The following is a 61,711-nucleotide window of genomic DNA, read 5'->3' as shown; positions in this document are numbered from 1 at the left end:
CATTTTAAGCCTTGCTAGCACATATTTCAAAGGTCAATCTGGACTTGGTTTTATTTGCTATGATAAAGCTATGAAATCTCTCAATGTGCAGCATTAAAGTGGACTGTGCAATTGCAGCTTCTCTGGCTTTGGTCACACTTACACAAAGTTACAGTTACGTGCCCTAAGGCCTTTGTAATATCGCATTACAAACATGTCTGATCCTAGCCAAACCATAGTTACGTAGTTCAGACCAAATGTTGCCTAGCCTTCTATCACCAAGCAGGCTGGGCCTTACATTTCTGAAGGCCCTTGGAATTATCTTGTTCCTTAATACAGGAACAAGATAATGTTACAATTGTTAAATGTTAGGTCATTAAACCCTAGGCTATGCAGTTTATATTAACGCTTATGCTGCAAGTAGTAACTGTTAGCTTTACAGTTACTGTAGTGTTAGACTAACTTAAAAGGTTTATATGTGAATATAGAAACTAACATATCTAATTTACTCCCAGCACTGCAGATCTGCAGTTATACCCCGGCTTGGCTAGGCTTAGGTTAAGTAAGTTCACGTAGGCTAACCTACGTTATGCCTTCTAGTGGCTTAATGCAGCAATAGAAAACACAGTAAGAATGTGATTGACCATGCCTATCCTAACCTTCAAATTAGTTTGTCCACTGTAAATCGTGGGTTACACTGCAAAGTGGTCAAATGATCAAAGGAAAGTTTCGCTTGAAACACCATAATATATTTTGACGTTTCTTTAATCTTTCCGATTCTGTCACTGAACACCTGATTGGAAATCATTCGCAAATACTATTTGTGGGAGCATTACGTAAATATTTTTGACATTACGCTACGCTGTACGTTGTACACAACTTTCAGCTCGCTAATTGGGATCATGAGACAAGTCCGGGAATTCAAAATGCAGTTAACTTATGTTTTAAAACAATCTGCTAATAATTTTGCTTTAACTTCATTTTTCTAAAATCACATCGAACCTTTTTTCAGTACATTCTCATTTCTTTTAATGTCTAACCTTACCAACGAAAAATGTAAATAACTGTAAATATTATTGTAACTACATAAAGAAAAAGGTAGTTGTGTAAAGGATCAGAATTAGATATGATAAATATCAAACTCATTGGTGAGGATGTCACACAAAAAGTTAGGGTACATAGACTGAAGAGTTTTTTTTCAGTAAAGTTCTTCCATATTTTTTTTCTGTTATGGATATCTACGCCCCTTGGATTTAGGTCTACTTCATGCGATCTTAGTTTTAGCACTGTCACCGTTTGCAATCGTGTGGTGTTCGGTAGGTCTGTATTTGCACATCTGTCTGTAGTGTGTGAAAACGAAAACGTGTAAAACTATTATCTAAGACATCAGTTCCTTCGTCACCTTTATTGTTGCTCGACGTTCGAAAGTCAACAGACCCGAAATTTAAAAGGAAGTAAATGTATGGTCTGTGTAATTCCGTATCAGACGACTGCATACACAGCCCAAATATAAGTATTTACCAAAGTTGTCATGATTGAGTATACACTTTTGTCACAGATTAACATTTTATGTTGCAGCCGAACTTAAGAATAAGTTCTTTGTATTCTCAAAGTTCAAACCACCGCTGTCGCGTGCCACAATAAGTTAGGTCTAGTCTTACGACAGATCATATTACAGAAAAGCCCGGTGACCAGGCAATCACTAAATCAAGTGCATAGCAACTTTGCTTTCGTAAGTGAACAGATCTGCACCGACAAGAATTGACTTGGAAATTTTGTTGAAATCTATCTCTCTCAAAATCCAACGGAAATGGGTGAGTATATAGAGTATAGGCATAGATAAGGCTTGCTACTCATGAATGGGTGATTTTTATTTTGTCCTCAGTGCCTGGGAACTGGGGGCATATTGGAACTGCCTAATTTACTTAGGCCCAGCTAGGCTAGATATAGGGCCTTACTTTTTAAGGTCTGACATAGCATGACATGAATTATATATTATAGGCCAAGACGCCAAGTAGGACTGCAGTTAGGACTAAAGCAAAAGTAAAGCATTAATTAAGTTACATAAGATACCAGACACTGTTATATTACACTACATAGGACAGCTGTGTGATAATTAACTTTATGTGGTTTGCTGATATTCGGAAATGTAAGAATAAGCGTAACTAAATTTCGTTTGTTTATTTGTTTCTCAACAACATTAAATTTTACAAGTGCACAAAGTAAAATAAATAGCATGAACAGCAATATAGTCAGGTGGCTTAGCAACTTTAACGTTACCGGCCGGACAAAAGCACCAAATTTTGCATGGAGTTTCTTTTCGACCTATCTATCACTTTTATCCGTGGAACCCACTTAATCGGTTCCGATTTTTCAAGATGGCGGCCAAAATCCAAGATGGCCGCCAGAAAAAAGAAAATGTCATATATCTGGCTGCAAAAATCAGAAATGAACAAATGAGGGGTCAATTCAGGTGTTTCCGGGGTCGCTGAAACAGATGATGGTCATGGCATGTTGCTTGGGCCACCCATTTTCAAGATGGCGGCCAAAATCCAAGATGGCCGCCAGAAAAAAAGGAAATGTCATATATCTGGCTGTTGAAATCAGAAATGAACAAATGAGGGGTCAATTCAGGTGTTTCCGGGGTCACTGAAACATATGATGGTCATGACATGTTGCTTGGGTCACCTATTACCAAGATAGCGGCCAATATAACAGAAAATACACTTGTAGTCACTGTTAAATGTCAGTGGAAGTGTAGACTTGACTTTGAAGATTCTGATTCCTTCTGATTAGTATTGAAAATCCAACCACCAGACAGACTTTTAGTCGATGCAGTTTGAAAATTAGACAAATTTACTATTACGTAATATTTTTGTGACGTCAACGGGGGAAGCAATTAGATAATGCATAATTTACAATTTCAAAACTCTGCCACTTAAGAATGGCGAATCTGATTTGAATGAAACGTTACAGAATTTTAAACAATATGTAGATGCAGGCATTCATTGAATTTGAAGTAAACATTAACTTGAACTTTTCATCTATGGAAGAACGAAAAATCAGCAAGTACTGTGTAAACTCAATAGCGACATACATTTCGTTTCCCTCTTGACGTCAACGGACCCGGATATTTAGGTAACACAAAAACGAAATGAGTTTGAAACTCAAACTTTGATATTTGGGGTTATGAAATACACTCTTTTCATCTATGTAAGTTTCAAATCAATCCGCTGCACTTAAAGTGACCTTCAAAAATGTGAGTTAACACTTCCACTGACCTTTAAGTACATACTGAAAGTATTCGAGAATTCTGTGTACAATGTTTCAATACGATGTTTCTTTACCAGACAGTTCACAGTCGATGTACACTATTTGGATGAACATTGCATCGACAAAGAGATGTGCAAGGCAGATTTGCCTTGCTGCATTTGCATGTGTGCTTTTTACGTGCAAAGAAAACGGACACAGACCAAAGGTCAACAGAACCAAAAACAATCCCAGTCTGTATAACAACCACCAAAAACCCAACTGAAACCCCAAAACAGAAATCTCTCACTAACCCACACATGTATATAACGTAGCGTTTAACGTGACGTGAAAAGGACACGGACCCAAAGGCCAACAGAACCAAAACAATAAATCACTACAAACCAGCCCCAAAAAGCAAACTGCAGACCACAATGAGTGAAACCCCCCACCAACCCATATATTATGTAACGACTACACAAACCCCCACACCTAACAACTAACTCACTCCAAATTTCATCCGGGGAACGCCGTCCCGATAGTAGACGACAGGCTTGCGCCAGCGTCTACGAAATTCAGTGTCGGGAAGCCGTGCGTGGTCGGCCTCCATGCGCAACCTATGTCACTTTGCATGAGGGAGACGACAGCCTCGGCCCTCCAGACGTCCCCATCAAAACTAGGCGGCAACTGCTGTTCCAGATGTGTCTCCTGATGATAGCGGCAAACAACAACAGCAAATCCCTAACCTATCTTGGGCACACAGAGGGCAACAAACCATACAATACAAAATCACTACTAATGGCCCACAGTGTGCAACCAATAACACCAATAACAAAGGCGTGAAACCATCATTCCCACACCAACCGGACAAAGGGACACTCCAGCAAAAGGTGTTGCATAGTCTCGATGGCCTCACAGCCCACATGTTGACAAATCCCATCACCTAATCGCCACCTGACTAGGCGAAAATGGTTAGTGATGAGGACTCCATGTGCAATCCTCCATGCCAAGTCCTGGAGACAGCTATCTAGTGACTTACAACACACAGACCGGCACACATCTGGAGTGATGGCGATTTGGCAACCCGACGGGCACACAGGCGCGGGCATTGAACATAACACAAAGGGGGCCACCTTCAGCAGAACATCTGGCCCGCCCTCCTCTTTGATTCTATGAAGTGAGTCACCAATCTGAGTATACATCCCCCGAGGGGCGTGTCGCATTTGGCCGGTTATTGGAAAAGGATCCAGGCCAGTGGTGGCCAAAAAGAAACCCACACCAGAACCTAACAAGAAAGGCAAAGGGAAACGAAGGATTCTCAAACGCAACGAACACACCTTTCAAAGGAAAAGGCGCAGTTTAGATGGTAGGTGGACCGGAGCCAACCGGTCAAGGGGGTCTTTTACAGAACGATCCTTTTGACAAGGTTTGGTTTGCGCTTTCCCCAAATGAAATCAAAAATGATCCTCTCCAATCTCACTAAAGCATGATCCGGTGCAGCGATCACCGTACCAGGATACCAAAGAAGAGGAACAATAAAACGATTAACAACTGTAACCTTTCCAGGGAGGGAGAGCCACCTCCGACTGAATGTGTCGAGCCTTGCCTCCACCTGATCAGCCTTCTCGGCCCAAGTGGTGGCCTCGGGGGCACCATAACCTAGCCAGATGCCATTTACCCTGATCATGACATCTGACCAAGTAGCATCGAACAAGAGGGATTGGCCGCGCCAACCTCCTAAACGCAGCCCTTTGGTCTTGGACTTGCTAAGTCTGGCACCAGTAGCCTCTTGGAAGGTGGCCAAAACCTTCAATAAAGGCTTGAAGGAGGCGAGGTCTGGCAAAATACAAGTGACGTCATCGGCATATTGCACGCTTGTAACTCTAGCCCCACCCCGTACATTGAAGGGTCGATAACCTAAGCATCTGTCCAGCGAGGTACTAAGCGTTTTGCTGAAGAGAACATACAACAACGGGGAGAGGGGACAACACCGATGGACTCGAACCTTCGAACCGGGAAGGGACCAGAAGTTAATCCGTTAACAGTGACCATGTTCGTGACGTCCTTATTTAGTAACATGACCCAACGAATAAACACTGAGTTCAATCCAAAGGACTCTAAGGTTCTGAACAGAAAGTCGTGTTCTACCATGTCAAAGGTCTTCTCCTGGTCCAAGGAGACCAGTGCACATGGCAAATCACGAACTTTAACAAACTTGATCAAGTCAAGTTAGCAGAATTGACGTTGTGTTTATGAAGGGTGCACAATCGTACAAAATCTTCCAATGAGTCGGTATTCACATTTGGTCGGTTTTCCCCGAAGTTACCCTATTATATAGTTGACTCAATGTAATCAGTCTTACATGACACTCGTTAGTCCCATATAATAACGGGCTTTGCGACAGTGTCTATCCACGGTCGATCACACCTCAAAGTTCCCCAATAAGTCCTAAGTGGCTTCCTGAGCCAAAGTGACACAATAAGACTACCAGCCAAAACATATAGTCAGGGTGCTAGCCTGGTTTCATTTACACGTTTGAGGACGGAAGGTTTGATGGTCCCAATCAGTAAAGGAAGGGCACATGGGTCTGAGGAATGAATATATATGAAATTTCCTTTTTTTCCAGGTGGCCATCTTGGATTCTGGCCGCCATCTTGGAAGTGGGTTACCCAAGCAACATGCCATGGCCATCATCTGTTTCAGTGACCCCGGAAACACCTTTATTGACCACTCATTTGTTCATCTCCGATTTTTACAGCCAGATATATGACATTTCCTTTTTCTGGCGGCCATCTTGGATTTTGGCCGCCATCTTGGAAGTGGATTACTCGAGCAGCATGCCATGGCCATCATCTGTTTCAGTGACCCCGGAAACATCTGAATGACCCCTCATTTGTTCATCTCCGATATTTACAGCCAGATATATGACATTTCCTTTTTTTCTGGCGGCCATCTTGGATTTTGGCCGCCATCTTGGAAGTGGCTTACTCGAGCAACATGCCGTGACCATCATCTGTTTCAGTAACCACGGAAACACCTTAATTGACCCCTCATTTGTTCGTCTCCGATTTTTACAGCCAGATATATGACATTTCCTTTTTTTTCTGGCGGCCATCTTGGATTTTGGCCGCCATCTTGGAAAATCGGAGCCGATCAAGTGGGTTCCACGGATAAAATCAATAGATAGGTCGAAAAGAAACTCCATGCCAAATTTGGTACTTTTGTCCAGCCTGTAACGTTAAGCCTAAAAATTGTTGCTAAGCCACCTGACTAATAAAGTAAAGTGATGTTAAACAAAAAAATCAAGAGGGGCTTGTTGAAGAGTTTCACTCTCTAAAACCTGATCGGAAAAAGTCAATCAGAAATATATAGAAAAGACATTGAAAATAGGATTTTAAAAGAAAGTAATAAATTAAAGCAAAAAAAAACTTATCAATTAATACGAATCACAACTTCAAGACCCCACCTACTGTAGCCTCACAAACCCACGAGACCAAATTTTGCCCCACCACCCAACTGTAACCCACAGCTTCCCACATTGAAATTGTGCTGTGACATACCCATGTAGTGTGTACAAGTAACAATTTTACACCACAATCTAATCTTATACATATTATTTTGGCCTAGGCCCTTTACAGTTGAGTGATTATCAATTAATAACAATGCCAAATGTGACCCGTAATACTTGTTAATAGAAAGAATCATCTATGCACTGAATGACAGCCAAATGACATGACAATGTATTGCCAAGTTATTCCAGTCTAAATGGTAAAACATGCTTAAAATAAAGCTTTAAGTTGTAATTTCACATGGCCACTAATTGGACCAATAGTTGTTTTTATCCAAGTTTATAGTATTTAGTCGTATATCACTTTGCATGGCTTTGTTAAGACTAAAATTAACATTTATCCAACAGTATAATGGATTATAGCCAGGAGGGAGGAGAGTAGAATTAGGTGGTATTTGCAGGGGGGGGGAATGGGGGGGGGAGGTTGATGCACTTTTGAAGTTGATGTCCTATAATACATGACAGAAAATCTGCATATTTCCTGAAAGTCTGACAAATTTTATAACCATGGATTGATTTTAATACATTTTACATACCTATCATTGCCCACCCACCTTTGATGTTAACATGCACAGAATGGAATTATATGTTGCTTTAATGCAAATTACCCAGTATATATGTTTTATACAGTAAATGTGTTCAATTCTTACAAAATTGAAGTGAATTCTGGTTTATACTAAACTGTAGAGCACAATAAAAAATAAAAAAACATCTCAGGGCTTCCCGTACTTGCATAGCAGACAGGTCCCTATAAACGTGTGTATGAATTATTTAGCGTCAACTTGCATTTCTACTAAAGTTGCAAAACTTTACTTCCCCTATTTCAATAGACCAAATCTTCCCTGTTTACCTTTTTTACTTTTTTACTTTGTTAACTGTAATAGAAGCTTACGCTAGTACACAGGGGAATTGGTTTTTCTTTTGTGTTTTTTTTATTACAATAATGACAATTAACAGTGCATGGGTTCCTTTTCAAAGTTATTGTGCAGGTTAAAAGTACTTCCTGAACCCAAGGACAATTATACCGTCATAGATATGGTATCAGTAGCTGTACATTGGGGTAGCAATCTTGAATTTTTCTACAACTTATTTGACTGATTCTAAATCTCATCAAAGGCTAAAAAGCCTGCATTATTATTGCTTTCTTTTAAAATTTTCATTTAATTTAGCTGTCATGCTCTAATTATTGATTTATAAACCACCAAAATTTGGCCGTAAATGGATATAATCCAGAGGAAAATATGATTTTTTTTTGACTGATTAAAGATGCCTAGTATATTAGACTATTACACATTGTAAGCATCAAGGTAAAACTTGCATCCAATAGTTAAGTGGCTGATCATTGGAATTGTCACAGTTTTTTTTAACTATCACTGAACTTAAAGGAACCAGGTGATGATGTCATAGTTGCATGCTAACAGCAAAATGCTGTGTTTTACTTTATTTGTCACTTGATTGTTTTGACCTTGAATTGGATAGGGTTTCAACTATACTTGTGGGGGTGTGAAGTTAACAAATTTTTACCAAAAATGTTAATATTTATTCTGAGATCTATGCTGCCTCCTAATTTGAACACAAGAGGGAAATTGTAATCGAATTATTATCTCAAAAAGCTATTTTTTAATTTTCTTCTGAAAGATGAAACAGTGAGCACTATTATGTTGAACATCCTGTGGCAATGATTTCCAGAGAGAATATGCGTGAACTCTCAAACAATATTTGGCAGTTATTAGTTCTAAAACATGGTGTGTGAAGGTTCTCAGCAGTCCAGGTAGTGTTATAGGCCTAACTGTGTATATCATAATGGTAGGTATAAATAAATTTAGGAGTAGGTTATGAACAATGCGGTAAGCCAAGGTAGTTAAATGTTGACATGTTAGAGACAACAACCTTGAGAAAATTAAGAGAAGCTTACTAAGAGAAACTTACTAATTAATATGAACAGTATGTTTAACATAATGTATGTATGTGATATATGAAGAATTGCTTTCTTTTCATAAGAGTATTAATTTGTTGAGAAGAACATGATATGCATCTGACCAGACAGTTATGCTGTAATTAGTCAACTGTGGTATAATTAATGTAAGATGCAAAGAGTAAAGAATACTTTTAGGAAGAAATTGTTTCAGCTTCATATGAGAGAATATCAGTACCATGCGACCTTTGTGGTAATAGCACTTGTCAATATGACTTTTCCAAGTTAATCCCAAATCTATGAATGACAAAGTTTGTTCTAAGAAATTGTGTATTTAATCAAATGTTACAAAAGTAGCTTTCAGATCCACTTTAAGCCATTGCCTCTAATTAATACCACAATGCTGAAGCTTCTTAATGAAGCGTTATGTTCTTTAACGAAGCGTTATGTTCAGTCGTGTCAAATGCTTTTGATAAGTCCAATAAATTAACAAACATGAAAATACAAAATTACAGGAAAAAAACCCAAAATGTAATCCACTTTGAATAGAAGCTTTGTGTTCTTCTGTTACATCAGATCTGTTTGTTCCAAGTTCACTTCCGCTGAAAATTGAGTAGGCCTCTATGCTTTTAGTAGGTTATACAAGATATGCTGTGTGTTTGAATACAATCAATCCTGCACGAACAATAATTATGTCATTTTATTTAATTAAATATATAATTAAATACAACTAGATTTCCCAACAGGATCCACAAATTTTTACTGATAGTCGCATCGTAGATATTTTGACATTTTCAAAAATTTTTGGTGCAATTTTGTTTTGAGTCAATTGTTATTGTAGTGAACATATTCTCCTCATTTGATGACACTAAACAGGGAGCCCAGAGTTCTTTTTTCTTTCTTTTTTCATTTTTTTCACTTGTTCTTTTGTAAATTAATTTGCTTTCTATGTAAAGCACCTTGAGCAGTGACTTTTGTCTACTGATTTGGTGCTATATAAGTCTCATTTATTATTATTATGATTATTATTATGATTATGATGATTATTATTATTATGATTATTATTATTATGATGATTATTATTATTATTATTATTATTTAACCTAGGTGTACCTACTGTATGTCAGTTAATTGTGAAACAATAGTATAGGTAAGTTGGTAACACCAGCTATTGTTACATGTAATTGTTGTTATTCTAACTGTTGTTACCTAGATATGCTAATGTGGATCTATTTAAAGAAAATACTGTGATATATATGTTTTTGTGTTGTAATGAAGGTTTGGTTTTAGCACTGTATGCTGCCAGTTGACCTTCTGAATCATACATGCATGACATGTGAATAGTTCTGCGGTGTACCAGCTGTTCACAAACACCTTTTCTTGAGATACTTTGTTTACAAGGTTTTCAGACTTTGACGTCTGATGATCTCAAATGACCTTTGACCTCTAATGAAAAGAATTGAGTTCATCTGCACAATATGGGGCTATCAAATGCATTGACACACACTGTATACAAGATATCTGTTCCCCTTCAAACAGTGTGACATTTGCTGACCTTTGACCTCCAACAGAAAACAGTATGATTCATCTACTTGTTCAGATATATCCACATTCTAATATGTCATTCTCTCCTTGAAATATTAAAATCAGGCTAATGTTTATTCAAAGCAATGTTCCACACCCACTAATTACATACACACACAAAATAAATAAGCATGCACACCAACACACCCCATCATGATTCAAAAGATATTAAAATCAGGCTAATGATTATTCAAAGCAATGTGCCACACCCACTTAATTACATACACACACAAATAAATAAGCATGCACACAAACCTACACACACCTATCATGATTCAAAAGATATTAAAATCAGGCTAATGATTATTCAAAGCAATGTGCCATGCAATGACAGACACACACAAAATAAATAAGCATGCACACAAACATACACACACCTATCATGATTCAAAAGATATTAAAATCAGGCTACTGAATATTCAAAGGAATGTGCCATGCAATGACAGACAAACACAGAATAAATAAGCATGCACACAAAAATACACACACCATGATTCAAAAGCTGCACTTTTAATGCATGCTGTAGCAATGATCGATCAATGCTAACAGAATTGTACCACTTCTGATGCAGCAAGAAGATTAATGATATGAACTTTGGATATTATCTGATAATGGATTGTAAACTAAAAGTTGAACAAACAGTGTAACGATTCGGGGCAGATATTTGAAATTGCTGATAGGTAATGGATAAGAAGAAGTATTTGAAGAAAGTGCCTGAATAGGGCCAGATGTTCCTATTCCATCAGAGGCATCAGCTTTAATACATTTCATAACAATTCATAATCATGGACGTTAAATATGAATGTAAGAGACTGTCTTCCGTCAGCTTGCGGCTTTGATAAGCCAGTGAGGCTTCTACGCGAGTTCCTGCTTGCAGGAGGATCTAATATACAGACATACATACATAATACAAGCTTTTGTCTCTTGTGTGTGTCATTACCATATGTTTGATTGTATCCATGTAATATAAAAATGATAAATATAACATTGGAACAAATCTGTAACTCTCAGGAAAAAAATTAATTTTTTTAATTAGGTTACCATATGTTTGATTGTATCCATGTAATATAAAAATGATAAATATAACATTGGAACAAATCTGTAACTCTCAGGAAAAAAAATTAATTTTTTTAATTAGGTTGATCAATGTTCTCAGTTGTGTGTGATTTTTGTGGACTATAGTTACAAGATATGTTTTCAGGGTATTCTTCCAATTGATGCTTCGCATTTCCCTTTCTTTGATGTATATTTCTGCAAACCTCTCAATTATAACCTGCCTCAAGATTAGAGAGATTCTGATAGCTGAATGCAATTTTCCACCCCTCAAAATCTTCAGATTAGGGAAATATCAGGGAGAAATTTGGCAAAATCCAGCTAAAACAAGATGGGGATTTGAAACATAAAGCAGAATCATTTCATACGTCATTTCAAAATTTACAAAAAAATTGTTAGAAACCATGTCAAAGTTTTGCTAGGAAAATCAGCCAATATATATTTCCTGTTTAATAATTATTAAACTGTACATATACATTGACTGAAGTGATTGCAAAATCGACTAAAAAGATGATTTTGTTTGTTCCTCGATTTGAATGATTGATTGATTGATTCCTTTGATTTTTAGTGGATTGAATCTGAACAAAATCCTTGGTACAATTGATTGCAAAATTTCTGAGAAACATTGATAGCAAATTGTATAAATTACTAGGGAAATAAATTGCTATGTGACAGGAAGGAAGTTTGTCGTAGGGTTCCACTATCGGAAACATGGTTGTTCACCGATCAGATTTGTTGTTTTCGTGGCAATAAAAGGCTCATGACCACTCACCAGATAGAAGCTTGGCGGCGACCCATTTGTGGATTACAGCCCCTTGTTTGGAAATTTGGCCATAGAGTATATTAACCTGATATTTTTAGCTATACCTATAAACTCATAGCTTGTGGAATTATCTTCCCAAATAACGTAGAGTGAATGATTAAGCCGATGGTAATGCTTTGTGGGTGACAAAGACAAATACAATGCTTCCCTGGAATATCTGAAAGTTGGCCTTAAAGATCTGCTTTATTTGCTCCCAATTATAGCACGCTATAGCTGGGAAAGTTTTGTGATTACGTAATCGACCTGCCACGGTCGTAAATCGACATCAGCCTCTAAAATTAGCCTGCATAGCTTCTTAACACCATTAGGCTAGATACAGCAGACCTTTAAGTTGCAGCTGTTTAATGTTGCTCTTAATTATATGTTATCCTAACTTTCTTTGGTCCTGTTCACATTAGACCACCAACAAGGTGTTGAATCTTGCCATTGGTGTTCAATTTGTAATTTTAGGTTACATACCTATATACTTCTAGTACAGAAACAACCTCTCGCACTTCCCCCAGTTTAGTGTCTGGGAGTCATAGAAAGCAGTTAACTACATGGTGACAGTTAGTACGTGGTTAAATATCTACGAAATGCCACTGATCTGATCTGATGCTGAGCAACGGGTTTGATGTAAACATGCAGGGGATAAAAATTTGCTACTTTCTCATATACCTCCCCTTCAGGGAATTCAGAACGCCAGTGGTGGAGCGTCCATACAGTCAGGGGAGGCGGATGCCCCCCTGGCGGACTCAAATGGACTGCTGGCGCCCTTTTCAGCTTTTTACCACTTTTTACTTATTCCCGATTAATGACTTTTTTATTGCGCTCTCTTCTACCTATTGACATTTGTCACATTTTGTTGGTGTAATTTTCTGACAAAATGCTCTAACAGCTATCGTTTATCTGCAAATTAGCAAGGCCCGGAAAGGGTCATTTCCGGCGATCTAGGGAGTATCTTTACTCAAAAAATTGCTGTACGCTCCGTGCCAACCTGTGGTGGTGCTCCGCTTAGATAGTGTCGAAAGCGCCCCTACAGACCATTCTCGCCCTCCCTGACCAATACCCCTAGCTCCGCCACTGCAGAACGCTGCTGCGTGCCTATAGTCTCACTCACTAAAAAGTTTGATCACATCACTCCTGTAGTCTGTTCATGGCATTGGCTTCCCGTCTCTCAGCGCATCCAGTTTAAGATCCTACTTCACACCTACAAAGCGATCAACGGGCTTGCCCCTCAATATATTACTGACCTTCTTACTCCTTTGCGTCGGTCAACTACAGTTACGCTTCGCTCTTCCGATCATGCGCATTTGCAAGTAACTCCTGGTCCACGTACCCGCACTTGTTATGGCGATCGTGCCTTTTCTGTCGCTGAGCCTTCTCTTTGGAACGCACTCCCATTTCACATTCGTGAGTCTCCCTCTATATTTTCAAGAGACAGGCGCTATATAAATTTAATTTTTTATTATTATTATAACAATTGAGAGTGCAGGATCTGTACTGTACAGTAAACCAGGCCTTTCTAATCCTGCATCAAAGAAATCTATTTTTTTTGGTTGAGAGTGCAGGATCTGTACTGTACAGTAAACCAGGCCTTTCTAATCCTGCATCAAAGAAATCTATTTTTTTTGGTTGCAAAGATTGAGTGTTATTAATGCTGCATCATTATTAAGGTTGTTTTAGAAAGGCAGAGCAGGAATGGTGATCAGTTCAGTGACTTTCTGGCTATTTTTGGGGACTAGTGTATTGTTGACCTTTATCAGCTAGTGTTGACCTCATACCCATCCACAAGATAAAAGCCCCCATTAATTCCATTTATATCTTATATAATTTGAAAAGAAATTATAAGTTTATAACATCTTATAAATTTGTCGGTTTTAGATTTCACCCAGGTAAATATCTGGGTCATTGAAATTTTAAGCAAACAAATTGTTATGGCCACTGTAGTATTACTGACCTTTATCAGCTCACACTCTTCAATGACAAGATAATGACCCTTGTCACTTCCATCAATTGGCATCTCAGATAATATACATGTAAGAAGGTATATATATATTTATAACATGTTATAATATTGTAGTGGTCCACCTTCTGGGACCATTTGATTACTGACCTTTATACCTTTTATCATATATATGCAAGAAAGTATTTTTAACATGTTATAAATTTGTTGGTTTTAGATTCCACCGGTAGATGTCTGGGTCATTGAAATTTAAGCAAACATTTTGCAGTGGTCCACCTTTTGGGACGTTGTATTACTGACCTTTATCAGCTCAACTCTCCTGACAAGATAATGACCCTCATGACTTTGGTTAGCATCTCAGATTATTTGTAAGAAATTATAAATTGATAACAGATTATAAATTTGTTGGTTTTAGATTTTACTGGTAGATATCTGGGTCATTTGAAATTTTAAGCAAATTTATTTTTATGGCCCACCTTTTTTGGGGCCAGTGTATTGCAATGACCTTCATCAGCTCAAACTCTTCGAACAAGATAATAACCCTTCCATTGACAACTCAGATAATATGTAAGAAAGTATATAAATGTATAACATGTTATAAATTTGATGGTGTTAAACTTCACCCATAGATATCTGGTCATTGAACTTTCAAGCAATATATTGTTGTTTTCCACAACATGTAAAGTGTACCTTGCAACCGTCCAAGTGCCCTCAATATGTGCATCTCATAAAAAAAAAGAAGACTAACTGCTAAAATAGTACTTGCTCAGACCATGTTTAGTTATAGCAGGGAGTTGTTATGGAACAACTCCCTGGTTATAGGATACTAATTTGTTGCTCTGCTGTAAAAGTCTGGGGTATTGGTAGCAAGAGGAATGCAGCAAGTGCTTGACAAGTTGGGAGGATAGCAGTGGCAGAGCTAGGGGTATTAGTCAGGGGGGTCGAGAATGGTCTGTAGGGGCGCTTTCGACACTATCTAAGCAGAGCACCGCCACAGGTTGGCGCGGAGCGTACAGAATTTTTTAAGTAAAGGTACTCCCTAGATCGCCGGAAATGACCCTTTCCGGGCCTGGCTAATTTGCAGATAAACGAAGAATAAATAGGTGTCATCGCCAAGTTACACCAACAAAATGTGACAAATGTCATTAGGTAGATGAGAGCGCAATGAAAAAGTCAATAATCGCGAACAAGTAAAAAGTGGTAAAGAGCTGAAAAGGGCGCCAGCAGTCCATTTGAGTCCGTCAGGGGGGCATCCGCCCCCCCTGACTGTATGGATGCTCCGCCACTGATAAGGGGCCGCAAAAATTCTGATTAGGAGATCACATGTTCATCCAGTGTCCACAAACATAGGCAGCTAGCCCGGTCAATCTTGCAGACAGGTTATATACAGAAGTTATCATTATGTGCAGTATTCTGTTTTGGGGAGATCTATAGTTGACCTCGCTTGAGTAAAAGAATAGAAATAATCATTTGGAAGCACCAGTCATTTGTAAATTAACTATCTAACATATTTGCCTCCTTAAGTACTTATTAATGGTGTCTTATTGGTAATTAAAATGAACACTGCATAGTCAAACCAGGGAGTTCCCTGATAAAAGTAAATTTGAGGCCTGAAACTAATCTTGGTAGCATTTATGGCCACATTCATGTAAGGGACCAGACCCTGCGCTAGCAGTGCAGCTACAAACATTAAATTGATTTTGAATTCCCCCACTTTTACATTGGAACATGCACTCTGTATCAGACCCTTTGCTCACAATCAGCGATTGGGAAGTTGGGATTCTTTATACAATGAAAAGACACTAAACTTGAACCTCTGTGATGTGCAGCGCTGCTAGTAATGCCTTTAGATAGTACTATTGAGTTAAAGTACCCGACAATGGAAGTTGAAGGTCACGGTTGATCCTGGGTCAGCCCCGAGTGGTGTACATAAGAAATTTAATTAGCACTGGGCCCTAGCTGGGTCTGATCCTCTGGCCCTAGCTGGGTCTGATCCTCTGACCCTAGCTGGGTCTGATCCTCTGACCCTAGCTGGGTCTGATCCTCTGACCCTAGCTGGGTCTGATCCTCTGACCCTTACTGGGTCTGATCCTCTGACCGGCCTAGCTGGGTCTGATCCTCTGACCCTTACTGGGTCTGATCCTCCCTCCATCATACTCTGTTGCAGGGTTCCACTTCCAGCGTTTGATTCACGTTTGATCCACGTTTACTTTACAAATTTAGCACCAACTGCAGAGTTGAACACCATGCTCATGATCTAATGTAAACATATCACAACCATCATTGCACCCACCATTGAACCCATCATTGCACCCATTATTGCATCCACCATCAAATCCACCATTTCATCCCATTAATGTACCAACCATCACACACACCATTTGCACCCACCAAGGAAGGCACTTACCATAAAACTCCACAGCTTGGCCTCTCCCCCCAACTCATTTTAAAGTGCATTGCATTCTAGTTTCCCTTGTAGCAATAAAGACACAAATGGTAAATGTCAGAGATCTGTCAGTTCTACTGTTTGCAAAAACAGCTTATTTGCATAACAAGAATTAAAGCAGTTTGTTTGCTTTTGCCGAAGATTTTCATGAACCCTTCCGCATATTATTTATTACGATCAATTTATAGAAGTTTGGCATGCTCCACAATTTTCAGCCAAGTCCAGCTGATAGTGAGTGTGATTAATTAAATCAATATGATTAATTCAACAACAGATCACCACACACAGACACATTTTAATATTAGTGTGAATCCATACCGACTTGAAAATTTTGGGGGACTTTAAAAATCGTTCCATTTAAGATGAAATTTTGCTAGTCGAGTTTATGAACAAACTACTTACCCTTGTTATAGGAGTTAGGTATTGAACATAAGACATTCATCTGAAAATTTATCAACATCAATTTTGAAAACAAGAGGAAAAGTAAAGAGGATTAAAAAGCTGCTTTAAGCCTTGATTTTTCAAGATTAAATGACACCTTAGACCCTCTGGGTATTGACCAGTCAATTTACCTGATGACCTTGAAATCAATCAGGCAATGACATTACCAGAGTGTACTGTTATAACTCGATATCCTTTGTGATTGACATACACCCCCACAGCGTCTGGGGGTCATAACAGCAGTTAAATACGTGGTGATGATTACCATGTGGTTACTACAAAATGCAACTCTGTAGTAATTTGTCTCTTGATGTGTGTAAACTTGGCTTGGGGGACCCTGGCTTATAGAACTGGCAGTTACAGGAATTCAAACAGAGAGAAAAAATAGTTATCAAACTACGTATGGTATCTACTGCAAAAGGCCTACATGTGTAAGTATAAAACAAGAATTATTTAGAAGTTAGAGGAATTGACACTTCGATTCTAACAGGATCTTCCTCAACAATTAAGGCCTCTAAAGTGTGTGTTACTAGCTACTGCACTGTTATACATAGAAAGTAGCTTGCCAGGTTCATCACATCACCACCTCCAGGTGATAAAATTCATAAATATTCACATTTTACAAAGATTTAAAATAACTTGAAGATGCATAACCGTAGGTCACACAGTTAGTATAACATACAGTCTGTTGTTAGCATTAGTCAACTCTTGCTAGTAGTGCGGATGAGTAACTTAGTGTTTGTCAGCTGAGGATCGAACTGCAGATTTAGATTATGATTCAATCAAATTTTAATCTATGAATTGTACTGATCACTATGCATATTAATGCATGTGCTTCCATCTGTCTACCCATGCAGTGAACTTGTTCCTACCTAATTTGGGAAATTTCTCAGATGGGAGTAAATGAAAAAAAGACCTGTTGAAGATTGGACTGCTTAAATAAGTTTTTAAAAAAAAGGTTCTTTATCCCTTTCAAACAAAACTTTCCCGACCCTCCACCTCCCTAACCCTTCGCATTACTCATACAAACTTACATTCTGAGCACTTATCTGATGGAAATATTGATGATATTCAGATATATACTAGGCAGTTTGTTGTCCTGAAAGACTTGGTAAATATAGTATCTCAAATTAATTTTTTTTTGAAAATATTTTGCTTCCCCTTCAAGTCTTTCATTTCCCTCTCCTGTTTCAAATTAAGTGGAAACTATCTGTGGGAACAGTTTTGTTGCATTCAGGAAACTTTACATTATTAAAGTACAGGTTTTAGTGTGTAAAGGTTTTTACACAATGGTTTCACCAATGCAATGATAAGGGTGCAATGCTATACATTAAAACACAAAGGAACATCAGACAAAGATCCATTGTGTTTGGGGATGATTAATTATATTAGTTACTGAAGCCAATCATGGGGGAGTTTCTCATTCCCCAGTTGTATTGTCAACGGAATACAGTTTAATTCTCTAACTCTGCATATCAAGGAGACAGAAACGCAACCATCATCAGTGGTTTTAAAGTGTGTGAAGACTCGCGCACAAAGAAACGTCTCATGCCGGTAATCTGACCTAGTTTTGCATGAGGTGTAACAGAAGTGCTAGACACCACCATCGATCCCAGAAAATGCACACACAGCTTGCTACCGTCGGTAATTAGACACTAGTGTACAGTCAGTACATACAGCTGCGGTCAATACCCACAGCACAGTATACAAACGATACAGCGATCGATGGACATCTCAGTTCCAGCTAAAGATAACAAGGTATCACATTTCATTACTGTCTGCATTTTGTAGCGACAAGCAGAAAACTTCACTTGCAAGCAACGGAAAGTTAACTTTTTCAGAGCGCGGCACGCGGTTTGGGGCGAGTCTTCTATGCCTTTAAGTGATAGATATTATTTCCTGTGCAACAAGGAGCTGAATCAAGAGAAACAGCTTCAACTACTTGCCGTTTCACTACCGAAGGCTATATTTAATTGTTTGCTTAGCTTGAAACAGATAATGATTTTTTTAATGAGTAATCTTTCCAATTATCTAACTCTTCTTACATTCAACGACTTTTAATCAGACATCGGAGATTAAAGGGAAAGACTCATGTTATCTTTTTAAGCAGACTATCAATATTCAATTTGCACACTGAGTGAACTGTGCTTGCGGTGACCTATTTCCCTAGTGCTGATTTCAACAGCGTTGTTCCTCCCCTTTGATAGTGACTATCGATTTCCTTGAAACCGATTTGGAGAGATAGAGAAGTTATCTTTAGAAAATGTTACAGGGATTCAGATTGGTTGAGATTTGCCACCAGACAAGGCCTTGGCAAATCAGGAGTTCTTTTAGATTTACTTGAAATTAAATCACTCCAAATTATATCAGTGTAGCACTATAACAAGGAAGTGTGTGTTTGTGATACGCAGGTTTGACATACAATAGCTCTGACTCATAGACCAAACTGAGAGATAACTTTAACATTATGGATGATTTAAGTGTGCAAATTTGTGCCACATGGAATTGATCCCTCCCCTCCTCATCCTCCCCCACCCAACCCACCCACCTCATATCTACCCTCCCTCCAAAGCCAAGAGACACAAATCCAAACAAGATTTAAAACATACATTTTGTCTACCCCTTCCCTCCCCATTCCCCACCACCTTTACCAAACTTAACCCTTCCCTACCCATTCCCCCACCACCTTTACCAAACTTAACCCTTCCCTACCCATTCCCCCACCACCTTTACCAAACTTAACCCTTCCCTACCCATTCCCCCACCGCCTTTACCAAACTTATCCCATCCCTCCCCATGCCCCACCGCCTTAACCAGACTCAACCCTTCCCTCCCCATTCCCCACCACCTTTACCAAACTAACCCATTCCTTCCCCATTCCCCACCACTTTTACCAAACTAACCCCTTTTTTCCCCATCCCCCACCACCTTCACAAACTTACCCCCTTCCCTCCCCGTTCCCCACCGACTTTACGAAACTAACCCCTTCCCTCCCCATTCCCCACCGCCTTTACCCCTTCCCTACCCATTCCCCAACACCTTTACCAACCCCTTCAGTCATTTGATCTCCTTGAAGGACATAGGAGATTCCAGTCTGACTAATCTGTGCAGTGGGTTCAATATATTTCATCTGTCTCGATTTGGTAATTATCAACTTGCATGTAACACGTAATCTGCATTTTGCAACAACCAATAGTTTTCAAAGGTTTTCTTTTCAATATCACTCAAGCTTCAAATGTTGAAAAACAAGTTTGCCTTTCAGTTTTGCTTGCCAAACCAGTGATTATCAGTGTTATTGACAGTGTTATAAAGGAATTTAGGAGTTTGGATATAGCAGGCAGAATTTATATAAAGGTTTGGTAGCCAGTGGTAGGTACTACAGTGTGTGAAAATCTGTGATAATGATCAATGCATACTGAGTTAGACCATGGAGGTAAAACAGACCTAGCTGCTGCATCTATGCCTCTATATTACTGACTGACTTTATGGTTTGAGGTTGTGAGACCACAAGTCTTACAGATATTTTACAAACTTGCAGCGATGGATTCCATGTAAAGTATACAGTGCATATATTCCTTTAAAGAACTGATGGAATACAAAATTCTTGAAAGTGGATTTGAGTTCTGAGTACTGCGTATTATTAATTTGCAATGATTGCGTGTCTTCTTAATGGATGATAGATATTGGACACTACTACCTGTACGTACACACAGCTGGCCTTTTACTAAAGGATTGGATATTATACATGTCTCTACGCATTGTCCTAGATATGAGCCGTTGGTATACTCTATAGAGTATCTTGTTAATGCTGGATTAATTTAAACAGATTTTAAAATTTGGAGATGTCACTTGACCTAATTGACAGGATTATATAGCAAAGACATTTACGACCAGTGCACCATCCATCGATTAAATATGGTTGTTGGCGCTGGATTTAAAAGGTAACCTATATTTTTTTAAACGTGTTTTTGAATTTTTATTTTTCTCATATAAGTGAAAGAACAGTGACAGAACATTAACTATTCCTTACATCCTGTAAGACACTTATCTACATAGTACCTGAAAGTAGTAGTGTGAAATGGATGCAAGATGATCACAAACAGTCTATCAAGGACCCCTCCTATGCCCCTCCTCCCATCCCCTCCCATCACCTCTCAACCAAAAATTTTTAACAGCAAATTTATTTTCATGCTGTGTCGGGGACCATGATTGATTGTTATTTTTGCTTCTGTTTAATTGTGAATTTTTTTTAGAACAAATTCAAATTCCAGCACGAGTACACAGAGAAGAAAAGCTCAAAATGGATAACCTGGGACACCTAAACCCACAAACTCCTCCCTAAATTCCTCAATTTTCTTCAGATGTTGAACTATAAAGACACCAACATTTTGATAGATGTTCTAAAAATGACATTTACAATGTCTCACAAAATTACAAACATTTCAAGCAATTCTCGGCCACTTTAATTTTTGGCATGAATATTTTGGTTAATACATTCCTTTATTCTTCAACGAACCTAATTGCCTTTCAAAGTGATTTAGTATACTAAAGGTCGTTAGCTGTTACCTAGGGAGCCGTTACCGAGGGAGCCATTACCTGAGCCCTGTCCCTGGTTATATGGTGAATCAATATTAATAAGGCAGTCTTTCAATTTATTTTTTTGTCCAAAATTAGTCTGATAGCCATAAATTAAATAATCAGTTGGCACATTAATATTTCAACATTGATACCTACTGTATACAGCATTGTACCCTGTTTTTACTGCATGGTATAGTAGTCATGTCCATAACAACTCCCTGGTCTGACCAGGGAGTTGTTCTGTCACATTAATATTACAGCATGGATATAGTACCTACAGCATTGTACCATGTATCTACTGCATGGTACAGTAGTCATGTCCATAACAACTCCCTGGTCTGACCAGGGAGTTGTTCTGTCACATTAATATTACAGCATGGATATAGTACCTACAGCATTGTACCATGTATCTACTGCATGGTACAGTAGGCATGTCCATAACAACTCACTGGTCTGACCATGGAGTTGTTCTGTCACATTAATATTACAGCATGGATACTGTACCTACAGCATTGTGCCATGTGTCTACTGCATAGTACACTAGGCATGCCTGGCCAAGGAGTTGTTCCATAACACCTCCCTGGTCTGGTACATTGATAATTATATCATGGATACCTACAGCATTGTGCCCTGTTACTTCTTGCATGGTATGGTATAGCATGGAGGTAAAAACTGTTTTTACCTCCATGGGTATAGGCATATATGCTTTATAACATGCAGGGAATGTCCATAAAAAAATAGAGTATTAATGTTGTCATACCTGTTATGGAACTCCTGAAATTCTTGTTTGCTTGCATTATTCTGGAATTTGTGGGTGTGATCCTTTTGTGGGTGTGATCCTTTGGAGGGTGGGGTTGGGAGGATGCTAAGTGGTTAATTGCTGGTACATGTTGCTGGTTCATAAATATTAATGATATTGGGTGATGACATACAACACTTTATTATTCCACTAAGCAAGCAACCATAGCGCCCATTGGGCTCTTGTTGCTTTTTTTTTAATTCCAGGACTTATGAGCTCCACAAGGAGGCTTGTGATATCAATGTGTATGAAATGAGGAACTGGGTGTGGGGGCTGGGGGGATGGGGTTATACTGTAGGTTCTATCTAAATAATTTGTTCCTCTCATGCCCTTCCTAGAAACCACTGGCTTCTGTTAAAACTTAACATTACCATTGGGTAAAGATTGTTGAGGTCGTGGATTAGTAGATCTACAGTAGTACACTTGAAGGTTTCCTATATACTATATGGACTACAAAACCTCAGGGTGAACTTGAGAAAAAAACTTATTCACAAACATTCAAGACAGAATTGGTCTATAATTGTCACCAATTCAGTGACCATTTTTGGAAATCCTAGCATATTTGGGTTCAATGCATTTCTGACATTTAAAGTTAAGTACAATTATGGTCAGAGAAAATGGCGCTGTATGTAAAACAAAACAAACACTCAAAAAGCATTAATAGTTTAGTCTATTTTGAATCGACTAATTGTTGTTGCTATGTGGTGATATTGCCGTAGTTACATGAACCTTTTGAGTCCACCTACTATTACAGTGTAGTTTGCATTTATGCCTTTGTATTCATTGAAGACAAACAAAGCTGCTGTAAAAGGTGGACTTAAGATCTCCACTATTTATTTATTAGACTTGACTCAGATTCTAATACCCGTCATAACTACACACGTACAATCCCACCTAATTCTTTTTGTTAAAGGTCCTCTGTATTTGGGTCTTGACTGTCTTAAAACTGTGCCGATGTACATTATTCTTAAAATACTTAGATGTCGGCTCACATATATATCAGCAAATTAGTCGCTGGCAAAATTCAGCTGGGAAAGGTTGATGTCATTGAGAGACCTGGGTCACGCAAATGATATGGCACTGAATGGCAAATTTAGGTTTGACCTGTCTTGACCATTAATGTCCGTAGTCACGGTGATATGTCCGTAGTCACGGTGATAATGATCTTGTTGTACGTGTATATACAGTAGTACAGTATATCTCTGTTTAGAATATTTGGGGAAAAGATTGTGTTTCCCTTTAAACCTTCTATGCTTGTGTATACTCTCATATAATATTTATTTCAAGCAAACTCTTTTTAGTAATGTACTTGACTGTTGGACAGAAGAAGAACGGTTGGGTCGGAAATGAAAATGAAATTAGCCATATTTATACTGTAATTGTCCATTCAATCGTGTTAAGATAAACCGAGGAAGTTTCTAGGACTATAGTACACATACACCCTGGCGCTAGGCCTAAATCTGTTTAAGTTCATCAAGAGATGTCAGTCATAACTCAATGCAAATCAGACTTTATTTTACCGTTCAAGAAAGGAACAGCAGAAGGAGTCCTGTAGATTTAGTCTATACATTACTACTAGAAATTGTGCTTTAGAGATTCATAACTGCTTGTCTGCAAAGTGAAGAGTAGGTAAGAATTTATTTTACCGTTCAGGCTACAGTAGCTGGCCACCGGACAAAAATTGAAGTCTTGGAGACTTTAAGTTCATACATTATAACTACTGGAAGTTTGCATCTCTCTAACACTGTATCTGTCAGATCCAAACTGTTACTTTCCCAATCATTTATTAATTAATATTTATTTATTTATTAAGAATTGATTTACTGTTAAAAGTAAGAGCAATTGAAGGAGTGTTGGTGACTGAATTAGAATATTTACTACACTTTATTCAATTAAAATCAGTGTAATCGGTTAATATTACAGTATGCCTGGGGTAGGGATGGATAAATGCTTCTCAGATGTAAGTGAAAAGTTGATGAGAATTCAAATTTACAAGTGAAAGCAAGCAGCTGAGGGGGCGTCTGGGACTTGCATGTACGCCATTGCTAACCTGTAAGCAATTTGGTCCTGTAAGCAAATTTGGCAAAATATAGGACCTATATTTTTTAATGCTACGTGTGGAAGTTTTGCTGTAGGGATCCATAACTTTCTGACATGTGCAAAATGAAACACATGCAGGTAGGTTTATAATTTACCATTTCAAGTTAGACAAAATATTTATTTCAAAAGTCATATATAGCAATAGCAATGTTGTAATGTTCATAACACTTGGCTGGTCTTCATAGAAACTCATTTAGTTTGCGAATTCCCAGTAGATTCAATTGTTTATGTACCACTAAACAGGGTTATAAAATGTTCAAAACCTTGCATAATTTACACATTTGAGCATTTTTGACAGCTTTTTGAATGTGCATATGGTTTATCTATAATGTGATAATTTCTAGATTTTCATAAAATTTTCATACTTATATACTGTACATAAATTGATCAGTTCAACAACGTTTGCCCATTTGGATCAAATGCAAAATACTTTCGGACCTTAAAATTAAGAATGGGTGGTTTTACTAAAGCCATGGACTGCATACTACTGACTGGGAAACGCTACCATTTTCAGTATTCCTGTCTAAATCCGACACACCTAAACACTCGTTTTCTTGACCAGTCATATAAGTCAGTGGCGTAGGAAGGTACTTTTGAGTGGGGGGGACTGAAGACTGATGGCCGGCCTGGGGGAGGGGGTGCCCCCCTCCCCGTTGGATTTTTTTTGCATTTCCAGGTGGCCTCAGATGCAATTTGGTGCAATATAGCACACTTCAACACCCACTCCATTTTGTAAAGAATTTTGCATTTTCACCTGGCCTTAGATGCAATTTGGTGCTCCAAATGAGATTTTTTTCTCATTTGGAAATGAACAAGGGGTTTTCTGACTTGCGGAGCGGGGGGCGGAATGGTACTTCCGTCCCCCCATATTTCTCACTGGGGGGCTGGCGCCCCCCAGCCCCCCCGGTTCCTACGCCCTTGATATAAGTCTTAAGCACTGGCACACTGCCCGACGAGCCAAGATTTTCAATGTACAACAGTCAAGATCTTGACTAGATGGGTAGTGTGTGTTGTGGAGCAGGCTTTAGGATAACTGTTAACTCCCCCCCCCCCCCCCGGTTCCCCAGCAGTGGAATTGTTCTAAGTACTGCTTTCTGAATTCAAACTAATGATTTCATAAGTTTGAATTCAGAAAGCAGTAGAACAAATTCAAGCAAAGTATACATGTGTTTACTTTAGATATATGGTATTTTTGTGATATAGTCAGAGGTTTGTTGAATGCAAACTGACCTGACTTGAAATGAAGAGGATTTAGTTACTTGTTATGCAGCTACTGTACAGTTTTAATCTACCCATGCAAGCAATCCCATAATCATGAAACAAAGGAAAAATATGTGATATCGAAGAGTTCTTCTTGAAAAAGAGATTTTTGAGAATTTTTTTTGTCAATAGAAAGATTGTTTGTTAACACTTGAAAGCAGGGTTCTATTGTTTAGTATGGGAGGGTCCTGTGGTATTATGTGGAATGGTAGGTGAAGGGCAAAGACATTTTTGGCTAGAGTGGATTTGAACTAGTGACCTCAGAGTTACAGTTAGCCATGCCCTCTATCCTGGAGTCCATGGTTGTGACCCCTACAGAGCCTCTCCCTCCCCTCCCTCTAAGCCCAGGAGGAATGGCATATATGAAAAGAGAATTGAGTTTCCTTCTCTTTCTTGCCTACCTGTCTACTCACTACCTAAGCACTCTAAATATCCAGAGACATGATTTTATATTAAGTAAAGCACTGTATGCAGTGCATTATTAACCACGTTTAAAATGGCTCTCTCTACTCACCACTGTTCACTAGTATCTGCGGTACCCAGCCAACAGTTGTTCTACTTTATGAATGCAATCATGAATTTTTATGTTTGTCCTGGGGAATTGACATAATGGTTTGTGATTGTGCTAGATTTAGTAGTCCAGCCACTTGTTTTATTATTCTGCAATGTTTATGGGTTATTAAAACTCAAAACAATGGAAATGGTATAGAAATACAACATGGACTGCGGTTTTAACAACACTATCAAAAGTAATGTTGTACGGTCTTCATCATCCTTTGAAATTACGACTGAATACTGAGAACATTTCAGTGAATTTACCAAATTGTTAGGCAATTTTTCACAATGGATTCCAAAACCTAAAGAAGTAGTAACACTCCTGCCAAACCCATTGATGCATGTGAACTTTATTCAAACAAACCCACACAATAAAACCAATTCTCCAAAACAGCACTATAATTGAACCGCCTACAGCAGAATTAAATTTGAAGGGGGAAATTATTTGCTTTCCAAAAGTTAAAGATGAGACTGACTGTTTGTTTGTCATTTCACATTCTGTCTGATTGTAGAATGGTGCATGCAGACAGTAGTGTGGAGTAAGGGGAGATCGGGGTGGGCCATGGACCCCATCCCACTATTATCATTTTATCTGATTGTAGAATGGTGCATGCAGACAGTAGCATGGAGAAAGGATCTATAGACCGGGTGGGACCATGGACCCTATAGATCTCTCCAATTATCATTTAGGGTTAAACATTCTTTCAGGGGATATTTTACATTCAGTCCAGAGTTGAGAGTATTTATTCGTGCAGTACCTTGCAATTATGTAGCTCTAATTTATAGTTCTAATTATAGTCTCAATTAATTCATAGTCTAAATTATATGCCTAAGAATACACCATCTGATGGTTAAATGTTAGCCCTTCTTTGATAAAATACTTCATTCTAGCCTTGTCTCTTCCATAAAAGTTTATCCCCTTTATTATCTAGGTCAGTCACATGATTTTTGACTTTTCCCCCTCTCCTCCCCTCCCCTCCCTTCCCTCCCTTCCCCTCTCTTCTCTCCTCTCTCCCTCTCCTCTCCTCTCTTCTCTCCCCTCTCCTCTCCTCTCTTCTCTCCCCTCCCCCTCTCCTCTCCCCCTCTCCTCTCCTCCCCTCTCTTTTCTCCCTTCCCTCTCTCCTCTCCCTTCCCTCTCTCCCCTTCCACCAAATATTTAAATCCTGTTCTATCAGTATGTTGTACATTTCAATAACTTGGTCCAGTACTGCATGCCACAGACAGACAGACTCACAACAAATACAAAATGTAAATGGTAGCTTTAAACAAAGGAGCATGTTGAATCAATCAATCAATCAGAAAGTATGTGTAAAGTCCCAATATCAACACCAGTTGTTCAAAGGTGCGAAAAGACGGATACCGTTGAACATGGTGAAAACCATACTTAAGATATATTGTGTGCATTGTGCAGGGTTTGTTCCATTTGGTTAAATAAAGTATACCACTGGACCATTTGCCTTTAGCTCTTAAACTTATCCATTCGTCAACTCCTCTGTTACTTCAATGAACCTATGACATCTATTAATGCCATAATGTCATATAAACACAATCATGTGATAACAAATTTCTGTACCTGCATTGGATGAATCCTAACACCAGATGTTATTAACCTCTGCATATTTCACATCAAAAGATCCATTTGAGTCTTGCATAGCGATGACAAACTTATGTCTCCATGCCTGATCCTCCCAGAAGTAGATGTGACCTAAATAGTCTCTCTAGGTGTCAAAGCCCATTAAAAAGGGTAGACCGTGTGTGTTGTTTGAAAGACAAAAATTGTCAAAATATTTCTCTTCTTTTGAAGGACTGTCTGGTAGAACCCATCCGTTGAAGTTGCATGACTTTATTAGTATCAATGTGACCTGTAGTTGGTGGGGATCGAGGGGTTAAAGGTGATTGGTAGGTGAAGGAGATGCAGGGAAATGCGGGGGGGGGGGGGGTGATATAGGTATGAGTAGGGCTAAAGCTCATTTAATCCAAAGAAGTAAGAGGTAAACAACAAACTGTTGTTCCTCTTGATGTGGGCTAAGAGAAGAGAAAAAGTTGGGTAGCCTGGTTCAGTGGCGGAGCGTCCATACAGTCGGGGGGGGGGGCGGATGTGCCCCCTGACAGACTCAAATGGACTGCTGGCGCCCTTTACAGCTTTTTACCACTTTTCACTTATTCACAATTATTGACTTTTGTATTGCGCTCTCATCTACCTATTGAAATTTGTCACATTTTTTTGGCGATGACACAGGTCTATTTATTCTTCGTTTATCTGCAAATTAGCAAGGCCCGGAAAGGGTCTTTTCTTGCGATCTAGGGAGTATCTTTACTCAAAAATTTCGGTACGCTCCACGCCAACCTGTGGTGGCGCTCCACTTAGATAGTGTTGGAAGCACCCCTACAGACCATTCTCGCCCCCCCTGACCAATGCCCCTAGCTCCACCACTGGCCTGGTTTGAAGTTTTTATCTATAAGGGACCTGCTGTACTGTACATACTGAGTATTGTTCTTGTCAGAGATACTCTGTTCGTGGGCATCAGGATTTCTTTCCTACGTATGTCCATGCTGATCACTTCTCAATCAACTCTTCCCCTCTAAGAGTTTCCAGTAAGTTTATCAGAGACCTGAACACTGTAGGTACACTGTAGGTACACTGTAGGTACACTGTAGGTACACTGTAGGTACACTGTAGGTACACTGTAGGTACACAGTAGGTACTGCGTATCGTTTGTAAAGCCCTATTTAATTAGGAGAAGCTTATTGATCCTCATTTGCCATATCACCCTCAGACACCCCATATCCTCCTCTGTTCCTCTCATCTAAATTTTCACCCTGCAAATATATATACAAGGTTAACAGTTGCCAAAGTTGTTAAGTATATCCCTTTTTTCTTTATCACAGTTTTGATCTAATGTAATTTCCAATCATTTCTTGTCTTTGCATAATTAGACGATACTCTCGAAGAATCCGTTGGAGCGGACGTGCCAGAGGGAGCGAGTTCCCGCAATTCTGAAATTACATCATACCTGAATGAGAAGAATGTAAGAACGGGAACACAGTTCGAAGAGGGCGCCACTTATTCCCGTACAGAGCTATCGAAGGAAGAAATTCCTGTCCAATCTATCGAAATAAGTAATAGTCTCTTAACAGATTTAATCAGTAACAATAATGATAACAATGGAAAAGAACAATGCCAAGATGCAGACAAATCGTTTTCAAACAATATATTAAAGGAACGTAATAGCATGAGAGATTGTTATCGTAATGAAGGTGATTATAATATTGATGATGATGTGGTAAGACAAACCGAGACAGATTCACAGTTTTCTCCGGGAGAGAGCGAAGATCCTCCTAGAACAGAGAAATTGGAAGAACATGATATTAATGTGAGGGATAAAAGTCCAGAAGATAAGAATTCTGCTTCTCATTCACACTCTGAAAACTTTGAAACAGATGCAGAGATGGGTAGAAAAAGTGGGTCTTTCAGTAAGAAAAACGGTGGACTGTACGTCTACAGCAAAGACGAATTCCGTGAAAGTTACCAGAATTCCTCGAAACCCAAAGCAGCTCCGCGGTCCCTGAGATTGCCGAGGGGCAAAGCTCCAAACATTGCCAAATCCCCGAAGCGACATACGGCTGACTTTGTTCCCCAGTCCCCCGGTGCAGACTGTTCTGTAGCTGGATCTTCGAGCAGTGAAATCCCTGAGGTTTCTGTGAGAAGTTCACCATCGGGTTACAAACAAGATGGCCACCAGAGGCGAGCAGCAGCTGAAGAGAAAAAGTCAAGCCAGCCACATGTGACGGTGGAACTGTTGCAGTCTGGACAAAGATCACCCATAAATTCTCCCCCGGCAACCATTGATCATTCCTTTGTTGTTACTTCTGATCAAGAATCTACCCAATCGGCAAAACCATTACAAGGATCGGGGTTGGAAAGTGCTGCCAATGGTACGGTTACACCTGCAGTGCCAGCCCGGTTGGAAAGTGCTGCCAATGGTACGGTTACACCAGTGCCAGCCGGGTTGGAAAGTGCTGCCAATGGTACGGTAAGACCTGCAGTGCCAGCCCGGTTGGAAAGTGCTGCAAATGGTACGATTACACCAGTGCCAGGCCAGTTGGAAAGTGCTGCCAATGGTACAGTTACACCAGTGACAGCCGGGTTGGAAAGTGCTGCCAATGGTACGGTAAGACCTGCAGTGCCAGTCCGGTTGGAAAGTGCTGCAAATGGTAGGGTTAGACCAGTGCCAGCTGGGTTGGAAAGTGCTGCCAATGGTACGGTTACACCAGTGCCAGCACCACGGGCATCTGTTAGGAAGTCAACTTCTGCACCAACAATGACAACCAATGATGTCGATGCCGATCGTGACCAAAGAGATGAAGAAGGACCGGAATCCCGGGTACCAATTTCTCCCCGCTCTCCACATGATTTCAAACTCTCTCGGCATCCAGTACCTACTCCCAAAGTTATAAGTCCCAGGATGCCCAAGAGCCCAGATCCGTACGAAATAATGTGCATCACGAGAACTGTGGATGGAGAAGAAGAATTAATTCTCGGTGCTGGGCCGATGTTTGCCAACCAGGAGAAGCTGGCAATGGAGTCTGCCATGGAGCAAAATTTCAGCGGATCCATCTCGGCTCAGAATAGCGGGAGCTCACCGGTAGAGTCAGCAACGATGGGTACGAAAGGGTTTAAAAACTATGCATGTATCGAACCAGTCGGTCAACCAGTGGAACCACAGCTAGTAGTGAACAGTGTAGGAGACACTGAAACAGATCCCAAACAAAGAGAAGTGCAAGGGAGTTCAACAGCGTCCTCAGGAGAAATGGACGTAGGAATTGCAGATGCAAAATTACCTGCCACTGCTTTTGCTGCTGGTGGTGATGATGATGATGAAGATGATGATGATGATGACGAGGATGAGGGAGTGGATAATGCTGCCTATCTCCTCAATGATTGGGTTTATCGCGGTACCAAGGAGGAAATTAATCTGGTCAATGGAACCCAACAAGCAGATGCTAAATTAGGTAAGTTCATTAAAAATCAATTCAGTTTCAATTTGGTTTGATTTCTTTGGATTGTAATTAAATTCTTTTCCTTCAAATTCAATTTATCTCATTTCGATAAAATTCACTGTAATCATATTTATATAAATTATGACTTCTGATTCTGATTAAGTTCAATTGAGTCTCCACTACTCTAATTCAGTTCAATTAGATTCAGCTCAATTCTGCCAGCTCAGTTCAGTTCAATTCAATGCAAAATCAATTCAATTTTCAGTACAGTTTAATTGACTAACATCCAAGTTACTTCAGAAATGAATGACTTCAATCTAAATTGCTACACCATCTTTGGCTATTTCCAGAATGCAAGTCTATCTTGGTTACTCTCTCCTACATCTGCACCCCCCCCCATGCACCCCTTCTATAGTTACAGTATCACAAGTGGAAACATATGTTCACAGACAAGTGACAAGATGTTTGACTGCAGCCAGCATTCTGATCATATGGTTAAGCTCAATGTTCTTAGAACACTATCCCTGAAAAAAAGAGGTGTACAACATTTCCAAATACTCTGACAATTTGTTTAAAAACATTTTTTACATCTTTTTCAAAAATCTGAATTTACAGTACTTGACAACATGCCTTCCTATGTTTGAAGAAAACAATGATCAACTATATGATTTTACCCTTAGGGTTGTTTTGGTATAAATGTTCAAATCTGATATATGTTACACGATACTGTCAGACAAATACAGTGTGTTTGAGATCTGAAAGGATTGATTCGTCTTGCAGTCTATGCAAAGGAAATGGAATGACATACCAACCTCTCGACCTTTCAAGGAATGAACTTTTGACCTCATTGAGAAAAAAATCCAAGGAAATGTTCACAGGTGTTTAAAAAGTTATGAAACATCGATCGAGAAGGGGGGGGGGTGGTAGTAGGGCTTGATGGAATAGTAACTGCTTGAACACATTTCATATGCTGCTGAGCTACTCCATAAAGCAGTGATTTGATGCCTGTGGCTGCATGTTTGCACTCCGTACCTTGGTGTCAAGTAATAATCGCTAGCTCCAATGGGACTAAAGGTGATCACTATAGAATGACCTGGTTACTAAGATGAGTCTCAGATGAGCTCTCCCCCACTCCATACCTTTTCAGACACTCCCTTCCTCTCCCAGTGGGTTGTGTTTAGTCTAACTTTCATTTCTTTTAACAGGAAATCACAATACTTTTTACAAGTGTCAACAGGATACCTCTTTCCTCCAAGGTTTTTCCCTCTTTCCCCACTTCTCCTTTCTTGCTTCTATTCCTACTTGCATCCCTCCTCCTCCTCCTCCTCCTCCTCCTCCTCCTCCTCCTCCTCCTCCTCCTCCTCCTCCTCCTCCTCCTCCTCCTCCTCCTACTCCTTCTACTCCTCCTCCTCCTCCTCCTCGCATCCCTCCTCCTCCTCGCATCCCTCCTCCTCCTCGCATCCCTCCTCCTCCTCGCATCCCTCCTCCTCGCATCCCTCCTCCTCCTCATCTCTCCTCCTCCCATCTATGATCTTGTATACTTTTGAAATTCTCCCTCGATGCCATCAATCTGTCTTTCAGTGTTTTTCTTAAACACATGTACTATAAAAAAAAGAGTCAAATTAGAGATCTAGGTAATTCTCTAATTTTAGTATTAATTTCACCCATAATATCACCAACCTTGTAGTATTTAGTAACCATGGAGATGAAATTGAAAATTAAATATGAAGCCGGGGGGGGTAGAATATTTCCGCTATTCTCAAGTAATTAAATAAAGGAATTGCATTCTTCTGAAAACATTTCCTGGAAATGAATTATTCAACCTGCCATGTTTTCTTTTAAAGGGATTAATTGTGAAATGAAGTAAACAGGATGATATTGCTTCATGGTTTTGAAATTTCAGTCAAATTAAGACTTCCATTGGTCAAGCTGTGGTGTTGTACTGTGGCATCATTTTAAAGACATGGTATACTCAATCTTGTTAATTTGATGGAAATAATGATTTCAAAACCACCAGTAAAAATTGTCATTTAAGTGTGATGTTGTAATTTGTAAAGCAAATATTGCCCATTTTGTCATATCTAGCAAGTTTGGGTAATATACTATAGTCTCTTTCAATGCCAATATCCAACAGACTATCCTTGATTACCACATTGTATATGGGATAGTCACTTCTGGTGATAGTGTAGGACAGTGTGCAATGCATATCAATATTGCCATGGTAACTGCTATGCCGCCCCCAATAACATCTCCAGTGCAGTATAAGTTAGAGATAAATTTCTATGTAACTGTTAATTGTTGCTCATGGTGAGAATACTACAATCCAATTTCCATGCCTTTTGTCAGCTGGTGACCATTGCCATGGTAACTGCTATGCCACCCCCAATAACATTTCTAGTGTATAGTAATAATCTGGAGATAATTTCTCTGTAACTGTTAATTTTTCCATATGGTGAGAAACTACAAACCATTGGAACCATTTTTTTGTCAGCTGGTGTACACGAACAGCCTATAATTGGTTTCGACATTTCACAATTGTTGATTAATTCTCTGAATTGTTGTAATGTTCTGACGTGATCTATACGTTTTTGTGATATATACATATGTCATTCTTCGTTATTTCTCTCAGCTGTTACTACAGTATTTTGTGGTAATTTGTAATCAGTTTCCGGTGATATATTTTTCAGAGCGTCGTGTCTCTGTTGACACCCAGTGTATATAGTGACCCTTTTTTGGTTCTAGATTGTTCAAGAGCATCCAAGTTTCAGACGGATGAATAATTTCAACCAAACGGGGCAATGGATAAGGAATTCTGCCCATTGTAATTACTGAGAATACTGTCAGTTCAATGCTCTAGACTTTCTTTAGTCACTGAAACTTTTGAAACGGGTCTAATCAAATTAGAGTCTGATAATTTCTTCAGTTTTGCGTTTTGGATCGAAGCGGGCGTGGATGATTGTCAAAGGAATTGAAACTCACCGGGTTGCCAATACCGAACATACATTTGTTCAATTAGTAAAGACATTTTATGCTCTTGAGACAAAATGAGCCCTGGAATTAATAATGACAGAGTCCATTATGACTACAAGGATTGTCAGTTTTACAATATGGTCATACTGGATGACGTCTCTTGTAAGTGTCAACTTTTCATATTTTAATTTTGCAAACAAATATAAAACATTTTCACATATAATTTTTATGAAGTATTTAATTAATGTATTTAATTAAAAGTATTTTTTTTATTTATCTCACATTTGCCATAAATGTTCTAAGGTTGATGTGACTAGTTGCAGACAGAAGTTAGAGCTTTCACATCAATTGCATCTATAGTGCCTTCTCCCACCCTTCCGCCACTGTCCCACTCTCCCACCCCCCACTTCTTATTCCATAGTCACTCAAAGTGTCTAGTACCATTTCTTGGAAATACTTTCAATCTTTTAGATTTACCCTTGTTAAACCTATCCATCCAACCTTTTCTTATCACAGAAGTTGTTTAACTTCATATTCTACAGCCATTTCTCCTCAATGAAGTATGAAGCTGAAGACTCAAGGAATAGATGTTTGAACCTGAGATACATGACTCTCACAACATTTCAACTCTCTTATGAACCATCACACAGCTTCATTTAACTTTTTGTAGTCTTATATTCGTAGAAATGCCCCCATTTTACTTCGTTCTTCTCTCTTACGTTACTCTGATGTACCCTGGGCCAAAGAATTGATGTCTTGCACTCACCCCCTCCCCACCCCTATAATGACCCTTTCTTAGATCACTGCCTTCTTCTTCCACCCACTCTACCACTCAGAAGCCCGACACACCCATTTTGCGAACAGGATTTTCGAAGGGGTAAAAAAAAGGGAATTTTGCCAAGATCAGGTTGTTTCATCTACTTAGATTTACTGCATATAAGTAATTATCCTTGAATTTTTTGTGGGGGCCCTGCATGTTCAAATATTCACATTTCTTGCAAAAGTTTGTTTTTACAAATCCTTGACAGATTTTCAAGTTTGGGTGTGTTTGTTTTAGTCAGATTCTTTCCCTTATAATGCGATGTGTGTGTGTATGGTCTGTTTGTTTTCATCTTCTGCAATAATTACGTCACAAACTAAAGGGGAAATGTTTTGGGGGGATATAGGGGAAGCTATTCTCAGGAAATTGGACATTCCAAACAACTTTCTGTATTGATAGACCTGTCGCCCTATGGATATTATGAAGCTGAACACAGGTATAGTACTGTAACTGCATGGCAAAGTACCTGCAGTCCTATATATCTGTATTGCAAAACAATTCTGCAGGAAACTTCCCGGATATCTGGTGGTCGTGAATCACAAAATTACAAGGGCAGTTGAATTGGCCTCAATTTGTGTGTCTCTCTCTCCATGTCCATTGTTTTATTCCATCTTTTAACCTTATTCGGTTTAACGGATACAGTTTTGGGAGAGAGAGAGGGACAGAGAGATTAAATTAGAATGTTGTTACTATAATGGTAACTTTACAGTAGTGCTACAGTCATTTCATACACAGAATACCTCTATCACAAGGAGTCATAACGTTAGTGTAGCTAAACTGAGCATCTACACCCTTCTGTGTTTTCGCTGGATTTCATTCATTGAATCATGATGGATGTAATGATGGCCGTAACGATGGGTAAGGTAGTAGTTATTTGTTATGTATACCCTATGACTTTTTGGTCACTGTTCAGTTCTACTTATAATTAAGTTGGTATTAGTACAGTAGTATGTATATTTTTCTCAGCATATCTACAATGCCTATATAAGTTTGTGGGCATCGATCCAGCTGGGATATTTCTTCGACATCTTAAATTTGCTGACCCAGAGTGTAAAGTTAGGGTATTTTTTTGATAACTTTCTCGTACTTTATTTTGGGAGGCAGTTGAAGTTTCATGCAAGACAAAGGCCTTTTGATTTGAAGGTACAGTGAGGACCAGTATATCCCTATAAAGTTTAGTCTGATAAAAAATTGTATTTTGTAAGTCAACAACAGAAAGAAATTTCTGGAATTTCTTATGAACAATTTGAAAATTGAGAAAAATGAAATGTTTTGCTTGAATTGGGATTGGAACCAGTCACCTGCAGTATTACAAGTGCTATGCTCAGATACCAACTGAGCAATAAGCCTTACTTAATGGGGATCCCTTCATTACCATTTAAATTTTTCGTTTGGGAGGGAGACAGGGGAAGGGGTGGGGGGGGGCATGTTAGATGCCTTCAGTGAAGGCTGTTCAGTTCTCTGTTCAGTCAAGTTGTGTAAAAATTACTAAGATTTTGGAACAAAGTATATATTCCAAATTCTGAGGTTTTGACCTTACCTCTAATTTACTGTCCGGATGGTGATTCGTTCAGATCTGTGACGAATGTAAATTAGATTTGATTTAAATACCACATTGAGGGAAAGATGCATTTAAATGGGGAGGGGGGAGGGAGGGGGTACATGATTGTGCAATGATTATCAACTTGAACTGAAGAAGGAATGTATATTGTGAAAGAAACATGTAAAGTTAACGTACTTGCTTGTTTTTACTGAATTGTATAATGATTAAGGAACTAATGATGATTTGCTCATGGTTGTGAAGCCTATTTAAAACGTTCCTCTCCCATCCCCTCCTGACTCTAGTACTGTACACTCCACCTATCCCTCCCCCCAATGATCATCCTCCCTCCCTCCCCCTTTCCCCACCATCTTCCTCCCCAATGCAGATACAGATGACATGAAAGTAACAACATGTTTGTAAACTAAAATAAATCTTGTTTGGTTATTTGAATGACGTCATGGTTTGGGGAAAATTTAGGCTATAAAATTGACGTAAACGTCTATATTGATTGTGCTATGTGGATGGAGGCATATATCGCACTATGTGTGGGGTTGACATAAAGTCCATGAAAGGCGTGGAAATTGGCACATCATGTATGTATGTATGTATGTATGTATATTAGATCCTCCTGCAAGCAGGAACTCGCGAAGAAGCCATCATTGGCTTATCAAAGCCGCAAGCTGACCGAAGTCAGTCTCTTACATTCATATTTAACGTCCATGATTATGAATTGTTAATTGTCAATGTAGGAAAAGATAGGAAAGATAGATAGAAAGATAGAAAAGATAGGAAAAAATGTAGGAAAAGATAAGATCTGCAAGTTAAAGGGACATATAGACCAGTAGATATTGTAGGTGAATATCATTTCTACATATTCAGTGAAGATGTTTGGAAGTTGCTTTACCAATGTGGTGTTTTAAGTAATGTTTGTCTACTATTTTTTTTTTATATCTTGGTGGGGTGGGAATGTGGATGGGATATTGAAAATGTGATTGATGGGGGCAGTATTATTTATTTGAGAGGTGTTGCAATTACAGCTGGTATTTGTCATAATAATTATTATTTTTATTATAAATTATGATCATGTTTATGTCAGTTTAATTTCTCTACTCCTCTCTCACTACTGGTTGGAACATTTGCCCTCTCCTTACCCTTCATGACTATGAATTTTTGGCCTTAATTATCACTGGCTGATTTATGATTTTGTAGCATACAGACAACTTTATTGATGACCTAAATTTGTCATATACTATATAGAACAATGAAATAAAATTAAATAATACAAGAATAATATTTAAAAGAGGACAATCATCATATATTCAAACCGTTTCATGCTTAAATGACAATAATTCAAAAACGAAAATGAAAATACATAACTTCATTTAAATGTCAAAGGGAAGTAAGAATTTGGTCAGCCTTAATCAATCCACCCATGCTCTCTCATCCAGGCAATTTCCCTATGCTGGATATTGCTTCATTTCATGAGTTAATATTATGTTCCTTAATATTGCTCGAAATGATTACGTTTACCGTAATTGTTGTTCTAATTTTAGTATTTTACCATCCACCCTTAAATATTGTTTATCCCATCCAACCCATCTATCCCCTTCTCCTCATCCCCTCCCCCTTCCACCATACCCTTCTCCCTTCCACCACCCCTTGCCCATTCCCTCCCCCAACCCATTTCCCCATCCCACCCCAATCCCTTCCCCCACCCCCAACCCCTCTCCGACCAAATCCCTCAACCCCTCCCCAGCCCCTTCCCCTTATCCACAGCCCCTTCCAGTCACCACATTCATATTATAACACACCTTGTTTTGCACTTACTTATAGTAGCTTTTCGAATCTCTTTGTGTAACATTGCCTTGTTTTCTATCCTCTGGGTAACTTATTATATTATTTGACAGACCCTACAATAATATTTGTTGGTTCCTAAATTTCTAATTTTTTCTTCATAAATAACCAACAGAATCAGCCCCCAAGTCACTTACAAGTAACAATATAAAAACTGAACCATTGAAAAGACCACTGGTCCTTTCTTTTCTTTAGTAAAAACACTTCTTCAATTTCACTCTTTGTGTGTTCTTCTCATTACTATTCCTTTAAGGGCATCAACAATGCATATAGGTAATATGTATTTCACAGCTGTCTCTTGCTATCAATACAGTATGCCCCGGGATAATTATTTAATAACAATGGGATTTTTCAAAACAATTTTCACCACCAGCTGTTATGGATTGAAAAGTTTAGACCAAATAGAATACAAGTTTCCTGGTCATTTTTGTGTGCTATTGTTGGTACGGTATTTCTCACTTCTACTCGGTAGTAAAGAGAGGAGGGACATACTTGGCTCTCCACGCCAGTTAAGAAGCGTTAAACAAACGCAATAATATTCTAAAGTTCGACCAGTCTCTTCCAGGTGGAAAAGCAAGTATTTAAAATCTTAACCTGCTCTTAGATTCTCGAAGGGCTAGGTAACACTGCACTGTTACTGGGGGATGTTTCGGCTTTGGTGACGAGGGTCAAAAAACATTCTGGGATTTGTGTTCTGAAGTTTTAGCCTCAGCGAAGGACGCACCTGTCAAACGTTTGAGTACGATCATGTACAAACAGCTGTGCATCAATAATAAAATCACTGCTTCATAGAGCAAACAGTTAAACATCAATTGCAACACAAGAATGAATAGAGTTTTCTTTCTTCAACGGAATAGTGTCCTTTGACAGCCGGTTAATACTGTAACATCTGAATATCATCTGTCACTCACCGCAATCCGTGAGTACGTGAGGCTAATTAAACCTTTGGATAACCCTGTGATTTGTACGATGAACAAAACACAAGGTAACTACGATAATTAATGTCACAACAGTTAAGAAGAGGAGGTAAAACTTTTCTCTTGTTCGCCGTCGTCTATCAGGACAATCAAAGATTCAGGAAGTGTCCAAAAGGACAGATACGTTTGTAACATTTGCCAAATCGATTGTTTCGGTGACGGTGTTAGTGAGGAAATTACTTTGGCTTGCAGTGTCATCCACCTCATTTCACTGTGCGTTCAAACGTCATTGGAATACAAACTTTTTTTTTACTTTTTGGGGGGATAATTTTCTGTCCATTGTTTCATTTACTTTCTTCAGGTAGGTTTGCTTTCCCAAATTAAGAGACCCTATAAGGTGATCAAACTATTATGGCAACTCGGCTACATTCAACCAGTTGGAGTTTACTCTGAAATTCTCAAATGATTGTGAAGATAAAACAAAAGCTATAATCCAGATCTTCATGAAAGTTTCACTAATTGAGTTCTGTCGTTTCATTATAAGTCGACTCCAGTTGAGTCATCGGCCCAATGAGTTACATGTATATTAATCTTGCACTAGTCCTTAAAACAAAAAAAGCAGGTTGTGAAAAACACTGTTTGATTCATTTCAGTATTAACAACAGACGAGTCATTTAACTCAATTTGTGACTCATTACGTTTGTGCTCTTAATTAGGACTCAAGTTACTCATTCTCTGCTGATGAATTTTGTCAGAACGAGGATTGGTTTATTTCTTATATTACAACAATTCTCTGTTGATGAGTGGTGGTTCAGATCATTTTAGAGTCTTTACTGATGAACTATTCGAAGTAGTCCAAGAAATTGCAGTTTTGAAGATTATTGATCAGTTATTGGTAATAAAAAACAAAATTGAATGTATTAAAGAGTTGCTAAACAGTTTTCAAAATGTTTGTGAACTTACTTAATTTTTTAAAATATTTGTTTCTGTTCTAGGCTTACATGTGTCTCTATCCTACTGATGTTCTTGGAATATCTTTTCATAATTTTGCTAAGATTACACCAAAAGTGAAAAGACCAAAATACGAGGGAGAAGAAGCAGAAAGAAAGAAACAAATGTGTTTCTCCATAAATATTTTCGGGTCTGTTGAGGTTAAATCCCTCGGTTTAGATTGTCTTACTTCAATTGAGAAGTGTTAACAGTTTGTTCTTGAAGGAGCAAAAACGTCAATTAATCAAAAACTCACTAAATTTTCCCGCTCAGGTTTATTCCTTCAATATCATAATTTTGTGTCCATTTTCTATTTGTTTCTTCTTTGTTACCGATAGATCCAGAAGACGTGGAAGATTTGAAAATGTCCACAGAGATGTCAGACGCGACGTCAATGGACTCCGTGGAGACAACATCGTCGGAGAAAAATTTCAAAGACCAATATTCTAGCTTTTCGCTCCGAAAAGTCAAACGAGAAGGTTCCGTGCTGGGGTACAGGAAACTAACCGATATAAGTGAGTCATATTTTTGGTTCCATCAATCTTATTTTTCTCATTTATTACATAATTTAATGATGTTCACATGATAATTTTATTTTACTTAGTTTATTTCTTTATATTATTATATTATTTGTTATAGTTTATTTCATGTGTTATTATATATGTAGCTCAATTTGAGTTTATGTGAGATATGTGGAGAGTTACAATATAAAAATATCAAGTGTGAAAATAACAAATGTATTTATGGGTAGATTTACAGACTTTCCTAACTCATTAATATCTAAAAATGATACAAAACTGCTCCAGATCCAAGAGGTAATCTGCCAGGAGCCATTGGTTGATTTTATGCGGGAATGACACTAATCCTAACTGTTGATTGGTTCTTACCTACTGCAGTATCCACATGATACATAAATGTCCTAGTTTAATATTAGAACAGAAGTAAGTGTTCTATGCTTTGTCTTCCGAGAAGAATTATGACAATATCCATATACAGTGATAGTTTTCATTCATGTTTCCTTTGCTCATTTATCAATTATGTAGATGTTCTAGCTGTTTCAGGGCAAATTTTGTTCATTTGTTGAGATTTTATAGATGTTCCTTTTCAGGGCAAATTTTTTAAGGATATTTTTGTAGGATTTTCCCTCAGGGCTTTACTTGTTGGTTGTCCAAACATAGCAAATTTGGTTGTCCGAAAGGAATGTTGTTAAGTAACAGAGAAAGACCAGTATGCCTGCTGTAGGAGAGATGTGTAGGTAGGCTCCTAGCCTAGGTTTGTTTGATGAATACCACACCTGTTCTGGTCATTTTTAAATTCCCCTTCGGTTGGATCGTAGGCCTACGACTAAGTTAGTTTTATGTCAGTATCACCAGAGTGGCAGGGAGTAATACCTAATTTATTTATTTACTTTTTTTTATTCATGGTTTCGCTTTCTTGCAGCTAGAGAACGAAAAGTGATAATAAACTTTGACGAAAAAGTCCAGTCTTTTGGCTTCAGAATTCAGTACAGTAAACCAGCCATTGTTACAGAAATCGACGCTGGTAAGTGGCAATTAGGATAAATGAGCAAATAATTGAATTTTATATAAAACTTCCAAGTGCCACTCACTTTATCTATGTTCCATACATATGCACTCAATTTAACTTGATTATAACAACTGGTAACGTTCTTGCACTTTTGCCCCACCCCCTCCCCTACCCCTAGCCCCTCCCCCTCCCTAGACCTGTTATGGTTCAATGCTTGCAATTCTACCAGTCCAACGCATACAGCAACCTTTTCCAGAGTGGATTTTCTCCATCTGATTGGATTTTCTCTGATCCGAATTTACATTCCGAACATTTTGTTGCCCAGACAGTGTGTCAATATCAGCATTATAATCATATGCAAAGTTAGCAAATAGGGGAAAAAATCAACTTATTTGACTTTCTGTTGAATACTTGAAATGCTTGAAATACTTTCAATACTTTAGACAGACTACTCAAGCTATGTATCACCAACATTGGAATGACAAATGAGTATCAAAAAGCATAATTGTTTTTAAGTGGACTCAGAAAGCTAATTTAATTTACACAAATTGTAAATGATTTAAATAATAATTAAATTTAATAACTAAACTTTCTAAATTAAGGAACACAATCTTGATGACATCTCCACCATCTGACATTTGTAAATGTACATCCGTCTTGCAGTTAATTAATCCTTAATTAGTTAATTATCTTTCATAAGCCCACAACAAAAGAAGAATTATCTCGTCCTCCCTGTCTTTATAGAGGTTGCTCACAAGAACCAAACCAGCATAGTTTTAACCACTGTCTATGCTCAATACATGGTTGGCTTGATTCTTTCGCAGGATTGTTTGAGAAACAGCATTTCCAATCGGCGATAAATTACTCGATTTACTTCGCTCCTCGCTTACCTGTCTCCCCACAACCTTAGCACCTCATTCTACCGTGTCTAGAATGAAAGGGAACCTTTTAACATTGTGCCCTCAATGACCGGCTCCTCCGGTCAATGCCCTTCCTTCTCATTCTACCATCCATACGTTTTTTTCGTCTGGATTTCGAGCTCGTGAGCGTAATCTTTTGTCACTGAACACTTGGAACGCTCCTGCACCCGAGTGTGTCAACAGAGTCATCATTGAACACAAAGTAACCTTATATTTTACGATTGTTTAAAAGCAATTAGTGAGTATAATTATAAACAATCCAGGTGATTTCTTTGAATGAAAAGTTTCAGGAAGGAAAGAACAACCTGTAGTATCGAGTTTCACCTGAAACGAAAGGAAAGTTTACATATCTTAAAGAGGAGCAACTTACAATCCAAGCCAAAGTTTCACACATTTCTGTTTGTATACTGAAGGGCATAAATAATGGGTTGATGCATTCATCAGACTGTTAAAACTCAAATCGTGGTCTGGAAAATTTTCTTCTCGTTGAGCAGGGTTAGCTTGTTCGGTAAGAAAGTACCTTGAACACGGTAAATAAAGGTAAACCGGAAACATCGCATTTGCACTACAAATATTGTCACTGAAGCCTGGTATAGTAATGGATGCAATGCAGTACTTGTGTCATACTTTTAACCAGTGAAACCTTTATTAATTGGTTACTGTAGGTTTTTTCCTGTTGCACATGTGTACCACTCAAGTCTGTTAATAGTCTTCAAAGTTTGCGACATTATGCGACATTACAGTTCAGCGTATATTAGCTTTGAGCTGCAACTGGGACATAAATGCGAAAGTTAAACCTATTTAATAACGCTACTTAATAGTAGTGCCACAATATACCGCACACTGCAATACAGAGTCATACAAGACAAGTGTGCACGGCTACCACTTAAGAACGTTATTTCAAAAGATTCAAATGAAAGTTATTTCAACGTCTTTCATTGACCGATAACCAATCGAGCGGCACCATTCAGGAAGGTTTGCCCACTTTAGCCCGCGTGACTGTTATGAATAATGTGGGTCAATTGGGACGAATACCTGTGAGTAATGCAAAGTGCAAATAGCAATGCCATGCATGAAGGATTAAAGCAAAGTAAATCCTATAATTCAAGCTACTTGTTACTCTGGCTTCCACTTACTACAGTCTACAAAACCGACATCATCATTGGCATGACATTAGGATGAATAATTTGGAGAATCTTCTAAAACGATATGTTTGGCTATAATCTAACAAATTTTAACCTCAGATAGAGGCATAGCCTCCCTTAGCCATTGCAAGGGGCAGATTCAGGATTCTATAAAGAATGGGATGCAGCTCTGGGGTCTGGGCCTCTTCTCCTAGAACACCCCCCACCCCCCCCCCAAAAAAAATGAAATTTTGGATGTGAAATGGTGCATTCTGATTTTGGTTATAAATAGGTCAACATGCAAGGTACTGCACTAATAAATACTATTTTGCTAAATAACTAATAAATCTTCATGAATGAATATTAATGAACAAGTTATTTGTGAATGTGATGCCGTTATCTACGTTTTCTAATATCTTACATGTGACACTTTCTCAGTATTTTTTAATATTTTAAATTGGTTTTGTCATCTTGAATTTCATTCTTCAAACTACTTTCTCTCTTGTTTCTTTCCTCTTCTTCTTCTTCTTTCAGGTGGTGCAGCTGAAAAGAAGGGATTACTTGTTGGAGATGTAGTACTAGGTGTGAATGGTACCGATGTTAAGAACGCACCCCATGCCACGGTAGTCAAATTAGTACGAGATGGTAGGTACAAAATTGGATTAGTTTTTGGTGAGGGAGGGAGGGAGGGAGGAACGGAGGGAGGGAGGGAAGGAGGGAGGGACACTGTATGATTGTACCCTGGTAGAACAAAATATAAGACACAAAATAGGAGGATTTTATTTCTTAGTTCGGTTCCAGTTTTTTTAAGGATGACCTTGGGCCAAATTTTAGATGTGATATGTTATGGTCCAAGATGAAAAAAGGAAAGTTTGAGAGGTGGTGGTTATATATTTTTATAGCTATTCTATAGATTTTCAAGATACTCATCTCTAAAATGAGCTAAATGTTTGGAATTCTCGCTAATTATTATAAGACTAAATGCATGATGGAGTTAGTGGCTCTTTACTGCAGCAGCCCTTATTGTTAATCCATGGATTTATAAATTAAATACCACAACCAAAACAAAAAATTATCTTTTAAACTTCATATGAGCAACAGAATATCACCCTTAGATGACATTCAACACAATATGTCCATGATCAATGGATCATGGATATAAATGCATGACAATTGATCATGGATATGTCCATGATCAATGGATCATGGATATGTCCATGATCAATTTTGTAATGCATAATAACCATGTTATATGAGGCTTGAAGTACTACGGGCACCCAGAAAAATTTGCTCCATATTCAGTACTTTTGTTGTGTGTGAGGATATCATTCAAAATATGTTGAAATGTTTTGAAAGCTCTTTTCGTTTCCAAGATATACACATTTGAAGTTCTGATAAATCTGGGAAACTCATTAAATATGTGCAAACTATGATGTGGAGTGTTGCACTCATCAAAATGTCTTTTTGCCCTGAATAAGTTAACCCCTAATGACAAGCCCAAATATTTCATTTGAATAATGTGACCTTCCTCTTTTTAAAGAAAACAATAAAATATTTCAAAATATCCCCTTAGGCCGCAAACCTGGGTTCAGTGTCCTTGAAACGAAGGTTGAGAAAACAAAGCAATGACATAACAGAAAATTAGGCAGTTATGCCCAATTACATCATCAGTGTGCAGAATTATATGTTTATTTATAAATAGAACTACAATGAAGAAAAGACTTGTAAAATGTTCAATCTTTGATGGATTTTGATGGGAGTTGCAGCTATTTTCATGACTTTTATGCCTATTAGAGTGATTAGGACAAAGTTGTTCATAGGTGTCTGTAGACCTTCAAAAGGATTGTTTTTCTATTGAGGTTTGTGTTGCATCTATTATAAAAGGAACTGACTTGACAAGTTCTGTGTGGTAGACTAGATAGACCAGCCACTTTAATGAATCACATTTCAGAAGTTTAAAGGGTCAGTTCCCAATAGTTAAAGGGATACAGAAGAAATTAAAACCGAACTGACAGCAGTGTTTAAAGGCATTGAAGACTCACGCACAAAGAAACGTCTCATGCTGGTAATCTGACCTAGTTTCGAATGAGGTGTAACAGAAGTGTTAGACACCACCATTGATCCCAGAAAATACACACATAGCTTGCTACCGTCGGTAATTAGACACTAGTGCACAGTCAATACATGCAGACACGGTCAATACCCACAACACAGTGTACAAACGAAACAGCGATGGACATCTCAGGTCCAGCTAAAGATAACAAGGTATGACGTTTCATTACTGTCTGCATTTTGTAGCGACACGAACAAAACTTCACTTGCAAGCAACGGAAAGTTAACTTTTTCAGATGGCGGCACGCGGTTTTGGGCGAGTCTTCAATGCCTTTAATGGTATCCAACAAATTCAAATTATAAAGTTGTGCCTAAATTTCATCCTTACTAACCTGCACACAACTAATGCACTATCATTTAGCCCTACCATGCAATTGGTTCGTATATATTGTATTCTGACAGCTCTAATGAAATACTGCCCCCTTACCGTATACCTTTTGAAGATTTTAGAATTTCTGTATGTTATCTGTCATGTGCTCAGGACCCTCAGAATTGCACCTGTTAGTGGGGACAAACATGTGCAACAGCCCTAACCAGGATCTCTTTAAGCCGATCAAGACCGGTTATATGCACAAACTTGGTGGACAAGGAATGCTGAAGAACTGGAAGAAGAGATGGTTTGTCCTCAAACATGATGGCTGCCTCTACTACTACAAAACACAGGAGGTATGTATATGCCCCCCCTCACCCCCTCCACCTTTCCCCCTTTCTGACCTCCTTCTCCACCCCCCACCCCCCTCTCCAACTTCTCCCAAGAGACAGGATTTTTATATCATTGATTTTCAGTTTATTTATGCTCTTTGTATAAGTTGTGAAAGAGACCTGAATACAATGACATGTACAAACATCACATAAAATATTATACAAATAATGAATGGTTATGAGTGCAATAGTGCAAATATTTCCTGAGTTGAAAGATGGAATGTTCCATTCAACTCGGCTGCGCCTCGTTGAATGGAACAAATTACATCTTTCAACGAATGAAATATTTGCACTATTGCACGAATGGAAACCATTATTTGTTTTATACAACACCTTCAAATTTGGATATAATTGGATGTAAAATGCACTCATGCAACAGATTGTTTTGAACAGACAGGTTTCTCTGCTCTCTTACCATTGAAAAAAGTGCTACCAAAAAAGTATAATGCATGGTTCTATCATCATAGCGTGCAATAGAGCGGATTTTGCACGCAATCGACGAGCAATTGACCAATCAAATGGCCGGAATATATTTAGGTGTTGTATAACAAATGATAGACTATACAAGCAAGAAGAAAAAAACAAAGGAGAGAAAATAACACCACCTATGGCGATAACACAGCGGATAACACGAACAGAAGTAAACACCAGACAAAACTTGGAAATGACCTCAAAATTTGCACTAAAAGTTTTGACCCAAACTTTCATAATACTTAATACGAGGGTACAGTTGGAATTTGGTTTATATCATCATCCAATTCATATTTCACAGAATGATTATTCCCTAAATGAAGGGGAATTACCCAAGGAAATTATTTATTGTGTTTCAGAGGTGTAGGACATTATTATCCAGGAACTATCAGAAGGGCATTTCTGGTGCGTGGGCAGTATTTAGAAGGAAGGGAAGTCATGGTAAAATGCATTTGTAGGTGGTATTATAAGTCTGAATAGAACATCAAAGGAGACACAATTCAATGTTACACTATATAATATCAGTGCGTATGAACTACTTCCCCAATCAGCTAGATTTAGCAGATTTAAACAGATCTAATGGTCATTCCGGCACAAGTCGGAAGACTTGAAACATGACATCATGGAGTCACATGTGCTTCCCTTTCCTGTGTCCGTGTTCTCCTATTTGTTACTACAATGGTTATTTTCTGTCACTAAGGTGGTGGGTTTTGAAAATGCTGAATCTAATAATTTGAAGCTAATCACTGTGAATGGGGTCACTGCTTTCATTGTCAATACTTAATAAACATATTTTACTTTAGCGAAAGAGAAAGTAAAAGGTATCAGATCATAGTGGCACTACGACATCACAGAATCACAAAATGACACCCTCAGACGTTTATACAGTATATGTATATTAGATCCTCCTGCAAGCAGGAACTCGCGAAGAAGCCTCATTGGCATATCAAAGCCGCAAGCTGACCGAAGTCAGTCTCTTACATTCATATTTAACGTCCATGATTATGGATTGTTAATTGTCAACAACTCTGTAACTGGACGACATACATAACAGATAATTGTCGTTACATTATGTGTCATTACATGTTACATTGTACATTACATGTTAATTGTAAACAACTCTGTAACTGGACGACATACATTACGACATACATTACATACAGACGTGACTTCTAAACTAGGGTATCTCCTATAAAAACTGAGCATAATTCCTCGTTAACTGTTCGGTGCAAGTTTGCTTCGCAAAGATCATCTCTGTCATATTTTAGCTAAGAGATGGTATTTTTCTTTCTTCTGTTTTCCTTGTAACATAAACATGTATCTCATTATCATATGGCGAATGATTTCGACTTCCTAACATTCAACTTTGTTAATTGATTTGTAATTTGATGAAGTGTTTGAAATCTGGCCGTCTTTTCCAATCTGGAGAATGTTGGACTCGGCCACCAGAAAGAAGACTGTAGTTTAACCCTTTAGCCTTGTACTAAGGTTCTCGCTGCTTTCTGGGTCGTATCGAAGGAAACTGCCGCATGATGCCCAATTATTTATTTATTTATTTTTTATTTTACCAAATTTATATAGCTCTCTTTTCATGCTTAAGCATGTTCAAGAGCGCTTTACAATGACAACAAAATGACAAAACCCTTAAAATATGAATACGAAAAATAAAATTGACACAGCTTAAATATTAATATAAAAAATATATATATATATAAACGAAGGAATAATTATAAAAATAATATAGATTTACAGTGAAATTCCTAAAAAGAAAAAAGGTGAGTTTTAAGTAAATTTAAGTAACAAATGGTCAGACAGGGTCACAAATGAGGAAGTTCTACAGAGGGTTGGTGAGGTCTGCAGGCTGGGAGAAACTATTAAGCTGAGAAAGAAAAGGTGGATTGGGCACATCTTGAGACATGATGGACCACTGAAAGATGTGCTTGAAGGTAGAATGAACGGGAAGCGACCAAGAGGGAGAAAGAGAATAATGTTGATGGATGATATCAGAGATGGCAGAAATTATTTCACTATGAAGAGGAATGCAGAAGAGCGGTTATTTATGATTTTGTGTTTGGTGAGGGACCTGCCTTAAGGCAGATCACCATTAGAGAGAGAAGTAACAAAATGACAAAATCCCTTAAAATATGAATACGAAAAATAAAATGGACGCAGCTTGAAAATTTAAATAAAAATATATATATCTATAAGGAAATTTTTTTTAAAACAATATAGATTTACAGTGAAATTCCTAAAAAGAAAACAAAGTGAGTTTAAGTAAATTTAAGTAACAAAATGACAAAACCCCTAAAAATATGAATACGAAAAATAAAGTGGACTCAGCTTGAATATAAATTTAAAAATATATATGTATCATCATGTCACGCTGATTATTCAGTGTGACAGGTACTGTGTCCACCCAGGAACCCAGTGGTTGTGGGCCAAACATCTCTCCCCCCCCCCATCCCGACAGGAAATAAATTTTGGTGATGAAAGATGTAGCGGTTGGTAGAGCAGAGGATTTGTGTTCCTAGGGTCATAACTGGTTCAAATCCTGATTTAATAAATTTACTTCGTTTCCTGGCCTACATATCTCCTCATAACATTTGCACTCTTGTTCTGCCATGTCTAGAGTGAACTGGTACGCTACTCAAAAACGAAAACATGGGTGTGGGTCGCACACAAACACAGCCCCCAAACTCCCTCCCTTTATAAGGAAAGGATACTTATCAGGCTGTAAAAGACTGTACATAGAACGTCTCTGAAATTCAAAATGATGTATAGAAGGTAAAAATCCAAGGTATCCGGGCAAAATTCCGTAAGATTTACTATCCACTACGAAAACGCATGTGTAGACACTTTGGATGGTAGAATGAGAAGGAAGGGCAACGACAGGAGGAGCCAGTCGTTGAGGGTGCACAGTGTTAAAAGATTACCAGGGCATACTAGACACGGTAGAATGAGGTGCTAAGGTTGTGAGGAGACAGGTAAGCTCGTCACTTGTAAACATCTAAACCAGTAAGTTTTATGATGTCTAGAGTGACCCTTCCTTCTTATCCTTCCACTCAAAGTGCCTACAATAATTTTTCTTCCCATTTCGAATCAATGTACGCAGTATCCAGTTAGACACCGGGTGTTGTTCACTTCATTATCATTTGTCTGCTCTGTCAACAATTGAGTTCTGCTAAAATGGAAGGTGTTGTTTATGTAAGACAAACTAGTGACTTAGTGTAGAAGTACTATGATTGATAGAGATTTGTTTCATATTTTAATTTTCAGGATGTGGATCCTTTAGGTGCAGTCGTCTTGACCAACTACACCCTCGTGAGGGCCAGGGATGCAGGCAAATCACACTCATTCAAAATCACCAAATACAAAGCACGGACATATTACTTCTACACAGAAAATGAATCTGAAATGAGCAGGTACGTTTTTGTTTCTATTTTCTTTCTAATTTTGTTTCTAATTTTTATTTCTTTTTTAACAGTAAAAGGATCATTTGAGGCTCAAAATTCAATTTTGATATGTTATAGAATGTTAAAAATCACTTCTATCAGTGCAGGTTGCATTTCTATAACACTTTTAAAGTTTGAGAAATGACCTGTTAAACTGCTAAGGTTCACCAATTAAAGCGGACTGATTATGCATTTTATTATGAATTACACAAACATATTGTACCCTACCCCTATACTCCTTTTCTCATAGCATTTGTGTATAGTCAATAATCATACAATCATGACGATATACTTGTTTCAGTGACAAACTTTTGGGCCCATTCCAAAACAAAGATCGTTTAGATTGATATTGCATCATAATGAGGCTTTAAAGTGACTCTGCTGTACAGTCAAATACACAGATCATTGGATCAGTCAGTCTTTTGATGAGAGTCCATCACCAGTAGCTCTGTCCCAAAAAGATTAGGGAGAGAGAGAAGGTCTTCCTTGGTGATCTTTAATATTAGACTTGGTGTGGGCATGCTGAAAAAGAAATTCCAATGCAAAGTTTATTGGTGATGGTGGGTTATGTGTCTCCCTCAAATAGCTGGTTGTGAAGTAAAGGTTATTGATGGGAGGTTGGGGAGGGGGGAGGGGGAGAGGAGGCTGTTGATGGCGGAGGGGGAGGGGGTGTATGGCTAAGATCAGCAGGTGCATCATCACTGTATGGTACTTGCTCTACTTGACACACTACTATTTCTTCATCACGTTTAATAAGCTTCTATATATTTCTTCCAGTTGGGCCAAGGCCATAACAGAAGCTGCCCAGAAGAAGACCAACGCTGATGTCTGGCTGGATATAAGTACTCACAATGTAGGCCTTCCTGCCTACTCCATTAAAAATCCAGACTGCCGAGGGGTCCTGACCAAACAGGGCAACGCTCATAAAAATTGGAAGAAGAGATACTGTGTACTTAAAGATGCCTGTCTGTACTATTATAAAGATGTAAAGCAACCACAGGCGTTGGGTGAGTAGACGTGTGAATAAGATGAGCAAAAGGGAGTCGATTGTGATTGTCTGAAGGGGGGGCCGCATCAACCACACTTATAAGGAGGTCTTTCTGGTAACGCACATGACATCGGGCCTGCTTGCAGGGGAAACGGGCAAACGTGCCCCCTCCTGAAAGTCTTGTGAGAAACCACAAAAAGTGCCCCATTTTTGTGAATGAAAACTTAACTTCTGTATATTTATAAACAAAAAGTGCTCATCGTTAAGAAATTGAGAAAAACATAATTCAAAAGTGCCCTTTTGGCTGAGAAATTCTGAAGGTAATTGTAACTAAGAATTGAGCTTTCTGTCCATTTCTTACCCCCAATGTAACAAACATGTCAACATATTTTTCGAAGCGAGAGAAATATGAAAACTGCAATTTGTGTTGTGTTCAAAGAGAAAAACGAAAAAAATCTGTCAATCGACTGACTGCTTATCTACTGGAAAACATCTGTGTAGGTCAGGGGTGGGCAACCTTTTTGGATGAATGGGCCAGATATAAGGAGTGAAAAATTGACAGGGCCGCACCTAACCAATGACCCGCTGTTGATTTCAAACCTTTCAAGCAATAGGTGTGTGTACTTAATCTGTATTCACAAAAACATAATGTCAAAACAGTACAGTTGATTAATGGGGATAATAGGCCTACCTGACAGCATCATTAGTGCCGATAAATTCTAAGCAGCTATGTCGTTTTTTGTGATGATGTAAAATAGTTTGATTTTTTTTTTTCTTGAGACATCTCACAGGCCGCAAAAAAATTTGGCGGGCCGCATGTGGCCTGCGGGCCGAACGTTGCCCATTGCTGGTGTAGGTCAATGTATAAAACACAGAGTAGCTGGCAATGCATCATGGGTCCTAACAGAGGACGCTGTCATGTCCACGAAACTTAACAAGCTGGTGTCTCAGTACGATGAGTTGATCATGAGTTGATCACTAGTAGTGTGTGCAAAGTTAGTTTGTAATTAGTTTCGATGAGAAGTTTCTAGTAAAACTGACAGTTTCAAACACGTTAACCCGTTTTGTCTAAAACACATTTCTTCGTTTGGCCAAACTGCTCGGGTGTATCCTTGAACCAGTGCATCACCCAGCACGTCTGCATGCGTGTGAGAGCTTTCACCCCATCATGTTTCTCTGGTTCAGGTCCCATACCCAGGTCACTGGAGGTCAACATGAGGTCAAAGGTCACCCAGATGCGGGTCAACTATTGGATTACATTAGCGTAACTCCCATCCTTGTCGTACATTTTGTTCTTTGTAGAATCATTGGAGTGCCACGTTACGGATTTTCCATGTAGCGTAATACAGACAATTTTGTGTCCCACAAATTTAATGTTATTTCACTTCTGTTCAGCAACCATTTGAAGTGACATGAAGTCACTTTTAACATAATTTTTTGCTTTCAGTACATAACTTCTCTCTCAATATTATTTCAAATGAATGCAGGAATCGCGCACTTTCACGGGTACACGATACAAGAGAAGGAACTTGCAGGGAAGAAGTACGGTTTTGTGTTGGTGCCACCCATTTCTGATCTGCGAACCTACTTCTTTATAGCAGACAATGAAACTGAGAGAAAAAGGTAAAGATGCTTGGCTTGCTTTGAAATCAACTGTTTGCATTGGGTGGACAAATTTCACCAAACTTACCAAGAGTTGTCCAAAGTTTTACAGGGGGAAAAAATTCATTTAAGAAAATCTTCCAGGTTTTTTTTTTTCACCAGATGAATGATATTAAAGTAACTCATGCTTCCATTAAGTTTTAACATTTCTTTGCCCACAAATGTCCACCCACTCTCTGTGGTTCGAACATGTAAAAATGCAACTTGAAAAAAGTATTTTCAATGTTCTACTTTATCGTTTGATGAGAACAGAAACTAATGAAATTTGATCAATATCAACTCAAGAAACTTCTTGAAAAAAACCATTACTCCCTCTCACTCCCACTTACCAAATATTTTAGCTGAGATAAAAATGAGGATCTCATTTAGTCAAGTTCTTACACATGTTGCTTGTATTGGTGCTATTGTTAAAGGGGGTTGCATTGGAAACAATAAAATCACAACATCTGTTTATGGTTATTGGTTCAAGCTTTTAGTCTCTCAAAATTAAAGTAGGGTTTATGTTTCGTGTCAGATAAAATCACTCATCTCATCTCAAAAATATTAATAAACAATCCCAGATGAGCCAGAAAGATTGATTGCGTTTCCACCTAGCATGAAGCATAGACTTCAAGCCATTCAAGCTGCTCAAGAATTTGGTTTCCAAAAACTACACTATAGAACACAATAGAGTGTTAGCTAAGGGGTTAACGCCGTTGCCTTTCAATCATAAGGTCCCCGGTTCGAGTCACTCCAAGATTAATGTATGTCGTCCAGTTACAGAGTTGTTGAGAATAGACAATTCATAATAATGGACGTTAAATATGAATGTAAGAGACTGACTTCGTTCAGCTTGCGGCTTTGAAAAGCCAATGAGGCTTCTTTACGAGTTCCTGCTTGCAGGAGGATCTAAAGTACATACATACATACAAATACAAACATACAAATACATACATACAATGAAAAGAGCATACAGACTGATGAAGTTCCAGTCACTCGTCATTTAAAGCTCAGAATCTGGAATCAATGTCATACAGAGCAAGTTTGAGACAAACGTTTGGCTTTTTTTCTTTCTCCTCACAGATGGGTGGCATCCCTGGCATCCTCCATTGGACGTTGGATTCAGACAAACGAAGAGGACGATTTCAGTCAAGCCGAAGTTACCAAAGACCACGAGATGTTGATATGATCTTGTTACAATGCCACTGCCATCAATCGCCACTATCAGATGGTCCCCAAGTCTCGGTCTGTTTTTTTGGGACCACGATTTTGTCAAGATATTAGACTTATAAAGGAAAATGGCGCCACTAGAGAATGGACAAGTGGTCAGACAGTCACGATGAATTGTGTTGACGGAGTATAGGCAGGAAGAAGTTATAGCTACCTGAGGGATCAGGGACTGGGGACAATGTCACTGGGTGTCTTTTCTATTTAAGCTCTTCATAAATTCATAGAATTATTCTGGTGGAAAGGTAACCTGGACTTGATTCATCCCCCCCCCGCCCCCGTGTTCCGTAAATGACCTTGGACCCGGAGCTGTAGCCCTTCCTGACCCGCCCTCTCATCAGACCTGGCTACTCATACCAAGTAGCAGATCTTTGTCTAGCCTTTTTTCGTGACGCATTTTGAAAGAAGTTAATTGCTCGCCATGAAGTACATTTATGTTACTTCAAATAACTGCCAATGGAGATTTATGTTCATGATATTAAATAAGTTCTGTTTGGGTGTATAGAGCATTTGGCTGAGGACAAGCTAGGTGTTATGTAGTATACAGTGGGGTGGGGATGATCGAGGGGTGGCGATGAGGGGGTGGGGTGGCAAGGCATTCGTTGATCTGGGTGTTAGATATATACAGAAAGTGAATAAATCCTTTGTATTGGTGACACTGTTACAAGTTGTAAAGATGTAGAAATATACTTATAAGCTTATATATTTTTTATCATTTAGTCCAGCACAAAATTTATCTATTAAAACGTCACAACAAATTTAATTTATTATATGTACTTGATTGGACAAGTTTAAATATAGGAAGGGAATTTTATCCCTTGCTGGTCATTGTCATTTCTATTGAGAGAGTGTTTGCTTTGGTCTTACCATTAATTAAGCTTTAAGGCAACAATCTAGCAGCAAGGCTGAATCGATAGCATACAATAGAGATATTGTCTGGAAAACAGCAGTGTTCATTTTGTGCAACTGTGGAGCCAAAACATTTATCTACTGTCGTATTTGTCGACTACGTAGACCTCTCAGCATCATTCATATATGGCACGGTGTCAAACTTGGCAGAGACACATTAACAAAAAGACAATTGGCCACACAGAGAATTGTACCAAGAAAATTTGCCAAGGGATGGAAAATGCAAAAAGTATTACAACTTTTACATTCTGCCATTTTCCAGCTTCTCTATGCTAGGTACTACATGAAGCGACTCTTTGCGTTAATTATTTTCTTTGCATTTTTTTACTCAATAAATTTACTTTTTTTGGGTGAATTTTTAGACTAGATTAGTCAAGTTTTAATTTCCAAAGATGCAAAATAAATGTCAAGCCGTGTGTAAACTAAGTTTCCCCAGAATTGCTGTTTACAACATATTTAGTAATAACATGAAAAAATGTCTGAGCGATGAATTATTGAGAGCAGTTTTTAAAACTGGATGTGGAAGCACTTGTTTTGAACAGACACAGCTCCAGCATACATGTTATTAACAATGACAGACATTCCAAAATGTTAATCAAGTTGATGTTTCTTGTTTCCTAAAATATTACATCACAGTCTTTGTTTGTTTATGGTCAGTACTTAAGGACATGTTATGTTACCAAACTGCATTCAATTAACTTTCTCATTTTATCTTTGACCTTTAAGGCTTATTGACATCTTCAGCTCCACGTGATAATACCAGTCATTTATTCTCCTCCTTAAACGTGCTCAAGTTCACTGATCTCATTTCTTTAAATGTTCTGACGTTTACTTACTGTGCTATGAACAATCTGCTTCCAAGTTCTTTTGCTACCTTTTATACAATTGGTCATTCTCTTCACAATTATAATACTAGTCTAGACAAGCTGGTCATTTACGTGCTTCTTTTTTTGTCGTAATTCAAAGAGCATGCAAAGCCTCTGATATCGTTTTATTTCTTTGTGGAACAATCTTCTGATCAACTTGAAATCTTATACTTCCATGGCTTCGTTCAGACGACATCTGAAAAATTACTATGAAAGCCTTTATTGATTGTATCCGTTGTAACGGGTGGGAGTTGGTGGTGGTGGGGGGGGGGTAGTGTTATAGGTCTTATATGTTTAGGTTATCTATTTTTTTGGGGGGGGTAGTTCTTTTATAGGTGTTAAGGTTATCTATTTTCTTTGATAGGAGTACTCTATTCGATTAAGCCCAAAAGGGTTCCTTAGTTTACTTCCTTTCACATATTTTACTTATTTGCAGTTATATTGTCCTGTTCACCTTGTATTACTATGTGTTGAAACAAATAATAATAAATAATCATAAGTAAATTGATTGAAGATTGTAGTAACCATTTCTTTGCTGAAAGCAATAGCCAGTACTCCTTAAATGAGTTTTATGAGTGTATGTATGAATGAGTTCTCATAGATGTATTTCTGATTTCGGATTAAACAACAACCGTCTATTAGAAGAGGGAATAACTTTGCCTCTATGTCTTCGAAATAGTTCTTGGAATTGGTTTGGAAATTGAACCATTCTTGCCAAAAATCCTTCATGATTTATTCTCCGAAAGATTAACCAGGGAATATTTACAACTCCATCTTAACACTGTTTTATATTTGAATCGCTTTGAAGAATTTGATTAAGAAAAGCCAGTTTTCTACTTATAATTTTCTTTCCAGACAAAAGTTATGTGTTTCCACATTTGGACATTACTTAAGGATAGATATTGAAAATTAAGAATAAATGACATTAATTTAATTTAATTTTTTTATCAAGAGAATTTGTGTGAATTCTGTTTTCCAGTTAAGGTTTTCTTTCAACCAAAAAGAAAATATCCTCTCATGATGAAAAAATCAATGGATGATTGTAATTTCAAAAGATGATTGAATAGCGTAAATTATGCATTAAGTAATAATGAATCTTTTTCATCAAAATAATTGTGGGAATTCAGAGAAGTATTCTATTTGTAATTTTCCCTGATTTTCCCCTTTTTTTTCATGTTTCATCATTTGACATTAGAATTTAAAAAGGGGGGGGGGGGGGGAAATAATGAAGTTTCTGTTAGAGAATCATTGTATCTGGTTCATATCCTCAGTTTGTATTAAACTATTGGATCAGATTTGAAAACATTTTTCATTAGATAAGTACTGTGATTTTTTTGTCTCTTCTTCAACTCTTTATTTTTTCTTTACTGTATATACATATTGATAAAGTTCTCATAAAGTCATAACTTATTGAAATTATTATAAAACAAAGGGTTAATAAAACAGTTAATGATGTATTAATTGGTCCTCAGGTTCTCTTTGTCTCTTTATAACAACTGACGAAATACTGATATATCATTATAAATATCGCAGTATTGTAATTGTGTATAGCGCCTTCCGTTGACCCTATCTGTGAACATAACACCTAGTGTTGGCAGAAGATAATAATGAGACAAACTTTTGCAACAACCTGTGAGGAATGTTTTTTTCACTTTTCAAGAAATCTCATATTGTCCACAACTGATACAAGCTTGTCTTTTGTATTGTACAGGTAGCAACATCTATGTAACACCACACACTCTTCAATATATATCATGAGCAACATCAACATCAAACTAGGGTGAAGGGTAGCGCCCCCCCCCCTCCGACCACTGCATTCATAGATATGTTTGACAGGTTCTGAGCAAGACTTAACCACAATGGTGCATTAACATAACACAGATACAAATACTTTATATACATAGCCTCATATTGGAGAAAAGAAGAAGAACCCCCCAACTGTCCCAAACCAACACTCTCCTCCCCCATACCCCCCCCCCCCAACTTCTCCTTCATACTGCCCAAAACAAACAAACCCTGTCGGGATGCTTTTACACCCCTTTCCTTCCACTAGGTGTTTCAAAATTTCGCTTTAAAAGTGCTTAATCTGTTATGTATTCATAATTAATTAAACAGAAGCATATGATTGGTAAATGTAGAATATGGAAGAACCTTTAACAGAACACATTTACCAAATTTAGTAAAGACTGTTTTAATGACTCATTTAAAGACTTGATCAAACATACTATAGGGACTCCAGATAATAGGTTACAACTCAATGACTTATCTTGCATGAGCTCGCAAACCTTTCCTTACTGTCACATCTGGTAGAGGTAAGTTAGCTAAACTGCTTGAAGATGATGATGTGGCCATTTGCTTCTCTTTTTCTTTCTCTATATTCATGGATGCCATGGCCTGTGTCAGTGTTGACTCTGATGGTGGAGGCAACTGGATCTGAAAGCTCCCCTCCAAAGATCTATTACGGATATCTTTAACTAGACACACCCCTTTCTTCCGTCTGTTCTTAGAATACGGTCTAAAGAAGTATCTATGATGCACCCTGCTAGAAGCCTTAAAAGTTCTTCGTTCCGCAGCAGAATCGTCCAATTTGGCAGCAACTGCCATTCCAGGTGAATCCACTGTACCACAGACTTTCATCTTCTGTGGCCTTCTCTTGGATGGGTAAGTTTTCTGTACAGCTCCTATGTTAACAACAAATTTAGGATTTGCAGAGACGACGTGAAAGGAGGATGATGCATCGTTGTCTCTGTTTTGCAGCTCTCCTTGATAATCTCGTCGGCTGTCTGTGACAGCACTGAGCATGCCTAGCTCATTCAAAGCAACGTCAACATCCATAATTATCCCTTTGCTGGTGAAGACCTTTCTCTTTTCTAAGACCTTATAATGTGTATCAATTCATCTGAAAGAGCAAAAACAAAGGCAAAATAGTTTATTGAAAGCGAGAGGTCAGATTTGAACACTGGTGATCATCATTCTACCTAATGTATGATTGCTTACACCAACTTTGACTCACTGTACAGTAGTCTCTTTATTCCGTGTAGGTCAGTGACATATTGGACATGAGGTCAGATGAGGTCCCACAGTTGAGTAAATACTTAATGGTCATTATGTGTCAGGTGCTGTGTTTAAAGTGAAAGCTGCAGCAGCTGCAAAGTCCTGCTGCAGCAAGGCTATCAAACAATAGAGAATATTTCGAGCGAAAGACCTGCAGCTTCTTTACTGTGAAACTGCAGAGCACAAAGGAATCCTATGCAGCCTGGATGCTGCAGCCCCCTCAGTGAAATACATTTTGCCTTAGTGATAATTCATCAGTGAGCATAAGCCAACAATTTGTTATATCAGCCACCTGCTGAATCATGTACACTTTGCAAATTCTGCTTGAAAAACTTTAACAATGCACTTCCTTACAATTAATTACCAGTTACCAGTTAAATTGACTAGGATTAGATACTCTACTAGTTCTGCCTGTCTTAATTGTTATTTAAACAGATTAACCTCTGTGTGTCAATAATGGACCAATGACCGAATCATACTTATTCTGCAATTTCATTGACACACTCAAGAATTGCTAATGCTATGTTTTCATCACCTGAAATTTGTCTTGAAGAACATCATTTCATAAACCTAGAACTGTCAACATGTAAGCTCTTTCTTTTCTCTTACCAAGATACTACTGTAATTAGAGGAAATTTGGGAATAGTTTATCTTGTAACGCATACAAAAATGCTATGCATAATGGGCATATAATAGCCTAGCAAATTACTAGTTACCTGTACAAAATAGTAAGATGCATAGGGATAGGTCTAGCCTAGGGCCCTAACCGTTTTCATAAACAGGAACGAAAATATGTACAAGAAAATATGTTAAGAGTTTTCAAAACAGCTACACAAAATTTGAACGCTAAATTATTGCAAAGAAATAGTTAACAACGAGTTAATCTTGATAGTCGAAACTTAACGATAACGTCCAGGCCTAACTACTTTCTTGTGAGAGTCTATACACATCGTAGCGTATGATACCGGTTCCACGACTTGGTATCTTTAGTAGGTTTAACTGTAACCTTAGACTAAATGTTAGGCCTTAGTAATAAGACAGCATATTCGGTATTTAAAAATAGCTCTGTTTTTTAACAGACTTACCCTAAGAGCAGCAAACAATTATCTTTTAAAAATGAGCAATTTAATCTCAACTTCATTCGGATAGCTGAAATACGACACTAACAACATTTGTGAAGGGTTAACAACAGTTGGCGAAAATAGATGGCGCAGTAACCACTTCATTTGGTATCTGCCCAAGCTGTGGCATCGAGGTCCAAAAGTCCAGATATAACGTAGGAGCTAATACACCGTCATTTACAATAAGGTGAGAAACAAAGGATATTGTAATTATCTGTTGATCCCTTAATATTCGGTTAAATACCCCAGTTATTATAATTATAACTGATAATTGATATTATCAGACAATCAAAGTCCATTCGTATGCTGAATAAAATCAACACAATGAATGTTAAATACCATGTGATACATAGTCTCTCCAGTTTTAAAAATCAAAACGATTATTCAAAAGGTTACGTGCGAGGTTACCTGGAATCTATGGTCGTTGCTTTACAAAATATACTATATACATGGGTGGGATTACGGGGGGGGGGGCAAGAGGGGGCATTTGCCCCCCTACTTTTGCCCAGACCTTAGTTCACTTTTTTGTCGTTTTTGCAGACATATATGCACAACCCTAATCGAATTTATTCCCCCACAACAGCTCTATCAATTAGGCCTATTTGTTTCGAATCTAAGTCGAATTTGTGTTTAACATCGTAACATGTAGCATACAGAATAACTGGAGCTGGAGCTAGCACATGGTTCGCAGGACAGGTTACGAATCCTGGAGCTAACACACTAGCGATTCAATTCTGCATGTGATGAATCCGCGGCATGTGCTACAGTGCTAGCTTCAGGAATTGATTTTCAATGTTGCTGCTCTAGTGAATGCGTTGAATAACTAAATCCAGAGAAACGATTTACGAAAGCCAGATTTGCATATTGGGTATATCAATAATTTATAATAATTTCATTTTTAAAATATCAGCCAGTACTATGAAATGACCCGTAAATATTGCTCCATGTTGCACCTAGTCGCATTGTAAAATCCAAAAAGTCACCCCTCGACTTCAGTGGCGACGGAACCGGTGGACTTGAGGGGCTCATCCCCCATGAAAAAGTGGGGGGGCGGGTAAAGGTATGTTCAGCCCCTAATATTTGCCAAGTGCTCCAAGAAGTGGGGACCGCGGGGAGAATTTCGAAGTGGGTGCTGAACATATTCTTGATCGGTTCAATGCACAATATACTAATATTTGTAGGGGGAAAGAACTATATGCGATTTATT

General features: G+C 38.3%; 1 protein-coding gene and 1 long non-coding RNA gene across 2 annotated transcripts; one reads left to right on the top strand and one right to left on the bottom strand.

Annotated features, from left to right (window-relative positions):
* Nucleotides 1-1,322: 1,322 nt before the first annotated feature.
* Nucleotides 1,323-57,545, top strand: LOC139984933 (uncharacterized). Its single transcript, XM_071999076.1, has 10 exons — nucleotides 1,323-1,793; nucleotides 29,233-31,308; nucleotides 40,729-40,905; nucleotides 41,831-41,932; nucleotides 44,496-44,606; nucleotides 46,555-46,739; nucleotides 50,523-50,668; nucleotides 51,476-51,705; nucleotides 53,174-53,309; nucleotides 54,411-57,545. The coding sequence occupies exons 1-10, from the start codon at nucleotides 1,790-1,792 to the stop codon at nucleotides 54,514-54,516; spliced, it is 3,273 nt and encodes a 1,090-aa protein (XP_071855177.1). The 5' UTR covers nucleotides 1,323-1,789; the 3' UTR covers nucleotides 54,517-57,545.
* Nucleotides 57,546-57,969: 424 nt separating this feature from the next.
* Nucleotides 57,970-60,970, bottom strand: LOC139984936 (uncharacterized). Its single transcript, XR_011799234.1, has 2 exons — nucleotides 60,469-60,970; nucleotides 57,970-59,228 (listed from the first exon to the last, which is right to left on the bottom strand). It is a non-coding gene; the product is annotated as an uncharacterized lncRNA (long non-coding RNA).
* Between the last annotated feature and the right edge of the window lie 741 nt (nucleotides 60,971-61,711).

The sequence above is a fragment of the Apostichopus japonicus genome, chromosome 17, assembly GCF_037975245.1.
Source record: "Apostichopus japonicus isolate 1M-3 chromosome 17, ASM3797524v1, whole genome shotgun sequence".
NCBI lineage: Eukaryota > Metazoa > Echinodermata > Holothuroidea > Aspidochirotida > Stichopodidae > Apostichopus > Apostichopus japonicus.
This window is presented reverse-complemented; position numbering and strand designations above follow the sequence as displayed.

What these genes read in the sequence shown, in the direction of transcription:
- LOC139984933 (XM_071999076.1), top strand. An exon ending in ACTACTACAAAACACAGGAG is followed by an intron (nt 46,740 to 50,522) that starts GTATGTATATGC and finishes TTTAATTTTCAG; the next exon opens with GATGTGGATCCTTTAGGTGC. An exon ending in AAAGCAACCACAGGCGTTGG is followed by an intron (nt 51,706 to 53,173) that starts GTGAGTAGACGT and finishes AAATGAATGCAG; the next exon opens with GAATCGCGCACTTTCACGGG.